Consider the following 71482-nt stretch of genomic DNA (forward strand, 5'->3'; position numbering starts at 1 on the left):
AAATAAATAAAACTTATGAATGAAATAGAAGTTATAAAAATACTCATATCTCAAATAAAAAAAATACAAAAATAAAAAGTTTGCAATAGCGCCGGTAGCGCCGGAGACGGTGATGGCGGTGACGACGGCGGTGGCGGAGACGATGGACAGTGATGGTGGTGGTGGTGGTATGTGGTGGTGGCGGCGGTTGTCAAGTGTTGTTATCTAGAGCAATAAGGTGAAAGATGAATGAAATGGAAAAAAGAAAAAGAATGGAGCGAGATGAAATGAATTTGATGAAATAAGATTCCTTATATAATCATTGATTCTATTCCATTGACTAACTAAACACCCCTTATTTCATTACCTCACAATAACTCATTCCATTCTCCATGTTATTCTCGCCTACCAAACATTATCAATAATGATTGAGTAAATTAAAGATCAACTCACTATATATAGGTGAACATATCACTTGTTGGATAAGATCACTATCGTGAAAGCGTCATGTTTTTATCTTTATGCTCAGAAGTGGCCAACTTTCGATTTTGTTGGTGTTTACTTTTTATATATAAAGAGTTGATGAAAATTAATATTGAAATATTATAAATAATATTATCAGAAAGTGTGATGTCTCATTCCTCGATTATAGACAAAAACGTATAATATAAGAAAAAAACGAAAAAACACAAGTCCATCACTAGTGTGCCTCGCTATTTAATTGATAATTTCAACTTTTAATTTTCCTTATGACATCTTTAAATCGATAATTTTATAACACATTCGCAATAATTTAATTATTCAGCCTTTTTATTTTTTGGATATTAGATTTTAATAATCCAAACTTTATGTGGTTTAAAACTTACTATCATCAATTTATATGAGAGATATGATGGATGACCTTAGTTTGTCAGGGTTCGATGCCTGATCTCACCCGGTTTTACCGACCCCTAGTTGTCGTGCCGTTTGGCGGGTGTGGAGGTCGGGCTTTATCCGGGGAATCCCTCAATGGGTGGACCGCTAGGAGCTTCGTCCGTCCAGACTCGTGGCCTGATCGGGCTACCTTTAGCCAATGGGGGTCGCGTACGGAGTACCCGACGTTACTTAGTTGGTCGTTCCAAAAAAAATCCAAACTTTAGCCTATTGGCTAACATTAATTATTTAAGAAATTCCACAGGTTAGTCCCAATTTTTACCCTATTAATTTCCACTTAGTTTTTTTACTAACATAGACTAACCTGGTTAGTTTTGAGACAAAATATGCCATTTTCGTAAGTTAAGGGACAAATGAAAAAGGTTATTAAACTTAAAAACCCATCTTCTTACCCTTTTTGTTCTCCTCACCACCACCGTTGTCTCCCCACCCTATCACCACCTAGGGCCGTCTCCGAGGATTTATATGCCTCCACCGAGCCGAAATAATAAGACCCATAGACTCTAACGAGTAATGAAATATTATAAGCAAAAAAAAAATTTAGGCCTTATGTAAATGATTTTGTTGTTTGGTTTAAACAATTAAATTTTTAAATGAGCTTACTTGGTTATGATTTAGGTTGTGTATAAAACCTTGTGTATAAAAATAAATTTAAAAATGAACTTTGTGTATAAATATAAACTTAAAAATGTATACTAGAACTTCAAATCTTTGGATTGGAAGTCATATCCCCTTTACCTCTAAACCAACCTAATTATTATATAACTTGAGTAAAACATTAAATATACATATTTGTTTTCATAAAATAAATATATAAACAAATTTGTGCCACCGAAAATTAAGTGCCCGGCCGGTCGCCCACACCGCCCTATGCCCGAGCCGCTCCTGTCACCACCACTGATGCCTCCCCACCCTACCTCCACAACACCACCGTGATTAAACTTAAAAAACCTATCCCCACACATTTCTTCCTACACCACCACTAAAAGAAAACTCAAAGCATTGCTTTCATTTTAATTCATTCTCTATAGCCACTAGTCTTTCTATACTCAATTGACTCAGTTCTACAATGCCGGAAACTGACCAATCGACAATTGCGAGATAGCAAATTGATGGCCGAAACTTCTTTCAAGGATAATATTTTCATTTACTTGACTTTCGAATTAGGGTTTTGGATTTTTGGGATTTTTGCGTTTGACGGTGGTGGTGGTGGTGGTGGTGGAGATGTGGCTAATTGTTTTCATCTTTTGTTTGCGTTCGATAGGTGGCGATGAGGGATGCAGTCTTGCCGGAGAAGAATGGATTCAGCGGTGTGGGGGTAGGTTGTTGGAGAAAAAAAGAAATTTGGTTTATGATAAAAAAAAATCTTTGTTTTCCTCCTTTAACTTGGAGAAATGACATAGTTTGCTCCATTACTAATAGGGTTAGTCTTTGTTAAAAAAAAACTCGATGAAAGTCAATAGATTGAAAGTTAGGATTAACCTAATTAATTTTTTAGTTAGAATTAACGTTGAACAATAACCTAAAATTTAAATTACTAAAATCCGATATTCATAATTTTTTTTAATCAAGAATAAACACAACAAGAAATTGGGCCTAGCCAGAACCACCAAAGTACAAACACACCAACTCACCAACTACCAAGTACCAACAAACAATTCAAACCACATGATTATGTATTTTATTTTTCACTTAAGAATCTTATCAAACAATCCATTGCATTTAGAGCAAGTTTTTCATACTTATATGAGTGAGCTTTTGATATTGTACGGAGATGTTGTGAATTAATGAAAGAGAAAATATTAATATTCATTAGTAAATTTGATAAATTACTTTCTACGCTCTTTAACTTTTTAATATTATTTAAAAGTGGTTTTGAGTGTATAAAAGAGAAAATCTCATAAATGTATAAGAAAGTATTATTATATTAATAGAAAATTATTGTATGCGTCCCTGTGATTTCAGGGCGGAGACATAATGAGTCCATGAAAAAATTCTTAAACTTGTTGAGTCCCTGTGGTTACAGAATTAACAATTTGATTTCCTTCCGTTAACTGATAATGTGGAATTACTAGTTTACACTTTTTAACGATCCGAATGAGTTTTTATGGTTAAGTGATTTCTTAGTTTTAGTCTCTCTTTAAAAATTCCTTTCAAATTAAATAATAAACCACCAAACTATAACCAATCAAGCCATAATCAACCAACCAAACCATAATCAGTCAAGAATAAATGAGCCGAACTTTTTTTAACAAAAAAAAAGAACCGAACTTTTTTTAACAAAAATAAACGAACCGAATTAATTTTCTTTACAAAAATAAACGAACCAAACATTTTTTAACAAAAAATATGAACCGAATTAGTTTTATTAACAAAAATAAACGAACCAAACTACCTTTTAAACAAAATTAAATGAACCGAACTACTTTTTTACTAAACCAATCGAATGTAACTACTTCTAAAATAAGTAATTGAATTGAACTCCATCTTAGTGCTAGCTACGACGACATTTATTAAAAATAAGTTTATTAGCTTATTTTTGTTTTAAAAAAAGTTTGGATAATTTATTTTTTGTTAAAAAAAAATAGTTCGATTCATTTTTTTTGTTAAAAATAAGTTTGGTTCGTTTATTTAAAAAAAATAGTTCGATACGTTTGATTTTGTAAAAGCAAATTGCTCAGTTTGTTTAGTTTAGAAAAATAAGTATTTCGTTTTGTTTATTTGTATTAAAAAAAGGTATTTCGGTATCTTATTTTTGTTAAACAGTAGTTCGGTTAGTTTATTTTTGTTTAAAAAGTTATTCGATTTGTTTATTTTTGTTAAAAAATAAGTTTGATTTGTTTTTTACTTTTTGTTAAATGTAGTTGGATTCGTTTATTTTGATTAAACGAAAGGAACTAAATTGATTGTTAAAAAAAGTGGTTCGGTTCGTTTAGTTTATTAAAAAAAAGTAGTTCAATTAATTTGTTTTTGTTAAACGAAAGGAACTAAACTGCTTGTTAAAAAAAGTGGTTCGGTTCATTTAGTTTATTAAAATAAGTAGTTCAATTCATTTATTTTTGTTAAAGGGATATTGGTTTTTTATGTTCACAACTTTATTTCGTTGGTTAATACCACTCCCAACTTTCAATTTGTTACCCACCACTCCCAACTTTCATCACATTTGTTTTTGTCACTCCCTCACTAACTGAAGACTAATGATGTTAGTTTTTTTTGCTGATGTGTCGTTTTTCATTGACGTGGCACGCCTGTGTGGCAGGTTTTAAAAAACTTGTGGGGCCCATCCACAATCTCATCTTCCTTCTTCACACATAACCCATCAACCATCTCTACCGCTATCACCATACAATAACCATCTACCTACCTACAACTAATCGATTTCAAATCAAATAATTATAACATAAAGTGGAGTTCTCACTTGAAGTTGAATTAGTTCTTCAAATTCCAGCACCCATCACCATTAACATCAAACCTCCTATCATTATCATAAAGCCGTTCATGGTGGCCGATCCGTCGTTGATTTCACGGAATACATCACGAACGCCCCTCTAAATTCCTTCGTCATCTTCTCAAAATACCCAACCCCAACACTCCATCTTCATCTGCATCCGATGCCCTTAAACAACCATCTCTCCTAATGAAACCTGTCACCAACCACCGCCACCATTTTCTCCGATTAAGAGTTTCAAGAAGCAGAAACAATTGGAAATCGTTATAGCTTAGGGTGTCATAAATTGATGATGATTGTTATATGGTGAATAAGAATGAGAGGATTTATTGCTTGATTTGGGGTATTTGTGATGGGATTTAAGAGATTGTGTAATTTAGGGTTTACACCACAAATGTTGCTCAACTGATGTTTGATTAGGATAAAATTATAACCCTGCTAAAATAAGTAATTTCCAAGTAAGCATGTCATGTCAATTAAAAAAAGCCACGTCAGCATCATCACTAATGTCGTTAGTCTTCAGTTAGTGAGGGAGTGACAAAAACAAATATGATGAAAGTTCGGAGTGGTGAGTAACAAATCGAAAGTTGAGAGTAATATTAACCAACGAGTGAAAGTTGGGAGTATTAAAAACCAATATCCCTTTGTTAAAAGATAAGTTTGGTTTGTTTATTTTTGTTAAAAAAATTAGTTCGGTTCATTTATTTTTTGTTAGAAAGGTAATTTGATTCGTTTATTTTTGTTAAAAAATAAGTTTGGTTCGTTTATTTTTGTTAAAAAAGTAGTTTAATTCGCTTATTTTTGTTGAACGAAATGAACTACTTGTTAAAAATAGTGATTCGGTCAGAGTTTAGTTTAATAAAAAAACAGTTTGGTCTGTTTATATTTGTTAAAAAAGTAGTTCGGTTCGTTTATTTTTGTTAAAAAAATTAGTCTAGTTCATTTATTCTTGTTAAAGGTGAAGGTGACTCAAGGTGACCAATTATGAAAAGTTCATAGACTCAGAGTGACAATGTATATATATAGAAGTTAAATGACGAATATACCCCTGAAGCTAACATTGTTAATTAACGGTAGGGACTCAAATGGTTCATTTTTAAAACCACGGGTACTCAACCAGTTCAAAAAAAATTTCAGGGACTTATTTGCCTCCAGCCTAAAACCATAGGGACACAAACAGTAATTTTTTCTTACATTAATAATATTGACAATGGTATTTTTATTAAAAACTTATAGCTATTCTGTTTAGTATGACAAACTTGATAGAATTCAACTCAGAAATTTAAAAAGAGTATGTTGAGAAAAAAAATGCAAATGCCATTTAAATAAATCACATCCAATTCATATAAAAAAAATTCAACCAAATAAATTAGAACCCACCCCTCTACTGGCTACTAACTACCAGTCTACCACAACCAATATTGATGTATCCAGTATCCACTAGCCATCACCTTAAATTCTTTACGTGCCGTCTGTAATCAGATTTTCTTAAAATTAAAATATATATAGTAACTAAAATCTGTTCCGTGCGCATCAGCTATTTATGTAAGGATCTTATCAAATTAGATTTTTTGAACCGCAAAAATAACTTACATTGTTTGAACAGCAAAAATAAAATAACTCTTTGATGAAAACTCAACCACAAAAGAAAGCGTCTATGATTTTAGTAAAAAAATTTATCATTTAGTGTATAGAGTATCATTTGATGTTGCCACAATTGATATTTGATGTTGAAATGACAATATATTTACGTATCATTTTGTGTGGCGCCCTTGCATGATCTTACGTGGCAATGGGATGGCGCGCCACACACCAACCACAACACATGGTCTAAGTGTTTATTAGGCTTTCATAATTATGGTATTATAGATGATTCTCGTTTCAAATACGTCGGTATGATTATAAATATAGTAGGTCTGACCAATTTATGTTGAGACAAAATCCCAAACTTTAACATCCGTTCACCTTTTCGTTTTAAAACTTTAACCGAGGGGTTAACTCTAGCGTCGTGTTCCCGAGTCCTTTTCTAGGGAAAGAAGGGGAAGGCAAAAACAGGAAACTTGAAAGCATTTATGTTTTCGAGTTTTTCAAGGGAAGGAAGTTAAAAAAACAAAATAGAAAGGAAAACTAACTTTCTCTTCTAACTTTCTTTTTAAAATGGACGAATTTAAAGAGAAACTAATCTTCTTAACTTCAAAATTCTTCAATATCTTTTCAAATTCTCCAAACTCTGTAACACAAAGTTAAATTATATTGTTCATTTTTCCTCGGTTCGTTTTTTCTTACCTCTCTTCTTTTCTTTAGTCTATTAAACTCCGAACAACGTGTAGTCAAGTTGAGGCACGGGCAATGCAATCATCAATGAATCGCTTTTCAGACTACAACTTACATTTTGTAGTATATAGATGTTCAACCTACAAATTTCAGTAAGAGTTTATCTGCGCAACTATTCATCGGGTTCCATCGGAAATTTATTGGGATTTAAGATAATCAGATTTGTCTAGCTGTCTCGTTAAAAATTCAACTCATTCACATTACCCATGGCTTATTCCTTGTTCGTAGTTTGTACTTTGTTCATTAAGAACATGTTTACCTAATCAATGAGTTGCTTTATTTTTACATATATGTTTGTGCATTATCTAATTGATTATATTGTTATCTTTTACTAGCATTTTACTAAGTTAAAAGGAATATCGTTCATAAACTAATAATCATACTATAAAAAGGCCTTGGTAGGCATAATCCAATGAAATTGGAATCTGAATTCCATTTATTAATGTGCTTGGTTAACATTATTTGTTGGAATAGAATCCCAATTTCATACTTTGTTCGGCTAAAAAATGAACTGGAATTAGTTCCCTCATGTAAATGAATTTATCAATTCTATTAAAATGCGAAGAAAATGGAATACAATTCACCATCACCGCTACTAACGGCCCTGTATCCTTTAAAATCAAATGACGAACCTCAACTTCTAATCCAATTCCTTCGTATTCTAATTCCTTTGACAAATTTCAACTCCTTCAAAAAAATTACACGAACCAAACACTTAACCACATGTCCTTGATACTGTACTAAACAGGTTCAACTTCTAAAAGCTAAATCCTATTCCTAACCACCGGTTAGGTTTGGTCATACCAGAAATAATAAAGAGTTTGAAGGCACAGTAACGCATTTTCTGCAACACAAATTGATGTATGTTTCTTTCCCGATATAAAGGGGTTATTGTGTTGTAAACTCTGTGCTTGTCTAACAAATAAGTTGCGGCTAAAGTGGGAGTCGTTCAGGCTCAGGTGGGTTCATAGACATGATGCATAACGAGTGTGGAAGAAAGAAATATACAGCTAAAAACAAAATGACTCCAAGATCAGCTTCTTCGCCAACAGCTGGTCTTGGAGGATCCACTAAATATATCTGGCTTGCGCACCACATACAGTACATGCTAGCAATCGTTATCAGAAGCTTAACAGAGTTACCTGATTGTTTTCTGATATTTCTTTCGCCCTTCATCCTGCAATTCATCATTTCATCAACAAAAGTAAAGAAAACCGAAACATAACGATGCCATAAACAACACAAGACGAAGTAAAACCCTAATCGCACCTGTTAATGCGAATGAAACCAATGATCAAACAGCCACATAAGAATCCAACTACAACAACAGCGTCTGGATTCACCGGAGCATGGCCTTTCCACCAACCGGTACCCAGTATCCAAGTGTACACGGTTGAGTGCCCGTTTTCCTGCATTATTATCGATATTAACTATTAAGCATGTTCATTGTGTTAAACTTTCTGTTATTGTTAGTTATCTCCTAACTGCTACAGTTAAGTAGTTAGACGTAGGGGTGTGCAAGAAACCAAAAAAACCAATCCGAAACCGAAAAATCCAAACCGAAACAAAAACCGACGGTTTGGTTTTATGTTTTCGTAAAAACAGAACTAACGGTTTGGTTTTGGTTTTGCATGTAATAAAAACCGAAAAAACCGAACCGAACCGAACTCCTAAAATTTTGTTTTTTTAATATTAAATAATTTATAAGATTTAATAAATACGTAACTCAAATATTTTTGGTAAAATGTACAATATTCTATCATTTTACAATAAACAAAATTATTTATACCTAAATTCATTATTTTTTGCCAACTTTATTTTCGGCCTAAACTTTTCAAGATCAAATGTCAAAAACCGAAACCGAACCGTAACCAAAACGAAAACCGGAAAACCGAAAACAAAAAATCCGAAACCGAACGGTTTCAAATACTACATAAACCGAAGTTTTGGTTTTCGGTTCGGTTTTAACCAAAAACCGCACCACGCACACCCCTAGTTAGACGTCTTATACTAACCTTTACATATACGAACTAGTATCGCAACTTTCGATCATAATAATACAGTAATCTCTCTCTAAAAGCATACACTAATCGATGAACTATAACGCCAATTATTGCTACAAATGAATGAAACAATACCTCAAAGAGATGATCTAGGAAGAAATGCGATAACGAACCGGCTGACACGAGCAACAAGCATTGCTTCACAGTAAGTGGAACCTGAACCGAAAACAGTTAAAACACTATAAGCACATGCTAATAATTAGGGCATCGATTGAACATTAACCACAAAATCACTCAAAATGCCAAATCATCAATCCATAAATCAATAATTACAACAAATTGTTAACCACTAACCCCTGTGACGGAGTCCAGCAAGCCGTTGGAGATGAATAATCGAGAAACACGAGAGTAGAGTAAACACCGAGGATGAAAATGTAAAGGAACGGATCGTGAATGAACTCCTCGACGGATGAGCCGAAGCCGAGAGTGACCGAAGAAGGCGTTGAGAGCGTAGATGAGGCAGTGGTGAACCTGGCGTTAGAGATGCTCATCAGAGCTTCTCCGGTTCCTAGAGCGTACATCATGTGTGGACCTGGTCCTGGCATTTCGCCGGAGTTAATTCAAATCAGCGGTAAAGGCGGAGGAATAGATTTGGATTGCCGGAATATTCTGGTGAGTCACACTTTTCGTCTGCTGTAAGTTTCAGATTACACACCTGAATATATATATATATAGGTTGTTTCAGAAAAGCAATGAAAAGGGAAAACTATTGATAGTTTAAAAAGCTCATAGACTTAGAGGTGCACAAAAAACCCGAACCTGAAATGAAAACCCGGAACCAGTTTTTGTAATACCCGAACCCGTACCCGACCCTACCCGTATGGTACGGATAGGGTATGCATTTCGGTACTAAAATCCGAACCCGAACCAGACCCGATTTGTACCCGGTAATACCTGAAAACCCGAACCCGTTCCATTCCCGGAACAAGGTATTTCCAAAACCCAAAACCGGGTATTTCAAATACCCGTGTATACCCGAAAAATACCCGAAAAATACCTCTAAAAAGTGCAACCTTTTAAAAAAAATCCAATATATACCAGAAAAATACCCAGAAAAAAGCCCGAAAAACCCCACAAATAGGGTTTTTCAATACCCAAAAATAGGGTATTCAAATACCCGGTTCTATACCCGACCCAAACCCGATGCATAGGGTATATTTTTTAGAGGCAATACCCGGACCCGAACCCGACCCGGTTTTCACCGATACCCGATTTTTCAATACCCGGTTATACCCAAACCTGGTTCTATACCCGAACCCGGGTATTTCAAAAACCCGATTTGTGCACCTCTACATAGACTTGTTTAAAAAATGCACTCGAAATCTTTTCGTTTGCAAACAAGCTGAGCCTGAACCAAAGTAAGTATACTTGTTTGTCTGTTCGTTTAATTAAGTATATTATATAAACTATATAGTCCAAATTTTAATATATAAGCTATAAATTATGTAGTTTATAACTTCCGCAAAAGGATACAGATTTTAAAACTAAACAAGTTGGCTCAACAAATCACGAGCAATCCCAACTTCTCAAGTGTTTAATGAGTAGAGCTTGAGCTCAACATTTTAGTCCATTAAAATAAACGAGCTGATGAAGCCGACTTACTTAACTTTGAATTGAGAGCCTAACCTAGCAAGCTCGACTCAACTTGCTTACGGCCCTAATTTCATTCAAGTTTCTTTTAAAGATGCTTGAATTGAAGTTCATTTTTTCTCTTTATAACCATACTGAAACTGGCCACCTTAGCGGTATATTGGCCGTTCTTGTTTACCAGTCGCCTTAACAGTCTATTGGGCACGTTATAAAAAAAAGAATAAAGATACAAAACACGCACGTACAATAAACATATCATACATTGCGATCTTTGAAAATGATCTTAAGAAGTTAAAAGAGTCAACCAAATCCAATGGCAACACATGATGGATCCCTTGATGCACATCACCACCATTATTCTCAAACAAACTTCAACTAACATTACAAATCAACACAATTCACCTTTCCTCTCTTCACTCCAGCATCTTCCGGCTGTTAATCGACTTAATATCCAACAAAATATGCCCTACAATCCACGGAAACCCTAAGCATTTAACATTCCCCTTACAGTAATCCGCATGGTAAGTCACATGATACCATGCAGCTGCCAACTTATGTCGGTCTTTCGCCTCACAACCACCCTCAAACCACCCCTTTGCATCCCGTTGCAAACACTTGATGGCCACCAGTATCCTATCTTTCGTTTCACCATACCTCCTGTTATCCCGCTGCAAGTAAGACGACTTATTCCTTATATTTCCCGTAAGAATCTCATCCTCGGTTTCCGCTTCATAATAAGTCATCAAGCTAGTCAGAGCATCTAAGTACATTTCTTTATGTGTCAATGCAGTATCGATAAAGTCAATAAACCCGCTGACCACGAGATCTGGATCAAAAGAATCTTGAATAGCTTCAGTTGTATAAGCCGATGCTGCATTATCTATTAGCTCGGATTCTTTGGTGGCTCGGTAAAGCTTTCCGAGTGGTCCTTGTGAGATGTACATGGGTCGGTCCCACCTAGCCATGAAGTCCGGGTATTCCCGTGGTCTTAAAGACCGTGGCATTTCAGCGGGAGCCCCAGTTTTCGCAAAATCAACAGCCATAGAGTGAAGTGTAGCCAATTGAAGACATTTTGGGCTCAATGCTTTCTCGGGTTCACGGTCCGCATGGACCAAGTGTGCGTTTGAGATGCCACCAAGTGTATCGCTTGTCATGTAATCCACAAAAAACTTCCCGATTTCCTGTAATCAGATTTGTGTTTTGAGTTTAGTTTTTGTACAATTAATATTGGTTTTTGGAAATGTTAATTTGGCATACCTCTAATGTAACGTCGTGGTCTGTTAGACGTGGTCTTCGACCCGTGTAGTCCATCGGGTCCACCGTTCGAGGTGGGATTAGAGATTCATCCCAGCTAACGAAATACAGATCACCATCAAGATCACCACCGGAACATTCATTTGGATGAGGCCTGTAAAATGCAAATGTCAAATATTAATTTTATTATATAGTCGGGAATCTAGCGATTTAGATTATAATTTATTTCAAATGGGTCAAAGGGTAAAACTTTAAAAGACTTGGAAACGAGTCAAATTGTTAAAATTCATAAAACTAGCCGAATGAAAACGGGTCAAATAGGCAAAACTAGAAGAACTAACCAGCGTGGAATCAGGTCAAATTAGTAAAATACATATAACTAGCTAAATAGAATCGACTCAAAATGGTAAAATTCATAAAACTAGCTAAAATAGAAGTGGGCCAAATTAGTAAAAATCATAAAACTAGCTGAATGAAAACGGGTCGGTCAAATTTAGCTATATAGAAATGAGTAAAAATTGGTAAAATTGATAAAACTAGCAAAATGGAAACAGGTCAAATTGATAAACTTCAATAAATGAAAGAGGGTCAAATCGAAAAATTTCATAAAACTAACAAAAAACGAAAATGGGTCAAAGTGAAAACTTTAAAAAAATAGCAAAATGGAAGCAGGTCAAGCAGATTGAAAGTTACTCAGAAGTGCATCCAACATGCATAAGACCTCATAAACTGTATTACTTAAAAAGATCAAATATTTATTGTAAACCACTCAGAAAATATAGCATTGTAATCATATTTAAAAACATTTTGAAAAAAGAATTAAATTTTGACCCGGACCCGCTCATTTTGCCACATCCACCTCTAGATACAATCATACAAAATTATGATACAAAAAGCAATATTACCGTTCTCCTTTTTGAGGAAACACGATGCAGTCTTTATAATCTTTCTCATCTAATGCAATCTCATAAACAGCATCAAGAACCCTAACATCACCTGGGTGAAGACAAGGATTTCTTGTAACGACAACCTTCCCCATCACAACCGAAGTCATCTCATCCATCGTTTTAAAATACTTGTGTTCCCGACTTTTAAGTTCCGTTTTAGTCAACGTGATCCTAACATAAACTTGACCATACTCCAAAACCCCGGATTCATCCAAACACCCAACAAGAATCCGACCCTTCGGTACAAAAACCCGACATCTAGTCCTCAAATCAACAAGCAAATTATCATGGTGTGACAAAAGCATCATTGAGAGGTATGGTTCACGATTTGGTTTGTACCCTTGAAGCAACATCTTTACAAGAATGTCTTTTACATCATAAGACCCCAAACCATCCAAAACCATTAACGCATCCTCACTGCTATACAACATTGCGTTTATAACCCGAAGTTGTGCATCTTGTAAAGCTAAAAAAGCGTCATCTTTAACGCCTAAAGTTGACAAAAGAGTAACAATTTCACGGTTGAAGTAACATGATTGTGATTCACTATGTTTTGTGACATTTAGCATCCGGTTTTTGGATTCAAATTTGAGCATGCTTTTTCGTAAAGATAATTTCTTGAACGAATTTCGGTCAACCGCAATAACGCCTTTATAACCACCATATCGGATTTGAAAAGCCGAAGGGATGTGTTTCAAACCGTATTTTGAAGCAACTTCTTTAGCAAAAGAAAGTGAGATTTTCCCAATCCCGTCTGAAAAACAATAGTCAACGCCATCGGTTTTGACTTCAATATCGGGAATAATCTCGACATGATGAGGTGGCACTTCAATGGTTTGTTTTGAAGTGCTAAACAACTGGCCCATTCTCGCAGCACACTTTGATATGTTTCGAATACTAGTAAAACACCCCATCCATTTTCTTATATCATCAGCTGTCACGTGGTTGTTAGAAGCAAACATCCAGACGGAGTTTGACCGGAGTTGACTTGCAGAAAATGCTAAAAATTCAAACTTTTTTGATCCTATACAAATCCCGTTTCTCATAATATCAAGTGCTCGATCATACACTTTGGTTTTAATAGGCTTTGAAAAGATTCCTTGTTGAAGGCTTACTGAAATAACATTCGGTTGAAGCTTGCCCCAATCTTCATCAACAAACGTTAGCCTTAAAAAATCCGAAGAATATTCAGAATAATGCTTAACGATGTAATTTGACGCCTCGAGTTCTGGACCAAGACAGTAAATCTTCGTAGGGGTGATATAGACTCTATGAATGCTCATAATCTTGTTTTGACCTGTTGATTTGCTAGACGACGAAACCTTGAGTGTTTGACTCAAGGTGTTGAGTTTATCTTCAATATACGAGATGGGGTCGTAACAAGTAGTATGTGTTTTATGCATTTTTTTTAACACTGTCATTACAGAATCTTGATCTTGATTGATTATAAAATCAATTAGCTCACTATTAACCGAAGCAAGACTTAGCTTTTGAGTTTGAACTAATGAGTTGAGCTGAAATAGGATTTCGTACGATAAGCTTGACTCTGGTTGACTATTTACAAGTGGAACTATATCAGCAGATGAATGAAACTCTTTCCCTTCTTCTACAGTCAGCATGATTAGATCTTTAATATAAAAAGGTAAACTTGTAAAACTTTCCAGAGCCGAATGTGGTTCTTCAAATTCCAAACATAATGTGCATGATTGACCAATGGATTTCTTGCTGGAGAAATCAGTGGTCCGAACCCATGTGAACTCAAAGTTTTCCTTGCAGACATGATAGCGGTCAGAGCTGAACCGAGGTGAGACTTTGGGTCCTGACAGTCTTTGGTATAGCTTTGGTGCATGCTTGAGCTATAAAAAGTGAACATAAAGCTTCAATCAATGAATTTGTAAATGTGACATATAATTCTAGGGGTGTCCAAAATACCCGAACCCGATTAACCCGACCCGAATAATCAAATTCGGGTCGGGTTAAATCGGGCCAAAAAGTATTAATCGGGTTATTCGGGTCAACCCGAATAACCCGAATTGTTAATAGGTTCGGGTTTCGGGTTCATTTTTGGAAAAAAGTCGGGTTAAAGGTTAACCCGAATAACCCGATTAGTGGTTATACTTAACTTTAAATACAATAATTAAAATGTGAAATAAGCACCATAGAGGCAATAACGTTGTGTTCATGAACCGTTCGGCGGAAAGTTCATTTATGTTGTTTTCATTTAATTAAACGAACGAACATGAACACATATTTCACTCGTTCATCTATGTTTGTGAATGTTTGTTTATGATCGTTCATTTAAGTTTGTTTGCGTTCGTTCATGTTCGTTTACATATTAATAGAAAATTATTAAATATTATTTGCATTTAGTAATTATATCACCCTGATATGTTTTATATTTGTTTGTTTGTGTTTCTTTAAATGCGTTCATTTATGTTTGTTAATGTATGTTTGTGTTGTTAATGTATGTGCATATATGTTCCTTCATGTTCGTTTATCTTTGTTAAATTATGTTCATTTATGTTCATGAATTCTTCGTTTAGATTTTAAATGAACGATCATGAACACAAATATTTGTTCGATTAAGTGTTCGTTTTCGTTAAAAGTTAAATGAAAGAATACAGACATGCCTTTGTTCATGTTTGTTCAGTTCTTTTACAGGTTTATATGTGAAATTATAAGATAATTACTTGTAAAAGAAATTGAAAATTAAGTGGAATGAGAAATTTTGCAACCTACAAGTGACAAACACATAAAACAACTTAAAATTATAAAGTAACATGGTCAACCCGATTAACCCGACAAACCTGACCCGACAAACCCGAAACCCGAACCTTAATAGGGTCGGGTTGCGGGTTATATTTTTTTAAGGAAAACCCGACTAACCCGACCCCATTAACCCGAAACCCGATCGGGTTGACCCGATTAACACCCCTATATAATTCTACAAGTTGTAATATACGGTTCAAAATTTCAAAACAAAATATAAACTGTGTGCATGAAACTGAAATAGCCAACCCATAACCAATATAACCCAACCCAGTCAAAACGCGAGTTTGGTTTTAGGTTTTTGCAAAAACCGAATTTCCGATTCAGTTTCAGTTTTGCATGTACCAAAAACTGAACCTAATTTCATAAACCGGGCTAGACATGCGAACCCCGTGAAAACCGAAAAAGTTAACTCTTGTTATAATTAATTAATCATTAATTAAAAGATATTGATCCTAAGCTTCAGGCCCAAAATTCATTATTTCGAGCCATTCTTTTTCGGCCCAGACAACAAAACCGAAATCGAACGGAACCAATGTGAAGACTGAAAACCAAAAGTTTTTCAAAAGCCCAAAAAAACCGAATTTTCAGTCTTTGGTTGGGTTTTGAGCACAAAACTGACCCATGCACACCTCTAGTTAGAGCTCATAGTCATTTATCATTGGATTAAATAAACCACAGATAGATAAATTTACATTTCTCTCTTTAATTACACAGCTTATATACTTCTCCAAATCCAACTGTATTAACCCAAATAAAAAAAAAACTGAACCAATTTAAAGAGAATATGAAAGACCAAGCTGCAATTCTGAAAAAAAAAAAGTGTCAACTTCAAAAGTTAAAAAAACATAATAATAAACTATTAATTATCAAGAAGCAATAAAAATACAAGCTTTATCAAACCAAACAGTCCAAAGATCAAATAACTTTATTCAATTAATGTTTACAGCATTCTTTATAACTTTAAAAAGTCAAAATCAGTTACTTGGGTAATCACTTGATTAAAGCCACAGATAGATAACTAATAACTTTACATTTTTCTCTTTAATCACAACTTCTCAAAAATTAAAATCCAATTATTTACCCTAAATGATCTAAAAACAACCAATTAAAAGAGAATACAAAATATCAAGCAACAATTCTGAAAAAAATAAACTATTAACAATCAAGAAGCAATAAAAATGCAAACTTTATCAAACCAAACAAGACAAAGATCAAACACACACCTTTAAAACAACTGCATTAGGTTCTTGAGTACCAACACAGCAAGGAACAGTCTCCAAAACATCACTAAACTGCAACTCCAACCTATAAACCTCTCCCAAATGCATCACCCAAAACTCAAACCCCTTTCTTTCAGGCAAAACCCAGGCTTTAACATCCTCCCAAGCCTCCAAAACCGCCATACGATCTCGTTTAACCAGCAACCCGGTTCTCAGAAACCCGCGTTCGACCCGGTTGTGGGGGTTAACGGGTCGGACGATGACGTCATCGAGGGAGTGAGTGAGAGTGAGGTTGAAGCCCTTGAAGCAGAGGCTGGAGGATTGGGATAAGTTGATGGCTTTGGATTTGGAAACTAGGGTTTCGAATTGGACGCGGCCGAAGCCTCGGGACTTCCAGTTTTTGTGGTCGGAGGAGATTTCGCAGGCGAAGATGGTGGATTTGCCGGTGTGGGATTCGAGGAAGTCCAGGAGGTCTTTGGCGGTGGCTGATCGGGGAATGTTGGTGATTCGCACGGTGGCCGTGGCGGTCTCGTCTACCGCCATTGGTGGTGGTTGATGATCGGAAGTGGAAGTGGAAGTGGAAGTGGGTGGTTTTAGTTTAGAGGGTTTGGGGTGGAAATAAGAGAGAATATATGGAGAACGGGAATATAAAGCTATATTGGGATATTTTTGTCGACATATATGATTCTCAATAATTAAAAACTGAATCTCGCGGTTTAAAGCTCGTGCTCTCGTTTGATAAGATTTCAAAAAAGTTAACTAAAACAACTTGATTTGAAATGATTTGAGCAAAGCTGAGTTAATTTTGTAACCGAGTCGAAATTAACCCAATCTCGGCTTGGGTCGTGGCTCGGCTAGTTGGCTAGATCTTAGGCCCGTTTAACTTCAAGATTGAGATCGAGCCTAGCCGAGTTGTCTCGTTTGATTTCAAGCTTGAGCTCAAACCCACCCTGGCTGGACTTTGGCTCAAGTCTGTGAACAACTATATAATAAAACGTAGCATGCAGATAAAAAAATATTCTTTGTAGAGATAGAGAAATAATTCCTCTAGGCGTCGCTAGGCAGTTGTGTAACCTAAGCACAACGTCTCGTACAACCTTAAAATACCCATTAAACAAATTGCCACTATAATGGCGACCCACATCATCGTTTTGATTTATTGTGATTGGCCCATCTAAATATAATCTATGGTTGAAAAATAATAATATTTTGAACTTTTGGTTAATTAATCTTTCCATAACACTTGCCTTTTAGCTTGGTTAGTTAATGTCGCTCGTCTACATGACAATGACGTGTGACAATAGTTTTTTTTAACTAACCTTTATCCACAATCCATTCATGCACTTATTCTTCAATACAAACAAAAAACCGGCGAAGGGTATGAAGTCGTATAAAGTATAACAATAACATCAATCTTGATTATCCATTTTAAGAAAAGCATACTACACATTATTATAATTTTAGCTTTAAAATTATAGATCAAGAAAAACCAATAAGAACCATTCATTTTTTATTTTACCAACGAACAATAAATTAAGCCCGGTTACCGCCCAATTGCAAAGGATGATCTTATTCGTCTGCAATCACAAACAACGCTAGGTAGCCCAAGCCCATCATTTTCTGTTTCATGGAAAACCCGTCGCTTGAAGACCTATTATGGTAAAACCCAGTTGAAATCAAATTCAAACTTAAGATCTTGTGGCCGAACCGGCCCAAATCTAATGAGAACCATTCATGCATTTATTTTTCAACATAAACCAAAAAACCAATGAGCCTTTGTTGCAAATAAAGGTATGAAATCATATATATTAACATCAATCTTGATTATTCATTCAGACAGATTTTTATAACTTTATATTTAATATCATGGATCAGAAGAAACCATGGATCTTTCATGTTCTTCCTTCAAATAAACTACCATTGCAGCCACTTGATCCATTCCAGGTCTCATATCAGGTGAATCATTTATGCACTTCAAAGCTATCTTCAACAAGCCCACCATCCTTTCTTCACTAGCACCTTCAACCACCAAAGCCTTATCAAACAACTCACCGGTCCATTCTTCCTTGACCACCGAGTTAACCCACTTAGCTAGATCAAGCCCGTTGCTCTGAACCCGCTTCCCTGTCAGCAACTCCAGTAGAACCACACCGAATGCATACACATCAACATTAAATGCATTGCTATTTTCTGAACCATTGTCTACCACCATTAAACCATATTCACTTATGCTAGAACCCATGTCCTTTGTAAGCAAAATGTTTGATGATTTTAAGTTCCCATGAGCTATCTGGTCATCTTTGAGCGCGGTGTGCATGAACGCTAGCGCTTCGGCTGTGTTACATGCAATGTTTAGTCTGCTTCCCCAGTCGAAAATTTGTCCACTATGTGATCCTGCAAATTATTACAAGGCTATGAGTTATTGATAATAAGTATAAATGGCAGAATGGGTAGGTTAGATAATGGATCAAAACGGGTAAACCATTTTAAAGAATAGGCCGAACCGAACAAATTCACAAAATAGACATGATTTTTTAAATTTGGCAATGAACCATAACTTGACACGTGTTTTGGCGCAACATATTTCAATCTAGACTTTATGCTTTTGGAGCAACATATTCATACTGCCCATGGGAGTCGGGTCGGGCCAGTGTGGCATTGTAATGGCCCGGCCCGACCCAACCCGCTTGTCTAGCAAACTCCTTAAACATTTTTAGTTATAGCTCATTTGGACTCGATTACATCATTGTGTGACCAAACTTACCATGGAGAAGCTTAAACAGACTACCATTCGGTTGAAACTCATAAACGAGTAGCTTTTCTCGTTTAGAACAATAATATGCAACTACTGGCAACACTTTAGGGTGTTTCACTTGATCAATTCTTTGCATTCTTTTCTCAAATTCATCTTTTGAAATCTCCCAATCTTTAAACCTTTTAACAACAAGCGGAACACCACCGTCCGGAAGAACTTTATAAAGACTTCCATGTTTCCCCTTTTCAATCAACTCGGCTGGAGCTCTAAGCAAATCTTCAAATTTCAGCCCGTTAGCCACTTCCACCTGGCTCGAAAGAACAACGAGTGAACCCGAAACCGCACCGTTTTCAGCCGAAGTTATTGAGAATTCCGACCTGCTTTGACCGGTCTTTGACTCGCTTGAAACACCACTATCTTTAATGCTTTAACACCTTCTTTCACTGAACCAATCTTGGTATCTTCAAGATTCCACCTTCTTTTGAGAATCAAAACACCAATCAAAACAAGAATGATCAAACCAAGAATTGCCAAACCCGAATAAACAAAAAGATCATGCAAGTCTTTCTTTTTATTTTTTTTAGTACACGCATTTGGCCACTCTTTCCCACATAACCGAGGGTTACCCGCGAAGCTTTTAGCGCCAAAACGACCGGTGTCATCAGGTATTTGACCGGTCAAATCATTATTCGAGACATCTAAATACTCAAGTTGGTGATAATTGAAGTTTGGTAGCGGCCCAGTAAGCCGATTGTTCTGAGCCAAAAAGGTTTTCAGGCCCGTGTTTCTTGACATATCTGGAATCTCACCACTGAGCTCGTTGTCGGATATATCAATCCTAACCAAATCAGTCAAACTGGTCAACGAACCCGGAAGGTCGCCTGCAAAGTGGTTCCCGTTTAAATACAAAAGCCTGAGTTTTTTGCAGTTTGATATTTCTTGTGGTAAGCTTCCTTTAAGATTATTGTATTTGAGGCTAAGTAAAAGAAGATTTGTTTCTTTGCAAACGGATTCAAAATCAACGGTTCCTGATAAACCGATCTGCTGGAGAAGAATGTGCTTCACAGTTTGGTTGTTGGTGTCACACTTCACCCCGTACCAGTGATCCGTGCATGGGTCTGATGAAGGGTTCCATCCCCAGTTTGGTTTGTTTTGCATGGTTCCGGGCCCGAGTTTATCCATGAATTTAACCAATGCTTCCACTACATCGGGTGTTTCTGTCTTTCCGAATGGAAAAAGAAGAATAAAAACAAAAGAAACCGCAAGAACAGATTGAATATTCGACATTTCTAAGAAAGAAACCATAAATTTGAACACAGTTTATGCAAGGAATGTCATTTTGTTTGTTTTGATGATGTTATATACATAAAAGTGTTTTAACTTTAAAATACATAGAAAGTACAATATATGTCTGCCGGCTGAAATTGGTGAATACTAAATGGTTAGTATTGTTGCCTTGTTATGCTACATTGTTGAGCTTCATGATGTAGTTTTTGTAAGTATCTATAAATACCTGCGATAATATAGAGGATTGTTTTAACCTTGCTCTAACGTTCCTTTTGGAACAAATTTTGTCACATGATAGGTTTTTTAACCGTACCTTATAATACTCTTTTTTTTTAAACTCCAATTAGCAAGCTCCATTCATCGTAGCCAAGTTGTTCAAACCGAATTGAGCTGAAACTGGGTCGGGTTTGAAACCAGCCCATCAGGCCCGAACCAGTTTCTTTTTGCATGTCTATTCTGAAATCTGAACTAACTGAATATTTAATGTTGTTATCTTTGTTTATAAATGAGTGGTTTATAAACAAAGCAGGGACAGGTTGGTAAAACCCAGACGGTGGTAAAACCAAAGCAGGTGGTAAGTGCACGCGAATTGTCAGTTTTGGTTACGTGAGTTATGATATCGAAACTGAAACAAAAAATAAAACAAAACAGTATAAAAATTGAGGTTGACCAATGAGGTGACGTCGGTCAGTAAAACTCGGGCATTGATAAAACTCGAGTGTTGTCGATCCCGAGTGTTGAGGTGATGAGTCTACACAAATTTGGTCGGTCCCCGTCACGTTCGTTATGGTGCCGAAACTAAAACAAAAACAAAAATTGGCGTTCTTTTTCATTACGGTACCGAAACTAAAACAAAAAACGGTGATTCTACGCAAATTCGGTTGGTTCTACTTACCATCCGGCCCATACCAAAGTTAATTTGATAAACAATTCTCACGTTTACATAAACATATGTATAAATAAACATAAGTGATACACTTAGGAACCAAAATCATAAGTAACACACTTGAGAAAAAATAACCAACTTTTTGTTCCATTAGAGATTTGATCTTTAGTTCCAATCTTGAAGAAACATTTACCACAATCAACACAACCATCCAACCAACACCAACATCCATGTTTAAAAACAAAACTGTTATTACATATATAAAAACAAAAATAACACACTTTATGAGTTTGTGGCACCAAACTTCTAATTTATACTAACTAGGTAATAAACCGCCGCGTTGCGGCGATGCAAGACACGTGCTCGGTTGGTATTAGTTAGATTCGTTGCGGTGACAAATCTAAAAGGATAAGTAAACGGCTAAAATAAAATTGACAATCGAATAGACTTGTGATAAAAACATGTTTAAAAAGATGTGTAGTCGGTTGGAAAAACTCGCATGCTATGGAATAGAGTTGTGATAAAAAAACATGCCTAAAACAATGTGTAGTCGGTTGGTAATACACACAAAATGTGACCGTTAGTTGTGAATTCGATCAATATTAATATGACACTGGAACTAAACAAAAAAAATCTAAATTCGTCAACACTAAAATACAACTAACATATTAAAAAAATTAACATATGTATTTTTTGGCTGAAAAAAACATACTTTACAAAATTAAAACAATTAAAAAAAAAGTAAAATATATTCTAAAAGCAATATTGCAGCACACTAAAGTAGCCTAAAATAAAAAATGGGAGAGGTTCGAACATGGACAGAGCAACGGTTCATATTTCAATGAATGCTAGCTTAACCACCACACCACCAAATGATAATTGGTATTGTTTCCTAAATAATGACTAAAATAGTTGTACTAGAAATTGAATCTTTTATGTGGCACCGACATGTTGATTTTAATCTATATATATATAATTAGATAATGTTAATAATTTTAAGCTTAAGTGACCAAAATGCAACAACTATATATCTTAGTTTACTATTTAATGATTTCCATTTTTCATTTTGACTTAAATTAAACATTTAATAAACTTGGTTATTATTTATGATTTTTTTTCTTCTATATTATCTCTCGCTTGGTAGCGAATCTAGATGAAAATTTTATTGGCAATCCCAAAATAAAATTTTGCATATCAAGAAAATGTTATGTTCTATGAAAATAATAGATCTTAAGTTTTCGGGTATAAAAATATTACGACACAAAAAATTACACAGCGTCAAGAAAGATGAGTGATATCCCGATTCCTGGGCACCCCCTAGCACCCATTTAGATCCGCAAATGCTCTCACTTCGAGTTAAATTAACAAAATAATAATTAAACAATAACAATTGCAATTTATATACGTTTTCTAAGATCACTTAATTTGAAGCTTCTCATTTGAAAATTTTATTTGATAAATACCAAACATTTATAAAACAAAATAATATAGTACGTACTCATGTGAATTTGGTATAGTGTTTTGTTGACATGCTTTCATAGTGAAGATGTAGGTTTGATTTTTACTTGGGTCATTTTCATGGACATGGATGAAGTGACGAATCAGAGCTTTAATTATGAGTTCGAACCCGACAAGGTGCGATGGTTTATGGATTCTATACGGTTCCCACGCATGAGGATGGGTATAATCTCACGACGGTCGAGAAGTCGACCTTATATATAACCCCGAATTGAATGAGTTTACACGTGAGATTTTATGCGTTAAAAAAATATAAAAGAGTATGAAAGTTTCAATTGACAGCAGAATATATTATAGTTTTAGTAATATAAAATTGTTTTGAATGGAGTAATATCCAAATACAAATACTATTCACATGTGTACACAGGACAGTGTTTAGCGTCAGCAGTTCCAGCATTTGTCCTAATCATCACCATTCCAACACGCGTACGTGCAAACCGACTACCCAAACCCAAACACACACTTCTACTACTGTGTGCTTCTTTCATCAAAATCAAAACACATTAACTCATTCTCATTCTCAACACACTCGTATATATGCTTCTCATTATCTACTAAAACATTTAGGATATATCCACATACAAAATATATTATATATGGCCGGAGTTAATGGTGGCGGTGGTGGTGACGTGGTGAAAGTTGTTCAACGGGTAGTGTTGGCCCCACACCCAGCAAGAGATCAGCTTCAAAATGTTTCCTACTGCATTACTAGTCCTCCCCCATGGCGTAGGTTTTTTATTTTATTTTAATATCATAGTAATATGATATTAAAATAATATCATATTTTACTAATCTCGTGAAAATAACGTTAAAAGTGACGGTTAATCAGGCATCATGTAGTGGCGTTGATAGCCGAAAGACAAGGGTACATGCACCGATCAGCCGGTGTCCCGATGATTGAGTGCTATGTGCCTTATGTCCAAGGCTTGATGCAAAACTACTATCGAGCCGTGATTCTCACCGGAAGCAGCCTCTCTATCCTTGTGGGTAGAGGTAAGGCTGTCTACATCTTACCCTCCTCAGACCCTACTATAGCTTTGCTATTGGTGGGATATACTGAGTACGATGATGATGATGATGATTTAATATCATAGTAATAAAAAATATATGGTTTTAATTTTTAAATATTTTTGATGATCGAAGAGCATTGCCCCCAAATTTGTTGTCAGAAACACCATAAATAATTGCCGAATCTAGGTCGTCAAACATTAGTTATGTGCTAAATATTGGAATTAGATGTAAAAAAGGATGGTTTGTCTGTTTATAATTACATAGGTTTGTACTTTTTTGTATTGTAGTGTTAATACTTAATATGTTTGTAGAACTTGTTAGGGATTTTTAATTTTTATTGAAAGCTTGATTCTAATTATATGGCAAATTAAGTTGGCAGACTAGCCTGTGCTGGATTATTTATTATTGGAATAAAATCTTGACACAGTTTTTTTTATGTAATTTTAGAAGACTAAGAATTTAATAGTCCTAAAAAAAGATTTAATCTTTAAGTACAATGACTTTGTGGTTTATGTTTTATATGCTAAACTCTAAGCAAGTGAATCAAGAGCACGATGATTTTATCAACACACGATCGCTTCTTTGTTTATTATGAAGAAACAAAAAAGACACAAAATAAACCTTAACTTTAAGGGTTTATGTAATACCCAGCTACCTATTCCTATACAAACTCGAACTAGGTATTTATTTAATAAACTTAATTATCTAAACACTAACAAGATAATTATAAACGAACTTAACCTCTAAGTAATTAAAATTAAACCTTGGACTTAATTAATCTCCTCCAACCACCCCTATAGAGATTACCGTACAAACCATTTGAGTCATTCAAGTTGGTATTGTATCATTTTTAACATTATAGTTAACTGCTTCTGTTGATATTGGTTTTTTTTAATGCTGTTCTAACTTTTGCATATTTCGCTGCAGATGAGGCTATACTGCTTGGTTTTCAACATTATATAGTAATGCTTGGGACCATTGTTATTATTTCAACAGCTCTTTTTCCTCAAATGGGAGGTGGCAATGTACGATCGACTTCAACTCCAAATATATATGTGGTTCACTTAACTGTTTTGTTTGTTGTTTTGGACAATTAACATGTATTTTATATCACTCCGTATGCTTATCTTGTTATAAATATCTAACTGGAACAATGATTGTTATTTCTGTAGAGAGAGAAGGCTGATGTGATTCGAACTATGCTTTTTGTTGCTGGATTGAACACATTGCTGCAAACTTTGTTTGGGACTAGGTTGCCTGCTGTCATTGGAAGTTCATATACTTATGTTCCAGTTGCCATCTCAATTATTCTATCCGGGAGGTGGAACGATCCCAATCCTATAGAGGTTCACGAACCATATTCTTTTGAATCTTTTTCTTGGACTAATAAGTATTCATAATCAAACACTTACACTTTAATCTTGTGCTCAGAGGTTTAAGAAGACAATGCGTGCGATCCAGGGTGCTTTGATTATTGCTTCAACTATTCAGATCATTCTCGGGTTCAGCGGTCTTTGGCGTAACGCTGCAAGGTTAACTTTAAATTAAACAAATTTTTATGACTGCCATCAAACTATGGGTGTTAATTGTGACGGTTTGGCGGGTAGAATTGTTTAAAATCATGCAACCCAAACACGACCTGTTTAACACATTTATCTAAACGTATCAAACGGATTGACGTGTGGTAATCAAGTTGTAAATGTGTTAATTGGGTTGGTGGGTTGTAATTAATAGGTTAAATGTGTTAGCAGGTCGACTTATTTATGTAGGCATGTTGGAGGGTTGACCTATTTAAGTAGACAAGCTGGTGGGTCCACCTGTTTGAACAAATGGCTTGAACAAGTCAACCTGAACACAACCATTTTTTAAACTGGTCAACTGAAACACGACCCATTTAATTAAACAGGTCAACCAAAAACATGACCTGTTTAATTCAGCGTGTCAACCCAAACCCCGCCCGTTTATTAAACGGGTTATGACAACCTCAAACCTAATTATTTTCTTGTTGAACTCGTTTATGTTGGGATTTGAAACCCCTGATATCACAATATTACGTTGTTGTTTTTGTTAATAGGATGTTGAGTCCACTTTCGGCTGTTCCTCTGGTTGCTCTTGCGGGTTTCGGGCTGTATGAATTCGGGTTCCCTGGGGTGAGTACAGATCTTCATAACATAAAAGAATTGAATTTTATAATTTGAATGTGAGTTTTCTTTTGTATTTTTAGGTTGCCAGATGTGTTGAAATCGGGTTACCTCAACTCATTATTCTAGTAATTCTATCTCAGGTAATATTTCTGAAAATAGAAACATATTTGGTATGCTAACCATTCTTCAACGGTTCAGTTTCCTAAACTGTTAAGTGCAGTACGTATCCAACATGATGCATGCCGGAAGAAATATATTCGAGCGGTTTTCAGTTTTGATCTCCATTGCAATCGTATGGATTTATGCTCACATACTTACCGTTAGTGGGGTCTACAATCACACCCGTTTGGCGACACAAATAAGTTGTCGTACGGATCGCACTGGACTAATTCATGCTGCTCCATGGTTAGAAGACAATCTCTCTTTCATAACATGTTAATAATCTTTAAAATCCCAATAATGACCAAAAAGTTGGCTGGTCAACGGTCAACCCTGCCCAATATATGGCTAATCGGGTCTTTTCATTTTCAGGATAAGAGTTCCGTATCCTTTTCAATGGGGTGCACCCTCTTTCCATGCCGGTGAAGCTTTTGCCATGATGATGGCTGCTTTTGTTGCTCTTGTAGAGGTTTGTTTTATGTTCTATGTTTACAAACATATCTGTTAAATGTATATACTGTGTATTCGTATGTATTATTGGTTTATAGCCCATGAGCTTGATATAGGCTTTCAACTTTACAATATCAAATTCATGTTTTCCACTAATTTGGTTGAAGTCACTAATATAGTTAAGGATGCAGTTTATTTAAGTTCTTTAAGATTGTTAACTATCAACTTTCATATAATGTTCTAAGACATGCGATTTAGACAGCACATAATACTCTTTCTGTGAAGGTAGTACACTAGACTTTTATTTGACTTTTCAAACGTCTTTTGCATAACGGTATAATCAGTCCACTGGCGGTTTCATTGCGGTTGCAAGGTATGCGAGTGCAACTCACGTGCCGCCATCTATTCTAAGCCGCGGTGTAGGTTGGCAGGTAATAATCAATTTTTTTTATCTGTTAAGAATATTTAATATAATATTTGTTAACAAAAAAAATGTCGATAATAAATTCTGAGATTCATTACACCAAAAAGTCAAAATTGTGTATTTGACTCCTTATTTTTTATGTTTGTCTCTGTAGGGGATTGGCATATTGTTGTCTGGTTTGTTTGGATCTGTAAGTGGATCATCGGTATCAATGTGAGTCAAAATACAACAACTTATATACTTCCAATCAATTATCTAAACGGGTATTTGACTAGAAGACGTTTTTCACCATTTTGCAGTGAGAATGCTGGTCTTTTGGCTTTGACCCGTATTGGCAGTCGAAGAGTTGTGCAGATTTCAGCTGGTTTTATGATCTTCTTTTCAATTCTCGGCAAGTCTTTTTAATAAAACCAAATAAATCTTTGCAACGGATTTAAGTTGTTGCCGTGACACTTTTCAATAAAATTGCTAATAAATATATTACACGATCATGCAGGTAAGTTTGGAGCAGTTTCTGCTTCAATACCAGCACCCATAATCGCTGCACTATATTGCCTTTTCTTTGCATATGTCGGTAAGTTGACGTAAATTTCCTAATCCGCCCTCTTTTTCATCACTTTGTTTGGTAAACATCGAGGGTAATCCCGTCATGTTATAGGTGGGGTGGGCCTTAGCTTTCTTCAATTCTGCAATCTCAACACCTTCAGAACAAAGTTCATCCTCGGGTTTTCGGTCTTCTTGGGCTTGTCAGTGCCTCAATACTTCAACGAGTATGAAGCTATCAACGGTTATGGCCCGGTTCACACTTCTTCAAGATGGGTATGAATACAATAATAGTACACACTTTTAGTTGTATTGATAATTTTTTGAAGGTATGATATTGGTTTGACTTTTGAGGTCAAACAGACTCATAATAATATACAATGCAAATAAATTCTATGTAACTTTGATGAAAACTGGATAATCAAAATTAGACTTCATTAAACCACCGCACATGGGTTAATGTCAGATTATCAAATTTGTAACCATATGTATACAAATTTTGAGCTAGAATATTCATAGGTTTGACCTCGGAAGTCAAACGATGCCTTTATTTTAGTTTCTATAACTAAGAATGTAGCATTTGTTTTTACCTTAAAATCATGACAACTTTTTATGCTATTTTATAGTTCAACAGCATGGTCAACGTGCCTTTCTCATCAGAAGCGTTTGTAGCCGCAATGGTTGCGTATTTTCTAGATAATACGCTTCATTATAAAGACGGTTCGGTCAGGAGAGACAGAGGCAAACATTGGTGGGACAGCTTCCGTTCTTTCAAGACGGATTCCAGAAGTGAAGAGTTCTACTCTTTACCCTACAATCTCAACAGATACTTCCCATCTGTATGATATAGTGTTTTGTCACATATGATGTATGCAATTGTAATCATGTTATAGAGGTTTGGTCAGTCTTGCTTAAATGATATGTTTGTATTTTACATTTAGTTTTTATGGTCATGTGTAAGTTTTAACTTTTGGAGCAAAAATATTGTATATGATCGTATGTTTGTTAACTATAAGTCTTTGTGGTCATTTTGCTAGATTTAACTTACTATCGTTTACTTTATTCATGTGACCATGTGTGACAAATTGTTTGATGGAATTCGTTAAAGTCAGGGTAGGCTCAATTAGAGGTGTACAAAACCCTTTTTTTTTCAAACTGAACCAGTTTGGGTTTTGCATGTTCAAAACCGGCTTGACTCAAACTGGTTCGGTTTAGAAACCGGTTTAGGCATAGAACTAGTCAAACTGATCTGGTCCAGTTTGGTTCGGTTTTAAACCAGTTTACGACAAAAAGAACCGGTTTGATTGTGAAATACCAAACGGCTATTCGAATCGAGGTGAGGTTTGGTTTGGGAACCGGTTTGGCAGAAGCTGATTATAGAAACAAACCCAAACCGGTCCGGTTTGGTTTCCGGTTAACCGGTTCCGAACCATTTCTTTTAAGGCCTCTAGGATTAATGGGTTTCGCAATCATTGGATTTACATAGAATTTTATTCTTGTTGGGCTTTTATTCAATTTCGCAATCTTGTTGGGCTTTTACATTTTTTGAAATTTGTGCAATTTATAGCGTTTAAGTTAAAACGTTCAAAAAAAAGCCAAAACGCCCGGGGAGGGGGGGGGTGCCCCCGGCGTTATACCCCATAACGTTCGGCACAACGTGCCACTACGGACGGTCTTATAGTGATTACTAAAGTTTTCATGAGTTATACTAGTGGAAATTGTAAATGATGTTTAATGCTTTTCTCCAATAAAGTGTGTGAAGTTGATATTGTGTAATTGGATTGGTGACGCAAATATGAACAATTGTTACATTTGTGCATCAAATACGAGTTACTTAATGCTTTTTTAACACTTGAAATTCTATAAATCGAGTAGTGGGAAAATTCATAGATTCGTTGCTGCTTACTTACGTACACGAATGTGCTTGTCTAAAATCTAGTCCATATATAATTTAGACCTATAGGCAGGGCCGTCTTTGAGGCATGGCAGGGTAGTCGACGGCCACAGGCCCGACACCTCGCTAAGCCCAAATTTAAAAAAAAAAATTATATGTATTCTTATAAAAAACATGTGTATAATCAATGTTTCAACACAATACATAACCACTAGCTTGGTCTAATGGTAAGGGGGTATGACATCTAACCAAAGGGTTGTGGATTCTAGTCTTATTTGAGACAATTTTAAGCTTATTTTTATACAAAAGTTTTTTATACAACTTAAATCATAATCAAATAAACTCATTTATAATTAAATTGTTTAAACCCAACAAAATGTTTCTTTTACTTAAGTCCAAAAAAAAAGTTCGTCTTTGGCCCAAAATTTTTTTCGTCTTTTCGGAGCCAGCCCTGCCTATAGGGTAGTGTTGGTCGTACCGGTTATCCATGCACCGTAGTAGCACAAAACGCGTCGGTGTATCATTTGAAACGGAACTCATTGCAAAAGCCAAAAACCAGTTGGGCAATAGTTGCACCAATGAATTAAGATGTGTTGAGAAAGAGTTTGCCTCAAATGAAGCATGAAGAGGCGAGTGTTCGAGATAAGCATGTTAGTAATGCACTCAATGAGTCTAGAAAGTAACAAATCTAGCATTATTTTACTAGGTTCAAGTGGAAAAATGGAGCTGGGAATTTGAATCTTTTGACGATTAACATAAGCCGTTAGGCGTGTCATTAAAATATTAAATTAATAATTGCCTTATTTCATGATTAAGTATGTATAGAAACAAGATTTATTATAGTTTAATATTGCTTCCCTGATATATGTTCTTTCTAGGGGCATGGTTTATAAATATTTTTTTCTTTATAAATTTAAACAGATTTTTTTTAATAGGAGATTAATATCAAGCCAATTTGATTGACTAGAAAATGCATATGATTAAATCGAACACCTGGTGACCTTTTAACAAGCGAGAAAAAAACAAAAAGACTATGAAATCATAACCTTACATTTGTGAGAGAAGACACCATACCACTAGACCAATAGATTATGGAGTCAGTTATAAACTATTTAAGAGTGAAGAGAATATATATATTATATTTTCCTATTTAGTATATAGATTATATAAGCATCACCCACATTATAAAAAATATTATATGGCCTCATATAGTTTTATGAGTACTCTATTTGTAGCTTTCTTGATGAACTTTAAAAGTCAACAGGTAGTCAAGGCAATGGCATCATTCCTTTCATAACAACCTTATATGCATAGGCGGAAAGTTGACCCACTAATCTCTAGTGTTTTGTAGATAGGCCATTATAACAAAATAGACCCATTAAAACAACATTCTATTTTCTAAAAAATGAAATATTTTCAGTTTCTTAGAGCATCAACAACGCTCTTGTTAACAAACAAGATCATCTACCCGACTTTTGCCCCATGGAACGAGACGACTATCTCTTCTCCTCAGATCGTGGTCTCTTTCTCTCTCTCTCCCCCTCTCTTAGAAAGACGATCTTTCTTATTCAAGGACCTTGAGATCTCTCACCTTATCATGTATACAACTTATCCTTCCTCTCTCTTCCACGTCTACCGGCGACTCCATAAACCAATGATTGCAAATGGTATTAGAGGTTATACTCTCTTTATGATCAACTCATCATTGATTTTTTGTATCAACATTGTAGTTTTCAACTCATTTTCATTTGTATCTAGAGTCTTTACTTTTTGGTGATAAATTCTTCGCTAGACGAGTTATGATTTTTGTGTCTGTCGTTACAACCACCATAGCATCCAATATATAACCTTGATATGGTAACATTGGTGTCACATGATTAGTCCAACAAAAATGGACAGACATTGTAAGGGTTGTTGTGCTATGATGTTTATCATGCCGCTTTGTTGATAACCCTAGCCACATGCAAGGGCGATCAGTCTACAAAGGCAACATTGGTATCCCATAGCAGTAGTTAAAAAATATACGTTATATAGTATCCCATATTCATTTTTTATGTATTATATAGTAACAATTAGTTATTTTTATGTGTTGTATACGATTCTCATACTCGAGTGACTCTTAACTCACCTCAGATATATATTTCCTGGCACGTAATGCTAGTAAAAAAAAAGATGGTCACATCACACATGAACTCCTAAAGAATAAAAAAAATTATAAACAAGGGGAAAAAAAGACACATGTGGCATTTGGCCACTTTGCTCACAAAAATAATTAACGATTTGAAATATGGAGTAATGGGAGGCACTAATTAACACAAGCACATGGAGGGCACTGAAATACGTAGTAGCTCAAAGCCCCTGAAAAGATATATACATGAAATTAAGCCATTGACATTCTTTTTTTCTGGTTATGGTCCGCCACAAAGGAGCACATGGTGATAACTATGGAATGTTTGGTGGGTATTTGTCTACTTATGATACATACTACTTAAAACAAAATATAAAATACAAAACTACAAATCCTTTATGTTTGGAACATTGTTTGAATAGTCTCCACTCTTTGTTAGCCGGGTTCGAAGAAGTGAGGAAAAGGGGACGTGGCAGGTTTTCACAATAAAAAAAATATTAGGTGGTTGATTATCACATCTTATTTTATGCATCAGATTGAATCTAATTAGTTAGTGTGAGAGCATGTGGTATGCAGACCCTCGTAAACATTATCCTTAGATCTATCGTGTTACTAATTCACCCATCTTCAAAATATCTCATTTTCGCTATAATCTAGCTTGTTCTTTCTTGTCTCACAAGCGTCATTTCATGCTCACATCATAACTTTTATACATGATTAAATTATTATTTATTATTATAAGTATAAGTATTTAGTTTTTAATATTGTACAATTATATTCTATAATTAAACTTAATAACGCTTAAATTATCATATAACTAAATAAGAAGCGTAAAAAAGTAAATTAAATATTAGATAAACCAACCGTATGTTGCAAGCGAAGGAGTGAAAGCTACTCGACTGTAATGTAAGGAGAAGACCTACAAGGAGTTGCAGTTGCTTTGTAAGCAATACTTGATTGTATGGCGCATGCATCTTTGGATAATCAAAAAAATATAGTTTTTTTAGTTTTGTTAATAAGTTATCCAAATGCATTTATAAAAGTTTAATAAGTTGATATATTTATAACATGTATAAATTTCTAAACTATATTAGTAAAAGCTTTGACTCAATGAGATTTTTTAAAGAAAATATAATGCATAAATTCAAAAACTAAAAGGGGATTTATAAATTTATGTGGAGTCACTGTTACGTTTATAGATTTAAAATTTCAAGGATGTCATCGAGTTGCTTTTAAAGTCAATGATATCTGTGTGTATGGTTGTAAAAGCTGCTAGGCAATGTCAAATTGATTGAACGAGGAATTGTAAGTATCCGGTCTAGTTGGTGAGCACTCAGAATTACTCGTCGAGCACTCGGCTTAGGCAAGGAGTACTTGGCGATTACTCGTTGAGTACTCGATCATTTAGACCGATTTTTACAATATTGGTTGTATCATAGACGGTATTAATCAGTTTGTTGAGGATTTCATAGTTTGTTTATGTCAATCATTTCAATAATATAAGGTATCTTTATATGGGGTAATGGAATAAACGTTGCAATAAAAGGATCATTATCATTCTACTATTTGTAACCTCATTAGAGACGGTGAGTCCCCGGGATGTCGCGAGTTACACCTTAGACGAATCCCACATCCTGGATTGGATGGTGGGGCAAACCTCATCGAGGACGATGAGTCCCTAAGAGAGGGGGTGGTGATTTGAGCGATACATAAATTTAAGAGAATATTAACATGGATCAATTGTACACGCTAGGCAAATCTCATATCGGCCGTGAACATGAGAGATCCTTGGTTTGTAAGTAATGACCCCACCTCTTGAATCATCAACGTGTTTTGAGCTTAGTTGCTTGTGGATCACATGAAAACTCCACAGTTAAGTGCGCTTAGGTGGAAGTAGTTGAAAACTCCACAGTTAAGCGCGCTTAGGTGGAAGTAGTACTAGGATAGGTGACCACCTGAGAAGTCTCTACCGGGGCAACCAAACACAAATCCGTGAGTACCTGGATGGGCCTTCCATCGGGGGCCAAGCAGACAATACTAGTGATACGAGAGGCGGAATGTTACACAGTGACAGAGACAAAGTATTTTAAACCCCTAAATGTCTTAGGTTCTAATCGTAGAAAATAGAATTAATTTGACTTTAAAAAAATTCTATTATTTGGTTTGGTTAACCGGTCATTACTTTTGTGCTATTTAGCATGCATGAAAAAGTGAAGAATAATATATAAAATGATAAAATTACCCATGCCTCAAATAAAGAAAAAGTTACTAAAAATAAGAAAAAATGCTCATGGTGGTGGCACTGACAGAGGTTGTGGTGGCCAGGTGGTGGTGGTGGTGTGATGATGACGATGATGACAGTGGTAGTGGCAGCTTCGATCGTGGAGGTGACATTGGTGACGACGATAGTGGCGAGGTGGTGGTGTTGTGAAAAAGGGAATGCAATGAAAAAGAAAGGTGAGTGCAGATAAATGGTATTGATGGTAATTTCATTCTTCGGGTGATAGAAATTTCTTTTGTAATTAGTAATTCTATTCCATTATCCAACCAAACACTCTCTATTTTCATTCCCTCACAAAGTCACAATTATTCATTTCATTTCACCTGCCATTTTGGCATACCAAAAATTACCTTACCTTAGTCATTTATAACATTTCTAACTCATTTAGTTTAAAATTTAGCAAAACTATCTAAAAACACTTCTCCATCTCTAAGCGTTCACAGTAGAATCTCTATCTCTAAAATTTGGAGTTTTTATTTTATCTTGCAACTCCATTAGAATCTTTATCTTGATATACACAAATTAGACTATCCTCTACGGTGAAGGGCAATGATGCCCTTTCACATTGCCACGTCAGCGCCACGTAAGCACCGGGGAGCATCGATGCCCTTCCTATAATGCCCCGCTATGGTTTAATTCCCCTTAAACCCCCTATATATGCATATGTACTAGACGGGTGCCCGCACGATGCAGCGGGGAATACAGACATTGGTAATTACATTATATATTTATGGGTGTTCGTCGTTTCGTTTGTAACTGTGAAACCATTTATTGGTATATGTAGATTCATAGTTCTTATTTTAAACTTATTTTAATATCGAAGTACAAACGAAACGGAACCTAACCATTGTTAATGGATTTTGTTGGGTAATTTTCAACGGTTTAGTTTCAGATTTGGCGACCAAAAGCCGTTAATAATGGTTTGGCTCATGGTTTAATATAAGACCATTAAAACCGGACGACAAACGGCTATATGTAAAAAAAAATTAAACTGAAAAGAAACTATGACAATATCATACTCAAATTAAAGAGAATTAAATGCTCGTTTTATGGTGTAATTTTTAAAAAATAATATTAACATATGAAAAAGTAACCGTTTAAAAATCTTTGGGGTATTTGGGTTAAAAATGAAATTATAAAGAATAAATAGTTAAAAGATAAAGGACCAAAGTTATTAACTATTTCTTAAATTTGCAAAATATGATTAAAGTTAAAGGAGCATTTTTGTAACTATTTTGGAGAATAATCAAACACACGTGAGATTTAAGGTTTTAATGACCATTTTGTCCTCATTTTATGTTGTACCATGTGCTTGAATGTTTATAAATCCCTTAAAAAACCACCGTCTTAATTTGCCCATCTTTCCCTCATTATATATAGTATAGATGTATATGTGTGTGAGAGATGGAGAGAGAGAGAGGGCCCACAACCCTCCATCACCGCGCCTGGCGTTCTGACGACCTTTCATCAAGGGCGCCTCTTGATGGTGTTCCGCAGGCCGCCCTCCATCTCGCCATAGAGAATCGTCTTAGTGGTTCTGAAACACCGGTTCAATTTCGGTGGTTCCAACTTCCGAGCCGTTTCTTGCTCACCCGACCCGTAACTTCATATTACATAACATAAATACTAAAAGTCACTAGCTAATTTATTGAAACAGGTATATGTGTGCCATTCATTAATCATTTTACTATCTTTCATCATGCTACCTAACATCACCGTCATAAGTCTTGAATATCTAATTAAAAAAATCATGGTTATGTAATACAAACAAAAACCGAATATCAACTGATCAACACCCGTATATATCATCCTTTCTTCTTGTCTTGTGTTGTGCGTATTTGGAGTTTTCACTTTCCAATATATTCCTTCACAAAAAGCGCAAAGCGAAAAGACGAATCAAATCAAGTAGAAAGAATCATATGATTGATAAGTTGGTAAGGAACAGCAGTGGAATTATGCATACAAAAGTGTCTACCACATCACATGACAATATTAACAACTTATTTTCCTCTTTAACGTTTATCTAACCAAATTCATGCATAAACCCTATATATAGAATTTTAATGCCTCACATACTTTACATATTAGTAAAAGATTTAACCAAATTCTTACCAACAATATGAATATTATTTACTTATCGGTGTGCGACATGAACAAGAAACTAAAATGTTAGATACGTTCTAGGAAACACTTAATATTTAGATATGTAATAATTGTTGTCTGTGAAAGAAACTATCAGTTTTTCTTTTTAAATAATACTGGTCCTAGACGTGAGATAGATTGGTGAATTTGTTAATTTGGTGTATATAACTAAGTGGTTGCTAGTTACTTGCCAGTCTTCCTTTTGAATAGAGATTTCGTTGTTCAAAATTTTATTTTTTTTATATACAAGCAGAACTGTTAACGGTTTGGAGAAGTGTCTATTATATTTAACAGACATTTATTGTAATTAATACGAGTATAAAGTATCGTCATCTTTTATAGACCCTAGCAAGATGAAGGAATATATGATATTGTTTTGACTAATGAGTTTTTAGTCAAGTGGTATCCATGTATGTAACTTGATGCTTCTATCCACAAAGTTGAAGTTTCAAGTCCCATGAACAATTAATGATAGTGGTGTAGATTTACAAGTAAGATTAGGTTGTGTTAGTTGTAATAAATATATGATATTCTTATGGTTAAAAAGTTACCATTTTGACACTAAATTAAGATGGATTAAAGAAAACTAAATCACAAGAAAGAATAAAATGGTGGGTGGCCACCATGGAATGTCGTTCGTCTGGTTAGAGGACATAAATGACCAAACCAGTCTTTTCTTGGATCCTTTATGTTTTTCCTCCCAACAATTTTATTAGTGCTATCAAATCAATTTTGTTTTGTTTCAAGATACGATACATGAATTTTAAACAACTTAAATATACAAATCGTTGGATGTTTAATAACATACTAAATCAATAAGTGTGGTAGAAAGTGGGTTCAAATCCTTGCAAATGTAAGGTTTAATGACTTTAAGGTGGACAAATTCTCATATAAAAAAAACAACATATTATAAACGTAGGTTTTTGGCCTCCATGCCAACACCTTGTAAATTGGCATAACAGCCTACACTTCGTAAGAAAACATCATTTTAGATTTTGGGCACTTAACAGCATTGTCTAATTTCAATAGCCACGTAGTCGCACCTTTTAAATTTGACAATAGTATAGTATAAAATGTGTAACACCACAATTATCTTGCACGATGTGTCACACATTTAAAACAATGTCATTCTCTAATAAATATATATATCAATCTTATATTTATTTTGAACATATAGTAAAATGCTTGATTTTCTAGTGTTGTATAGAAAATAGTGAATAATACAAAATTTAAAGCTTCTTGTCACCGTTGAATCAAGTTGCCATCGAAGATTAGTATCCTCTAAACTTAGTGACCAATTTTCACTCACCATCATTTTCCATACAACTTTTTACCAATCATGCCAATCCCTGCTTGGAATGTTGCCCCTTAGACTCTATAAGGGTGGCACCCCTTTAGAACCTTAGATGTTCTCATGTTCCTTAGTATCCGAAACTATAATAATGTTGAATGAGCATGTAATCCGCACTTCCTAATTCACATCTAGTGTTTATTTGATTTCTTCTTTGGTGTTTGAAAAATCTATTCACACTAAAATGACATTGTTGAGACTAAAATCGTCAACAAATGGTGTGTTGTTTTTTGGTGAATGGTAGATTTGTGTTGCTGGAAACATATCAACATCCTTTAACGTGCGTGCATAATAACCTTTGTGCGTACTGTCAACCTTGGTGAGCAAGATATATGAGATGGGGTTAACCTCATATAGGTGGGAAGCCTCACATGCAATTAGGGTGGTGATTTCCAACATGACACGAAAATAATTAGGCTTTGGGTTATTATATACTTATATATATCATGTTTAATAAATGGATCATGTCCGCTTAACCAATTAGTCTGTTTAACTAAATAGGCTATCTCGCCAACCTGTTTAATTAAATAGGCCGACCCACTAATCGGTTTAATCAACTATTTACAACCTATCAAGCCGATTATCACAATTACAACTTGATACTAGAAAAAGTGTAGAGGGATAAATTGCATAACATTAATTTTTAACTTTGATGCATTTTTCGAATTCATATGAAAAACGATTGTGTCAGATCTTTGTTGTTATGTTTTGGTGAGTAAGAAGCAACAAGCAGACCAAAAGCATGAAATCCTCACCATCACACCATCCACTTTTGTTTTATCAAGGACACACCTTTCAATCATTATTGGTTTCGTGTTACGAAATCATTGTATTTTTTTTAAAAAGGAATAAAGGTTTAAGTTTTAGATTTTTTAGATTTAATAAGAAAATAAAAGTATTGTTAAGTATTGAGTGGAGACTGGAGAGTGACACCAAAAATACCAAGGGTGGAAGAATATTCTTTTATTATGCATGGCGTGCTCCAACCAGACAAGCAACCTCTTCAATGCCTGTTTTGTTTAAATGGGGAAAATCCGTTACATTTCACTTTACAACTTATTATAATAAAGTATTTATTAAATCCAAAATATATAAGGTTTTATAAATATTAAATATTGTAAAGTTTCCTTCTAAATCACATTGTTTAATTGTTAATTGGAAACTGTTTTTTTTATTTTGAAATCCAAATATCCAACACATCTAATACAAAAGATGTACTAATAAATTTTATATTCTTTTATATATTTTTCAATAATAATGAAAAAAATAGAATTATCACAAGATTTATTCGGTTATTCAATTAATAATGTTTTTATAGCTGGATCAATTATTAAATAGTTTTTATCATTGATGTACTTGTGATCAGGTGGGTTTTAGAATACAAAAAAAACGGTAAAATACTACCGATATATTTGCGTATGTAGTGTAACGTGTGAGAAGTTGTATTTTTTTAATAATGATAACTGAAAGAAAATTGGTAACGTATGCGTGAATTGTGGATTTAACGTATGAGATGATGCAGTTTCTTAATAAACTGAAAATGATATTTGATTATTAATATTATTATTGTTTAAAGGATCTTTGACTTAACGGTATTAGAGTCGGTTCAAAGGGTTTGAATTTAAGTCTTGTGGTCCATGGTTTTCATTAATAAAGGGTGCAATTAAGGAGTATAATAAAGTGTATTTAAGTTGCGTTAAATAAAACTAGTATTAGTATTATGACCTTAAATTTAAACATCACAACAAGTGCAGCACTTCTTTGTAGATCATTTATTTGATCATTAAAAGTATTGCCAACTGCTCGATTTGTTTGAACTAAAATCTTTATATTTTAATAAAAGATTTTTATATTATCATTCTTTTTCTAATTTTTTTGAACTAAATTACATTAAAGCCATCTTCAGCAGTGCTCAAACCTTGATCTCAAGGGAAACAACACCATAATAACACCTAACTCCAATAGCTTTGATGAAATTTCATACTAATATTTGAAAGAAAAAAAATGAATATTATTGCAAAATGAAAGATTAGATGAAATTTCAGTTGCTAGAATATTGTTAAAAAAATTATTAAACAGCGCCCGTCTACCTAGGCTTCCCATCCGAGGGCACCCAAAGTACTCCAAATCCGCCCTTTGAACACGTAGACCATCTCATCTCAAAGGTTGTCCAACGACAAGCCACTGCCATTGGAATTGCTCCAATAAACGAATTTTGGTGGGAAGACTTCATTAATCAGTATACAGTTAACAAATTGAAGTTACCCAACGTTTTTTTTTCTCACTTCAAAATCAGTCAACTTTCATTAGGTGTTGCTAGTAGCTTTTTATAAATTTTATAAAACTAAGTGAGACAAATAAAACATATATGAATCTATATTTACTAATAAGAGGCCATTTTATTTTACTAATTATAGATGGTGATAAAAAAAATAAAAGTTACTAAACAATAGCCAATTTTCATAATTGTTAAAAACTTAAGTTTAATTTGAAAAGAAAAAATGTAAATCCCAACAATAGTCACATTTGTGTTTATCATAGGGATGAGCAAATGGTGCCGGTACTAAATTTTTTCAAAAGTCAGAATCAGGATTTTTTATAAATGGTATCGGTATTTATTGAATACTTGCCACCAGTATCAGTATTGTATCGGTACAGAATTAGGCATTTTTGATACCGATGTCAGTACCATGTTTTTGAAAAAAACCAGAATCGGGATTAACCTGTACCGAGCTCATCCATATTTTATCAGCTTCAATTAATTTCAATTTTTTTTAGCATTTGTAAAGAATTATATAGGATTGTAACGTTACCACTAATTTAATAATATCTCTAAAACATTTATTTCAACACACATTATTATTTTGTAATACGTTACGAATTATCATGTTTTTATATATAATAAAAACAAAACATAATAATAATATCGGGTATACAAGGATGGGCGGTGAGTTTCGTGTATATATATATCCTAGTGTGGTGTAACATCCCTTCAATTCCTTCACCCACATAATAATATCATATCCATCATCTTTTCCGATCACCGGACATGGGCAACTGCCAAGCCGTCGATAACGCAAGTCTCATCTTACAAACACAAAATGGTAGAGCTGAAAGGTTCTATGCACCCATCTCCGCCGCAGAGGTCATGAAGCATCACCCTGGTCATTACGTGGCATTACTCCTTGCCACCACCTTCTACCCTTCACCTCCAGCTTCCTCATCCTCCGGTGGTGGTGGTCACCACCAACAACCACCACCCAATAATAATAATAATAATAATAGTCCTACAAATACCAATCAAAACTTTCGTGTTACTCGTATCAAGCTTCTTCGGCCCACTGATAATCTTGTTCTTGGTCATGCTTATAGACTCATCACCACCCAAGGTGTGTTTTATTAATTTTATTTCTTCTTCTTTTTTTTTATATATTTTTATTATTGTGTTAATTACATAACTTTTTTTAAATTGATAACTTGACACGTTTTTAATCATGCTTCTAAATCTAAACATTTAAAAAAAATTGGTTTGGCAAGAATCCTGCGGTTTCAAACACGAACAGTAGGATATAAACCAGTCAAACTTTGACTTTCTTCAAATCAATTCCAGCCTGACCTGATTTTGACTTTTGTTGACCCGGAAAACCGGTTTGGGAAAAAAGAATTGGTTTGGGAGGAATATCACTATGTTCACACCTCTTAGGCTATACATAATGGGGAGATAATTAGTGGTGGTTTTTTGGGCGATTTTCGGCGCCAACACCGCCTTCCCGCGATTTTTGGCCAATAAGTGGTGGGGGGCGACATACCTTTGTCGTTGGTGTATATTTGAAAATAATAATTAAAAATTAAAAAGGGACGACAAAGGGCTTGAAAATCATTACACTCCTAAAATAAAAATCGTTCATCTGCTGACGTGACGTCACGTGCCAAAATTCCCCTTATATTATAGCCCCCGCTACACATAGTCTTATGCCACTCGCTAGGTTATAAGTCCTTTGATAATTAAATAAGTAATAATTTATATATTTTTGTTTGCAGAGGTGATGAAAGGATTAAATGGGAAGAAGAACAAGAAATTGAATAATTACAAGAATTTTCAGCTACTGGAAAAGAATGAAACAAATTCAAACTATGAAACAGCGGCTACAAAATCTAATCAATTGGGGAAATCTCACCATCAGGTTTGAAATGTTTTCAGTTATCTAATTGTTATTTCGTTTATTAATTCTTGCAAAACATCTTACATAAATATTGTTTATATGGTATATGCAGATGAGGAAAGCAGATAAAAATAATAATCAGGTGATGGTGGTTCAAGTGAAGTCTAGACCCTCCAAAAGCAAACCAAGAGGATGGCATCCATCGTTAAACAGTATCTCAGAGGCAACAAGCTAGCTAGTTTAGTTGTGTGCATATTAAAGTTTTCTTGATAGATTTAATTTTTTGGAAGATGGAGATTGCATTTTGGGAGCTTGATGAATGATGCAAATTCTTCAAAAGAAAAAAAAATGAATTTGCTTTTCATATTCAATAAAAATCTTGTTTTGTGCATAATTTCTCTATTTCAACATTGAACGGTCCGACCAGTAAATCAGTAAAACGGTCCATCCATGTTTATTTTGTCTTAAAGAGAGTGACTATATGCAATCAACTCCTAATTCCCACCTTTGTAATTATTACTTATTGTTTTGTTATGCCAATAATGTTATGGTAAAGCCTGTTCATACTTTTCAGTTCATTTTTGTGATGAAGAAAGGAAAAGAAAACATTAATGCTAAAAGTTTAGTTATATTTATAAATGAGAAATCAAGAAAAAACCCATGGAATCCTAAGAAATATTAGCAATAGCTAATAGCTTTTAATAGTTGGTGTATAAGTATAATATTAATAATCTTTTTAAGAAGAATAGTTCTCCTTTGCATAAAGCATGCATCCCCTCACTCGTTTTATCTTGTTTCTTCTTTTCATCATGTGTATAGTGTGGATCTTTGCATATGCATGTCTGTGAGGAAAACAAATTTTATATATTGTTATTATAGACATTCATTTTGAAACATTATATGGTATTTAATAAAAAAAATATAAACAATGTCAAATAATGTCACACAACAATGACTACAATAATAGTGTTAATGATAAAAAAAATAAAAATAAAAAACTAAACTATAATAACAACAAAGTTAAAGGACGTTAAACGATTAGGAAAGAGTTTAAGCATATAAAAGGGAAAATTATATATCTATGATAATATTGGTTTATTGAAACTTAATAAATATTAAAGTTTCTTTTTTTCCTTCCTTTATTTTTTTAAAAAATTGAACATAAAGTTTTGTCTTTTAGTAAGCAACAATTTTTTTTATTATTTAAATTAGTATATTTTTATTCCATATAAATTGACCACAAATTTGTGCACTTCGAAATTTAGCCACAGAATTTTATTTTTTAAAATTCAAATACGTACACATGTATTATTATTTTCTTTTTGATATTCTTAGTATAAGTTTGGCGATGAAGCTAATCGATACTGGTATTTGCTTTATTTCGATCGATGTTTAACATGTGTCGGTATTATTTTGGGCATATCACAACTTTATTCATATCATAACTTTGTGTCGGTAAATAGGCAAACGACTTTCTCTCTTCCACTCTCTCACGATACTGGCCGCGTGTATGAACAAAATAGTGGGTGAGGGTATGCATTCTTCTAAAAATTTTAATTCTCGATTAAAACTATAATAGGGATTACTTATAAAATACTCCGTAGTAACTAAGTTTTAAAATTGTTTCATATTTATTTCATTCCATCTCACTCTTCACAACCAAATTTCAAATTTCACCACATCACAATACATGTTTTTAAATATAAAACGTGAAACCTTTACCATCTACATGTTCTCTCTTTAGGATGAGCGTAATGGGGCTTGGTTGAGCCCCAAGTGATCCAAGCAAAATCTGACACGTAGGCGATGACATGGCCATGGATCAAGGTTCTCAATCAAGCCCCAGAGGGTGTAGTGGTCCAGGTGATCAGGGGCTTGATCTAGTTTTTTATTTATTTAATTATTTAAAATAATACATTAAAAAGCTTTTGAACAATGGGGCTCGGGGGCGATTTTGATCTCTCAAAAAGTTTACCGTCGTTTGAACCGTTTGACAAATGAGTTCGTCTTCTTCGGTAGAATAGGAAGACAAATACGATGACGACGACGCCATTTATAAATATATATATATATATATATATATATATATATATATATATATATATATATATATGACTGGCCAACGGTAAGGTTGACCAGTCAACGAGACTCCAACGGCTATATTCCCCCGCGGTCACACCCACGCCGGACGTCTGCGCCCCTGACCACTAAATGGGTGTAGTGGTGTTTGCGAGCCACATCACCGGCCACCTGGACCACACCCCATCCTTCGCGAGCCACTACCCATAGTCTTATAGGTGTTGATACATGTTTATCAAACAGATGCTTATTTTATAGAATAGGAAGCGCGTGAGTATTGATGACGAAGTCGAGACAGTTATGACACTCCAACGTTGAATCATAAATATTCTTTCTTTCAGCTCATGGTCCCACAAATACTTTCCCTTTTTTAGCATTGCTAGATTTTGTTGTATATTAATATTTGGCACACATAATCGTGTTAAGCAATTCACAAGAGGGTTGGTCACTTGGTCTAGCAGTTAAAAAAAGTTGATCCATACGAAATTATATAAAACTCTGGTGTAAAAAAGGTAACTCGTTTATAATATATATATGTTCACCTTCTGTAAAATTATAATAGGCAGGTTTAAGTTTGTTTAAATTATACGGCATGCCAACTTAAAAACAAATGTTTTTTTTTTGTGTTTTTCCAACGACTTATTTCAAAGTGAACATAGTTTGACGGAATTCTCTAGACCGAACTTTTTAAAATAGTTTACTTGGACTCGAACCAAATTTGAGGTTCGATTAGGTATAACAATAAATAAATATATTTTTTTTAGAGTTGTTATTTTTCGTAAAAAGTAAATGTAGCGGCTTTCTAATAATAAAGTAAAGTGGTATTGAAAAAATGAAATAACTTTTTTTTATTAGATGCAAAACAACATAGGGACAGGGGCTTTGGGGAGAATGTAATCAAGTGGTGTTGTCTTTATGGAGAAGATAATAATGAAAATTGTGCTACACCAATAGCATGCTCCTAGGCATGTTCTATGGTCCACTAAAAGAAATTAATAACAAAGATAAGCCTTATGAGAGTTGCTATTAAAATAATTAAACTCAGATAATCATATTTGTAATGAAAATGTGGTATCTTTGATGGTACTTGATGTTTTTTCTTTTATGGAAAATTATAGTGACTACATAATTAGTTCTTAGGTTATTCAGTGTTTTGTCCTAAATAAACGATTTAGTAGTATTAGTTTATTGTAACTCTAACCAAATAGTTCAAAATTAACTATATGACTCCTAAATAGCTAAGTACTAGTTGTCAATTTCATTGTAGCCGAGTAACAAAAATAACTTTTAAGCAACTTATTAGCGTTTAGACATCACCTCTTGTGGTTAACTTCTCAACCAATGGATGAAACTCGTCATTTACACAAAACTCTTGAGCTTCATTCACCTCAATCCAACTACACCACTTTTTCTAGTCTTGATGCTTTCTTTTCGCGGGATATCACTATTCTTACGTCAACTAGCCATCTACGTTCGATAGTAGCACTTCACTTCAACATAATTGATTGCAATACCCATCCTCGATGTATGCGATAATCTTATATGACTTATACGCTACACCCTCCATATAACTACATTGACTTGTAAGATAGCCACCATGGCATTGACCCTAATATTTGATAGTTGAAGTTTTGAGTGCAAACAGGAAAACAGCCTCATTAGACTGAAAAAGACGATGTGATCCTTTAGCACAAGGCATTAATACGCCTACCATGATAAAGGAATCCTGAAATAATAACCCAATATACCATGCTGCGTATGGGCATAATTTGACAAATTTCATCGGCTCTTTTGACATTACACATTGCTTGTCATTTGAAATGTATACAAGACATTGCAATCGACTAGATCGCTCAAACAAAAATAAACCAATCAGTTCAGCCAGCTTCAAATGTAACAACCAGATTCAATATTCAGGATTTAAAACTGAAGTTAATGGCTCGACCAATAGTTTAAAACTTGAAACCGGTTGCTTAACTTTTCTACTTGTTTGTTTTCTCAATACTGATAAACCATCGTTACAATTTCAAAATTAAATAAAAACTATCTGAAAATATCAGTTTAAGCCTTTCAAAACCGACCCATTTGTGCCCTTTTACTCTTACATATTTAGGATATCAGTTATACTCATAAACCACCTTTATCATCTAAAAATTAACACTAACCATTTAAAAAAAGATTGAAACCGTGGAAACCAAACTTTGATTTGACATTTTCCAAAACCGCAGTTTGTGATTCGAACCAATCTTTTTTTAAAAAAAACTGACAAAAGCAGACTATGAACACTCCCATCTGACATGTCATATACAAAAACTTCTTTCAGGCATTTAATCAAAAGACCAAGTAAGCATAGATGTGCTCATGTGCACGACATGATCAGAAAGTGATTGTGCAACTGGCAGGGACAAGCAAAATATCATGTTCTAAGGCACTCAATCGGTGAATTTGGGAGTTCGGTTTGCAGTAGTCGAATTCCGTACACCCACATTTTGAAACTAGTATTCTTTAAATAAGGCAAGGCTGGCAAGCAACAAGCACAATCTTACAGTAATCATCTCAAACCATTCATTTTACGCCATAAAATGGAACTTATTTTTCTTGAAAAAAAGTCTAAAACACTTGCTAATGATAAATTACTGACTGCATAAAGGGAAAAATAATTACCATCAACCACTTATGAGGCTTCTACTCTGATTTGAGAGCTTTACGAGCTTCTTCTCGGGTGACAGCCCTTACATAGATTTCATAACAACATCCTGTAACAAAACAAGTGCAATATCAGAAGCAGGCACGACAAATTAGAACAAAAATGAGCTATTTAACCAAAATTCTGATCTAATAATTGATAAGTTATGTTGGAACCTAAGTAAGTAGAACCCAATATAATTGACCAAAAATGGGGGTAAGGGACAATCATAGAGATTTCATATTAACAAATTTACTCTGGAACTTCATATTTTGTGGAACTTACTCCAAACCAATTAAAGTTTGTCATCATTTCACAAAGACTATTAGGTCGTGTTCGTTTCACGGAATTGAATGGAATTGGACGGAATGAGATTTTAAATCCCAAGGATTCCTTTGTTCGTTTCACTATTGACTGGGACTGGAATGGAAAGAGAATCCTCTCAAATCCCAAATTCATAGGATTTTGAAATCCCACCAATTTCGAAAGGAATGTTACAAATTCTCCTGGAATGTTTTAAAACCCTAATGTAGCCCTCTCTTTACATAGCCTCCACCGCCGTCGACTCTACCGGCGTCCTCTGCCGCCGTGCTCCACCACCATGCTCAGCCGCCGTGCTCCACCACCGTTCTTACTAACAACCGTCGCTGTCCATCCTCCAACTGCACTTCTCGCCGATGGCGTTTTCGCTTCAGAGCATCAGGTCTCTGCCATACGGCACCAAAATCGCCACCGTTGACTCAGATACGGTCCTCACCATCACCGTCCGATTAGAATAGAGATGATACTGTAATAATTAATAATATTATTTTAATAAAGAAGCTATTAATCGTTGCTTCAGGTACGTTCCTATCAGATCTCAATATATATTTTATAATCATTTTTGTATAATAATAATACTTAATATATATTTGTTTATTATTATTTTGTTAAAAAATGTATTTGTTCTTGATTATTTATATTAATTTTATTTTTTAATTATTTTTAGAGTTTTTATATTATATATATATATGTTTATTGTTATTTTATTTTTTATATATTTTTATGTTTTTTATTATTTATTTATTTTTTGATTTTTATATATCTTTTCGATTTTTTAATCAATTTTCTGATTGTTATTTTATTTTTATTGTTTTAGACTTTTTTAAATTATTACTTTTTTGTTATTTTATTATTTATATGTTAGTAGATTGAAGAGAGATGAAAAGAATAGAGATGATTCCAATTCCAACACATATTAACCAACCAAACGCATGATAGGGATTTCAAACATTCCATTCTATTCCATTCCAATTCCAATTCCAATTCAAATTCCAATTCCTTTAAAAAAACTCCGTGAAACGAACGCGCCCTAAAGTACTATTGTGAACACGAGTAAATGAGTAATTCATAATAACAATTCTGCTCATAGTCAACGCAACTGACATGAAGCTTTCACTTTTACAAGAAATATTAGTCACTCAAAAATCAACATCGTTAGAAACTAAAAGCTTGAATATGACCTGCCAAAACTTGTATAATTGTATAAACCATAAAGGTGGCAAAATGAGCAGGTCAAATGGGTCAAAACAAGTAATTATAGATACAGATTGAGTATGATTAACATACCAGCTACAACAGCTATAGTGAGATAATCTCCAATTCTTCTGATGCTTGCGGCACCTTTCCTGTACGATTTGAACCGCTCTAGTGCTGGATCCTTAGCCAAAAGCTGCAGGGTAACGGGGTTTTCTTTTTCTATGAGATAATAATCCAATAAAAAGTAAATAGGGCCAGATCTTCAGTAAATTGAACTACATTATAAAGAGTCTGAAAGACTCTGAATTTGGCATTTGCAGGCCAATCGGTATGTGTTTCAACCACATGAACTAACAATAATAGTTTCAGTTAAAAACTTGATTATTGCATAGCGATAACAATCTGTTACTGTAATAGAATACTAAAAAACATTATGCGGGAAAGAAAAAAACATTCATTAAAATATAAAAAGTACAAGATTATATCAACAGTGGATTCTTTTTTGGATAGGCAGAATGTAAGTCATGGAACAAATTCCAAAAGTAACAAGAGTAGTGTGTGTGTGTGCAAATAACAAAATGAGCAAATTTATATACATCGGTTAAAGGCACAAAAAAACTATACAACTAGTTAGTGACAACAAGTATTACTTGGTAACTAATTGGGGTCATTCTCCCATTCTTCCAAAAAGATATGAGAAAATAGAAGTTAATATGAAGAATATAACACAAAGTTAATGCCATCTTTGTGTAAAACACCAGTAAACCACCAAATACACACAACCAACCTTGTTAAAAAAAACCTTGAAAATCACCAATATTGATGATAAACACATGTTGTGGAAAAACAACTTAAATTTGAATAAAGAAAAGCTGGTCCAAAAGAACTGACAACAATTACAAGTCCTTATACTCATAGTTGCTAATATGGATTCTAAAATAATCAGACGACAAAGATAATTGTTTATATATATATGGACTTGTGATGCTGCTCACAACATGCAGCTTGTCATGAGATAAGGCACATGAAATGCCAAATTTGATTATAACTGCAGCCGTGAATATTTGTAGAAGCCATACGATTAAACTGGTTTGCAGAATGCTTAGGATTTGGAGTCCTTGAAGGATTTAGTCTTTGAATCATGTCATGCGTTTGGTTAGCAGAAAATGGAATGAAACTAACTTGCTTCCTATATTCTGTTTCATTTGTAAAGCTGTCAAAAGATTGGCATAATTTCCCTTCGTTGGTTCTTTTACAGTTGTGAAATTATTTAAAGTATAGTTATTAAAAACGCATCGCCCAGGCGCCTAGGCGATATTTTAGGGCGAGGCGCAGTAATTGCGCTTTGTTGACTTAAGTCGAAATTATAGGAGAAAAATAGGCAAGTGTATCTTTTTCTGATTTTTTTTATTTACTATGATTTTATTTGATTAATTCCTTGTAAAACTTACCAAAAATTCATAATATTAACATAATTAACTCTTAATCTCTCTCCTTAATCTGTCTCTTATCACATAGCAAGAATTACAGAGGTTAGCAATACACACACACACACACATATATATAGGTATATTAATTTTTGTTTTCGATTATCAGGTTTGTAATATTCTGTTTTGTTAATTTAGTCCACTGATTTAATGTTTTTTTTTGTTTTTTTAACTGACGAACAGCACAACCGTTTTTATATTTATTAATTTATTAATTTTTTTTGCTTTTGAGCATGAACAATTTGGTTATTTTGGATTTTCATATGATTTTAGAAACTATGGTTGAGGATTATGCTAGGTTTTTGAATAAAGTGTTGTTTGCCATTACAAATTTTCTTTGTGAATTTTTTTTATTTTAGTGCGCTTTTTTTCTCCCAGGCCCACGCTTTTTTGCGCCTAGCGCCCGAGGGAGGCCTGTTCGCCTTAAGTGCGCCTATCGCATTTAATAACTATGATTTAAACTACCCTCTTATTAAAACTCTTGTTCATAATTTTTTTAGAACTAAATACAATTTTCATAACCCCAAATTTCCTAGTACAAAAAACCTCATCTCGGGCTTTTACTATTGTAACAAACATTTCCTACCAATAAAATTTGGGACTAATTATAAATTTTAGTAGCAGTAATGGTGTGTTTTATGCAAGCTAGAATGCTGCTCAAGCAACATAGATTACACAAAACAAGTATCTTTACCCCCAACAAAAGTCAATAATCAGTTTCAAATTCAACTGATAGAAACCCGTGTGACAACAGCAAAAGTCAAAGTAAGATATATGGGTTCTGGTCTATGTCATAATAATTAAACAAATTTTCACCTTGTTCTCTGACTCTCTCTGAAAATTCTTCTACTATATAACACCGGTTACAAAACTTTGAATATAAAAGGGCAATTCTACATCTATATTCCAACTTCTTAGACATAACTTATATTTACAGACAAAACAATAGATCCAAAGAAACTGAAAGAAAAATCCATTTCATTTCCTGCCAACCAAATGCACGAAAGGGTTTTTCACAAATTTCAAATCCTTCAAAAACATTTGAAAACACACACACACACACCCTTTAAGAAAATGCATTTAGTTATAAATCCCACAACCAAACACCCCTTAGATTTGAAACATGAGGCACACCTTGTACCTTTAACTACCTCTTTGAAAACAATTTAGAAATGAAGTAAACTGGACCCTAATAACAATCTCAAAAAATAAAAATATCCAAAGATTATTATAAACAAAAAAATAGCTAAACCCTAGTGGTCTTATTATGAACAACATAAAACCTGGTACACATTAGCCACTTTTCAGAATGTAATGAGAGATATGTTAGTATAACCAGGTGTCACATGTATGAAATTGTGAAGAAATGTTGGTTATATGAAGGCGCAAGCCAGTGTAACATATTATCCCCGAAATATGTATAACAAGCCTAACCTATATGGTTAATCAATCCTAACAAAAAAATTAGGTCTTTCAAGCAAAATGAGAAAATATGAACTAAATTAGGGCTTCTTATGTAACAGGTCATAAAATTAAAAATCGGATAAAAAAGATATTATATTAAATTAGATATAAATCCGATTATTTATTTAGCATGAATCTCTAGGAATCGACTAATCGATAGAAATGAACATCAGATGGAATCAAATAATCACTTACAGCTTTCTCTCGAGCACCAGGTTCTACATGAAGTTGACGTCTGGATTGAAACTCCGTCGCCTAAATCAAAATAAAATGTTGAATTGAGAAACAAACAAATCGAACAAACTAAGAGACTCATAAGCAGGATCAAGGCTGTAAATACGTATATAGATGAATTGATTGATACCTGTAGATGATGAGCACGAAGGCTAGAGAAGGTGTTACTTTTGAACAAGGAAGCCATTGCTGGTAGCTGAGGTCAAGGGTAGGGAAAGTGGTGAAGACGAGATTGATTGATCCGACGCTGTATCTTGCTTGCTTGTTAGTATACAATGTTTCGGTATTAGTCCCTCTATTTTTTCTTACCTTCTCTTTGGATTATTAAGGACGTCCTTTTTAACCTGAACTGAATCGACCTAATAAACTATAAAACCCGATTAACTAGTGTTTAACCCAAACCCGACAAGCTATAAAACCCGATTAACTAGTGTTTTGTTTTATTAAAGTTAAATGATTAACAGCATTTTAAGTTTTTAATTCTTTTTCTCTAAAATACTATAATTAGTGTTGATACTTAATAGTATGACAAGTTAATAACAGAGGCACTGTAGTAGATTATAACCAGTTTTATTTCTTTAATCTCATATGTAGACCAAATTAAATAAAGCCAAATCAACCCATCAAATTGAAGCTTGTTTTAGCACTTTACTGATCATAAAAGCCCACCAAATTACATACATTTTCCCTCCTGTCGTATATAACTTTTGTCACATAAGTTTTAAGCATTTATCTTTTTTCCCGTAACATTATTTCAAATTTTGTTTTATTATATATGTCATAAAAGTTCCACATATATACTTTTTATCTTCTCAACTTTAGTTTCATATATGTACTTTTTGACCATCAACTTTAGTAATAACACTTTTTTTTTTCAACTTATGTATTTCTCATTTGGCCTTTCAACTCTGGTGACAGAACATTTTGTCACAAAACTTCTTCCATAACAACTTAAAACGATATTCACTAATTTCCATCACAACATACACGATATTTTAACAAACAATAATTTAACCTGTTTTGAGTATTTGTTTTTATGGGGAAGTTAACGTGCAATGAAATTAACGTGTTAATTGTGAGAATCAAGTAAGTAATTGCATATACAAGTAGAGTGATTATGAATATCCGATCCAAACCCTCGTTTTTATTAAATAGTATATAGAAACTATAGTCACTAATGTTGAGGTATGCTCTTATTATTTTGTCACTATGCTATCATGTGTTTTTCTGTTGTTTTCTTTGCTGCAACATGTTTCTTTCAAAAATTTGCATTTTGAGCTTTTGATTTCTCATGCAGGCGTTCCGGAAGTTATACGAGGCGGTTGGTATGGGATTGATATATGCAATTACAAAATACGAGCCTGTAAGTAGTCTCATTTTGCATGTTTATTGTGTGCCAAGTGTTGATCAGAGGTGACAAATTTTGGTTGAGGATCGGGTCAGAACCGGTAATTTTGGTACTGGAAAACTTTTTGTCCAAAAATTTGATTGTTTTGCGATTTTCGAACAATTATTGTTTCAATTATGATTACAAAGTTGTATTATTTCAGTGTACTAAAAAGTTAGATCAAAATGAGGTTTTATGCACTAAAATACAGTTTTGGCGACTTTGGATCTTTTTGATATGTTCCCTTTTCAGCTAATTTTTTACTTTACCCGGTTGACCCGTTGAAGATAACACGTGGCCTAAATTGGCCGATTTATAAATCATAATACTTTGCTGAACCTGAAACATGTTATTGACAGGTTGCGACGATAGCAGATGCTGTTTATGGTGTATGGGCTAAATACCGTCTCCAAGTCACAGGTTTGTTGACTTGAGCAATATGCATGTCGTTTTTATCTTTCTACACATTGGTAACACTGATTAACATTATTCTTTTAGGTCGACCACCTTTAGAAGTAGTTTTGGAAGCTAGAAAGAAAAAGGCATGCTAATTCATTATGTGTGCTTAATTTATCGAGTTGTAATTATAAAATGCCAATACTTATTTACTAAACTGGTTCTTCAAAATGACAGGATGAAATATGCAATGACAGCAAGAGTTGTAGGATGTAATATTTAGATCTCTTCCTTCATATGGCCAGTATTAATGTTTCATGTCAATAAGTTAGATGTTGTACACACACAATCACTTTTTTCATGTATACACAAAAAACAGTTATGTACTTATGGATTAATTTCAAATATACAATTCAAGATCTAGGAATCTGAAAAACCATATTTACAAAGGTAAGAGCATCAAGAACACAAACAACATAAATATTCATGCCCGGAAAAAAAGGAAGAAAATTTCTTCTTGTGATGGTACAACAGGCAGGAATAAATATAAAGGTATGTGAATTGTGTAATTACATGGTGTATTAACATTTAACAACATCTCTGCTTTTTAAGGGGCTGAATCCCTTGTGAAAGACCGATCCTTTCTCTCACAGAGTTCTGCCTTAGCAATTTGGACACTCTTGTCCATCTTTCCCGTGCAATATTACATAAAGAAACCATTGCTGGACTGAGTTGGCACTCACTGGGACTCTCACTTAAGATGCCACTAATTTCATTTAGAAAGGATTCGAACTGCAAACTTTCCATTATTGGACCATTGCTGTCAAATATAGTATCAAGGCCGGACTCAACAGCCTGAGATGAGGTGCCTGACTCTGCAGCAGCCCCAAAATTGGCTGAATGAAATGAAGCATGTTCCTGATACCAATTTGTGGAAGGAATCATCTCATTATCATCAAGTACCTTTTCCTTCCCCCGTTCTGTTTGAGTGGTTACAAATAGTTTGTCGTTTGAGTTATTCAAACTGTGTGAAGCTTTAGTGACTTGTAAATAAGGTCTTGGTGGTCCATCTGTTATCCTGACAGGTGGCAACGAGGTGCTTGATTGAAGATATACTTCAAGAGCAGCCTCGTGGTCAAAAGGGCGGAGTAAATCAAAGTGTTCAGATGCAAACTTCGCTAAATCTTGAGCTTCAACCTGTTAATAGCATCAATTAGCCTAAAAGAAAGTTTTTTATGTGTATGTATTTTGGGACAGAAATAGGCAGACTCACCTTTTGCTGTGCAGTTAGCTGATTAACTGCTATATACAGACGGGGCTCTACTATTAACGCCTTTAGTTGCAGTTTGACATCAAGAACCACACCAGTCTTTAATTTGTTTCCGGGATCCAGGTACAAAAACATTCCATTTGATGCATGAGCATTATTTACCATTTCTTCCCAAGACTTAGAAGCAGCTTTTAGCTTCAGAATCTGCAAATGTCACAAAGAAGATGCATTATGATCAGTTTAAAGTGAGAAACTAATAAAACACAGGCAAAAGTGACTACATCTTCAAGCCGTTTCAGATCCGTGTACAGTAGTTCCAACAAATCTTTCACAGTGTACACTTGTTCTTTTTTCAGGCGCCTATGGCGAACACCATTATAGCTGATCTGCTGTAAATGACACACCCTATCTGACAAGGCCGGGCACGCATGTTTTTCATGATCTGCACAGTAATAAAAACAATAGGTCAATGACTAAGAAAAAAAAGTCAAAACGTTTGCGTGTATATCATATAATTTTAGAATACTTGCAGGTACTACGGTAATCCTTCATAACAAATGTTTCTGTCAATGCTATTTCCACTGGATTCATCAAATTAGCATCCGCAACTACAGCCGCCAATCTGTACAACCCATTTCTGGTATGTTCCGAGTTATGAGTAAACCAAAACTTATTAACAAAACCGACGCCTTCTTTTAGCTGCAAACGAGTATCTCCTTGAAGGATCCGTTTCCGTTTGTCTGCACTTACAATCTTTTCTTGGAACTCTGCATAGGTCCAACTACCACCATCATTATGATCATCATCATTACCATCACCATCCACATCATCACCGACTCGAAAACCCAGTATTTCCAGTTTTACAGCAGATTCGGCCTCGGTAGTCACTATCTGATCAGTAAGAGCATCAACCAAGGCTACTTCAATGGGTTTCTCGCTATCTGCTAAAAGAGGCTGTCCGGTGTAGACCGGCAGTTTAATCTTGTTTTTGAACTGTAGCTTGAACTTTTTCAAAACTGAAGTACTGGCCCTGTTAAGACGATGGATGGGTAAGCTACAAGATAATACTCGATTAAAAATGGTGGTTTATTTGGATAATCGGTTTAATTTACCCATTCATGCTGATCAAAGCCTCCCGTTTCGCCAATTCATGTTTCACCTGCAGAAAACTTAGCAGTCAGATATGATAATGACTTAAAATATAGACAAATGAGATGAACATGAGCTTACAAGTTGACAAACCAAAGGGCGAAAAATAGGTACAAAAATAGGCACCATTAATCGGCGTAATGTTCGGATTAACATCAGGTCCCCTGGCCCCCTAGAAATCAATCATAATGAACAGATACCCATCTGAAAACCTTGTAATGAATTCATCAAATAAACTACTAGGAAGAAAGTCTAATACTAACTCAATACACTCTGTTACCTTGTTAGTGTTGTGTCTGGTTGTGACCAGCAGTCCCCTTCTTCTTGTGGATTTAACGCCATTTAACGAATGGTGAGAGGTTTAGCTGTAGAGATAGAGAGTTGAGAGAGAAAGAAAGAAAGAAAGAAAGAAAGAAGGTCGTTATTGGTAGGTGGATGGATGATCTGATGTTCTATATATAATATAACCTATGACCTACCCACCCCCAATGTACCCCCCCCCCCCCCCTCAATGCGGGTGACAGTCGTAGAATATTTGTCAGAAAGTCAAGACTTTTTTTTTTTTTCCAAAGTAACTGTAGTTTGTAAGAGTAATGGGTTTTAGACGAGTAACTATTTTATAGTGTTCTCTTTTTATAGTGTCAGCTTAAAATGAAGACATCCATCTAAGAGAAAGTAAGGGATTGAACTCCTATTTTAAACTTAAGATAGAATGAAAAAGATTTGAAATGTTATAGAGGTGTAACTTGAAAATGAATGAATATTAGATAGAGGGACTGAACTTCATATTTTTACTTTTTAGCAATTCACGGGTGTGGTTAGAGATGGGCAACTAAAGCGGTTCCTGGAACCGGACCCGAACCGGTTCCTACCCGATTTTTGTAGGAACCGGACCCTATCTGATTCAACCCGATGATCCGTGACCGGTTCTTGCATTTCTGAGTGTGGGTGGGTAGGAACCGGAACCGGTTCTGGAACCGAACCATCCGGAACCGGTTCGTAACCGGTTCTTGCCCTTGGATCGAATATAGCCGTTGGAAATCGTTTTTTTTTGGCCGTTTTTTGACCGTTGGGGTCAAAAATAGCCGTTTTTTTGGCTCCCCCAAGCACCCCACTACTAGTATAAATAGGTATTTGGTGTCATGGGTTCATCACAACACTCAAAACGCAAACCCGAACGCAAAAAAATACAAAAAAACGCTATTACAACGTTTTGAGTTCTCTAATCTCTTGTTTTCTCTTCTTCTATATTCATATTTGTTGTTATGGCTACCTCACAATCATCGGTTGGTCAAGGTTACAACGCCGAACCAAGTTTCGTTCGTATTGTACCTCATAATCGTAATCAAGAGATTTGGTGCAATTGGGATTTGGTTGAATTGAGTGACCATTCATTCAAGGCTCGGTTCAAGTTTTGTGGGATTTATTTAAACCCACTTTCGAATTCAAATTTGAAGAAACACGTCGAAAAACCGTATTGCAAGGCGTTGAAAAAGAACGTTGATTCGCAACAAACGCAAATGGATAGTGAAGGCGGAATATTTACATACCAAATTGATCGAGTTCAAGATCGTATGGCGAAGTTTGTGATTCAAGAAGCTTTGCCGTTTAGCCACTTCGACAACCATCGCTTAACCGCCATGATTCGAGATACGCTTCAACCACAATACACTCACGTAAGTCGTCATACTCTTAAACGTTATTGTTTAAAATTGTGGAAGAAGGCCAAAGAGGTACTAATTGCATATTTTGAAAATATAAATACGGGAATAAACTTAACTAGTGATGTTTGGTCGGCTCCACATGGTCTACCCGAATCTTATCTTAGTATCACCGCTCATTGGGTAGACCCGTCATCGTGGGAAATGATGAAACGCACCATTGCTTTCGAACTCTTTGAGTATCCACATACGGGAGATAATTTGTTTGAAATTTTAGATTATGTTATAAAAACTTATAAACCAGAAAATAAAATATTTTCAATGGCATTTGATAACGCGTCGAATAATACATCGGCGGTTGATAAATTAAAATTAAAATATACGCCGATTTGCAATGGTGTATTTTTTCACTCAAGGTGTGTTGCACTTATCATTAATTTAATCGTGCAAGACGGACTTGCTTCGGATGAGGTTACATCGGTTATAAACGATTTTAGACTAATGATACATGAAGTTTTTAAGAAAAGTAAAAAAAGACAAATGGAATATAGAAAATTTTGTAAAGATACGGGAAGAAAAGCTTTGGGAGCTAATTGGGATGTACCTCATCGATGGAATTCCACTTGCATAATGTTTCAAAGTGCTTTGAAACAAAGAGAAACTTTACAAATGTTTCATTCTAGTCTTGCCGAGAATGATTTGGCAATCCCCTTTTCAAATGAGAAATGGGAAATTATCAATGACTTATCGACTTTTCTTGAAGTTTTTAAAACATCAACTACGAAACTATTGGGAACGTATTATCCGACAAGTCCCTTGGTTCTTTCGGAGTTATTTTTAATCGTTAACAATCTTAAAGAATTTGAAAATAAAAGTCCAATGTTTTCAAACATCATATTACCAATGAAGTTTAAATTAAAAAAATACTTTCTTGAATTGCCACCGGTTTTTACTTGCGCCGCCGCTTTAAACCCAATGTTAAATGTTACGGGGGTTGAATGTGTGATAGACGAAATTTTTTCAGCCTTAGATATGCATGAAGTTGACCCAAACTTTTCAACAGAGGCAAAAAATGATTTTAACTTGAATTTTAAATTTATGTATGACTTTTATTTAAATAAATATGGGTCAAACATACACATGCCTATGCCGGGGGGGTCTTCATCAAGTTCAAGTGCTACTAGAGTACGAGATCCCATGATTAGCATTATGAACACCGTTCGCAACGTAACGGCTAAAAAACAAAGGGGTAACACCCCTTCAAGCGAACTAGGAAGGTATAGTGCAAATGATTACTCTACCGGTTTATCCGAAGAGGAATATGGCACTTTTGATGTTTTGGCTTGGTGGAAGGCAAAGGAAACCGATGCCACCATGGCCCGTGATTTACTAACCGTCCAAGCTTCTACGGTAGCTTCGGAATCCGCTTTTTCTCTTAGTGACAGGGTAATATCGGTGAGAAGAACAAGACTAAATTCGGAGTCGGTGGAGATGTGCATTTGCTTAAAGGATCACTTGGACTCAATTGATCGTATTCAACACGTAACCACTCTCGAAGATGAAACACCACTTGATGTTCGAGTGCACGACGAACAAGAAGGCATTTTTACAAGTAATTCCGAGGAAGAAGTCGCCGCTCAATAATTACGACGAACAAGAAGGCTTTTCTAGAAATAATATGTCACAACTTTATATTTATAAGTTTAATGTTTTGTTAGTTTGTTTTTGAAGATTTTAAAACATGTCACAACTTTATATTTATTTTTATGTTAATTGTTTTTTTTTTATTTTTCATGTTATACAAATACGAATCGTAGTTTAGAATCCAAATCGCAAACGAAAAACGAAAAAAAAAAAATTTTTTTACACTGTAACCGGTTGGAACCGGTTACGGTACAGGAACCGGTTTAGGAACCGGTAAGAACCGGTTAGATAGGTTAGGGGTCCGAGGGTGGGAGAACCGGTTCGGTTCCCTAATCGGTTCGAGCCTGGAACCGGTTTAATTGAGGGTTTTGAATTTAGGAACCGGTTAGGAACCGGTTCCGGTTCCTAGTCCCAAACCGTTTTGAACATGTCTAGGTGTGGTTACGTGGTGTACTATTTTAAATAATGTAAACCAACAATGTAAAATTAGAAAAATATGATTTGATCATGTATGCGTAGGGTGTAAATCGACGGAGTACATATCTTTTAAACGTTATTTTCATTCATTCATTGTGAGGCACGAGTTATAACAATTTTAAAGTATGCGTACTTATAACACTATCTTACTATTCTTTATTCTCATATAATAATCCAATTCCTTTCTCAACTTACTACCATTGTTGCTAGCATTCTTCATTCTCATTTCACTTTTTAATAACCTACTTAAAAATGTATCACTTAAATAATTCTCCACGACTCCACATATTAACGATCTTTATGTTTATACCAATCACATCGGGCGAATATGTTGTTTCAAAATGTTGAATGTCATGGTGACGAGCTTGATATTAAAAGGGGTGATCAAATTTTTTTGGTCATGTTTAAATAAGCATGGCATTGATGAGCAAGGTCTATCCCTTGCACGGTTGTCCGGTTTTGGTGGAATAATAGATTGTAATTACCGCCTTCTTGATCATTGGTAAATCACAACCATGGTGGAAAGATGGCGTTATGAAACCCACACGTTTCACCTTCCATTTGGTGAAGCGACTGTGATGTTACAAGAGTACACCACGTGACCACATCCGCGAGTTTGCCAAAAGTGAAAATATATAGTTTAATCCTTCCATCTCATATGAAGGGTTTCATTCATTTTCAAGTTATACCCCTATAACATTTCAAATATTTTCGTTCTGCTATAAGTTTGTTATAAATAAAAATATGAAGTTCAATCCATCCATATGAAGGAACACCTAAAACTCATAATTACTACTCTCCGACACCTAGAAACCCTTTTTTTTACAAAGCCTAATACTTTGAAAAAGGAATCCATGACATTAGCCTGATCTCGTATCCATTTAAAATATAAATTTAGGAGCATGTATGTCAAGATATATTTGGTATATAAAAAAATCATCATCCATATTCACTTTTTATTACCCTTTACCGAATCCAAAACCTCAAGACGATTTTTGACTTTTAATCGAGGTAGAGACCACAAGATGATGTCATATGGCTACTTTTTTTTAACAATTATATATTTCTATTTCTAACTCATTGGTTTATATATCTTCTATCTATCCCTATTCTAGGAGGTTTCTTAAGCTATTAAAAGCGCAAGTAGTGGTCATATAAGCTATCGCCCCGCGTGGCGGGAGGGGGGGGGGGGGCTCAAGTTAACCTTATCGGAGATATCACACATGTCTTGTGTTTACAGGGACAACCGGTAACTGGCAGGGCCATGGGCAGTTTGGTTTCAGGGGTGGTTTGGACTAATTTTAAACGGGTCACATCGGATTCACAGTAAAACCAGTATTTTGAAAATAATTTATTAATTTTCTAGAAAAATATAAGTGTACTACCTCATGATAATTGAAATAAATAGACTTACTACTCATTTACTTTAAAACTAAATGTATTTTTTTCAATTTAACGCATAAAAGTCATTTTTATGTGTAACCTCCAAGATAATAACTACACCGTTTTATCAAAGATTATTTATATAGTAACATAATAAATATATAATAATAGCATGAGCGGTTATTTGTCGTCAAGATTTCGAGGAAGCTTCCTTGCTTTGACAAAAGAAAAGGTTCGTAATTCAAAGGGCTATTACGAAATATCAAAAGTTCGTCATAAACTGGCCCCAAACATACGGAATCTAATAAATAAGTGTCACACACAATAGGTTATAAATATATCATTCCATTAAAAAATGATTTATATTCACTCTTTCCTACCAACCCTTTGTTTATTAGTTTAATAAATAAATAAAAATCTATTCTATTTTCTAATAGTTAAATTCCGAACAAACTTCATTATTAATAAAGAAATCTAGATACTTTCTTAAACGATTGAAGGGTCACTGGTAAGTAAATAAATAATCTCATTAGTTAGACAACTTTATATTTTAAATAATGCAATCCAATGTGTTTCTTGCAATCCGTATACTAATTATTTGTACTTTTTAGAAAGGTATGTTAATGTTTGGTTTATTATAGGAAATTATTATGATTATTGGTTTATTTATACAGAGAACTGCAAATCGAGAAATCAAAAAACATAAACACACTTTATAATTGTATGTTTGGTGAAAATAGGAAGTGTTAAGTTAAATGTATCATCCGCACTTGGTACCAATTAGCATTGCTCATTTTACTAAAGGGCTTAAGGATTTGTTTTTAGCCGTACAATAGAGATTTTTTCTACGAGTTCATAAATATGAGATTGCCTCCATCAAAAAACCCTTAACTTTAGAGCTCAAAACATGTTAATGACGTTAGATACTATCATACTATATTTCTTACGAACCCAATATTTATTGTTGATATGAATTTTCCTAGGGTGTCACATATACGCATAACTGCTAATGGTATAAAACCTTTTGATGTAACTATACATGAAAAGTTGTAAAATAACATAAACACAAATATAATTATTATCGACATGATTACTACAAAAATGACTGATTTTTCTTCGAAAAGGGCAATTTACACTCGGATGCTCCTTTGAGTAGATTAGTATGTTTTCTGTTTGTTTTGTTTTTATTAGGATGTTACCGAATTGGTTCAGGAGTTAAGATGCTATATAAAATACATAAATATTATCATGTACAGTGACTAAAGTGACGTTAGAATCGAATACAAACAACTTTTAATATAAGAATTGTAAGAAGCATTAGACTAAAGTAATTATGTAGCACTAGAGTAATTATTACAGTACAGTTTTGAACTAGTTTATTTTTTGTAGCATAATAATTTTACTCGTGTTAGCATGTTTAATATACTGGTTCTTACAATTCTCATCTTAGAACTTATTTGTACCAGATCCAAACTCGTGATGCGAACCTTATATAGTAAGAATATTCTTATGTTGGTCCTTGGATATATTTGGCCGAATCATTAGTGGAAATGCTAGACGAACTCAATGTACCTTTTACGCGTTAGAACTTGAGATGACTTTTATGTGAGTTGATAAGAGTGTTCAAAATAAATCTTTTAAACCTTGAGCAAGGTCAAAGGAAGGTTCGTAGAAACTACATAAAGCCATAAAGTGAACTTCTACTTCCATTCAAGGTTTCACCGACTCGACAATATTATAGTCAGTCCAAATGCAATACCTAACTCTTCTATTTTATAATTTTGTCATTTAATCCATTAAAATAAATTATAAGACTAGTTAGTGAAAATACCATCCGATGTAACATCTTATATTTATAGAGATATATATTGTAACACACTCTTTTATTTAATTATTAATATACTACTTGGTTATTTAAGTTATAGCATGTAATACTTAATGTAAAATATATATATATATATATCTAAGTTTTATATTTTGTTAGGTTGATCTACATGGTTGATGTCCGATGACTCGATGAGCAGTCCACTGCAGCCTGCATGTTGTGTTTAAAATTACAAAACTTACACGGCTAGTAAGCGAACACTCCGCTTGTTAGTATAGCAATTTAGGAAACCACAACTATGTAAACGAGTTAGGACGATCGTAAGCTACTCGAGATTGGCACGTTTTGAATCAAGTGGCTTAAACTAGTTTGAGTCAAGGTCGAGTCTATATTAAAGCTTATTTAATAAACTAGCTCTTGCCCAAAGTTCACATATCAATCTTAACTAGACTCATTGGCCTCTATTCTCTGGAGTTTCTAGTTTCTAGAATTCAATCGGCGACGCCTCATATATTTATTATTTATTATTTAATTTTAAATCTAGTTTGTTAAATGGATTATGGATAAAAAAGGTATTGGACCTAATATATAATAAGAATATTAAGATCCATATCTATTTTATATAAAACACACACACACATATATATATAAATTTATAAATTTGTGTCTTCGAAAATTAAGTGCCACGACCGGTTGCCTTGGTTGGCCCATGCACAAGCCGGCCCTGTCGGGGGTCTTATCTTGCTAAACCGGTTCTTAGTTGATATACTATATTTTTGCTATTTAAAAAAAATCCATGGACCATTGTGACACATTAGAATACATGAGATATGAGATATTCAACGTGAAATGGTCCCACACGCTGATGGCATAAACGGCAACGCATCCGACTCAATTTTGGTTTCTAAACACTATAATTTGTTTAGGATTGACTTTTGAGTCTGTTATGAATAAATAACTCATTATTTATGTTCCGTGTTTGATGTCAGTTTAGGGAAATATATATATATATATATATATATATATATATATATATATATATACTTTTAAAAGAAAAATTTTAGTTTTGTCTTTACTCATGATTCATACTTTTATGAGTTCATCTTCTAAGTCTGGCAACCTCGGCAAACCAGGTTCAGGTGTGGTCGTGTGGATGAAAACAAGTTCGGGTCAAATATCACCTTTAAAAAGAAAAAGAATATGGTTGGAATCAATCGTTTTCGAAAAAATAGAATCAAAAATAGGATTACCCGTTGTATTTTTATGGGAGCCAGTAGCGATCGATGTTGGAGACTTGGAGTAGCTACAAAGGTGGCGTTGATGGTGACAACGACTGCGAGGTGGTGTAAAGGTGGCCGTGTTGGTGTTGACGGTGGTGGGATGTGATGTGACACCGATAGAGGCAATTGTGGTGGTGCAAATGGCAACGGATAGTAGTGCAAATAAACAATGGTCATAAGCGGTGTGAACCTATTTTGACCTTTTTTAAGTTAACAAGTTTTATAATAATTATCATTATGATCCCTTGTCAAGTGTGAGTAAACCAAATTAACCTATTGTTAAATTTGAGGTGATTTATATAAACCCATACACATTTAATTATCCTTGAATAAACTTAATCCTTAAAAAAACGAACAATCTAGTCACTTAGCCGCATACAAAATTCATATAAGATATTGTCACAACCAAATATGTAATTAAGCAACAAATGACAGTACACGCAAGATATTGTTGAACCCGGGGCCCGCCGACAATCATTTCTCGACATGATTAAAAGTTTGCACAACTTATATGAGATATGATAACTTATTTAATTTCTAACATTCTTGCCAATACATTATCCTCATCGAATTCTGATCGCTTTTTCACAAGAAAGAGGTCTTTCAGTTTAATTAATATTCCAATCACCGGTTCTATCTCTCGGACTACCTTGAGACTCAATAATGACTAATTTCGGATTTGGTATATAAAATAAAAAAGCACATGTTTTTGTAATAAATTTTATGACAACTTGTAGCCAACGACCCTACCCATGACAAGCCAAAACGGATGTGGATATGTCTCAAGATGCATTTATCACATTTGGCATGAGTAGTTGCATATTATGACTTATATTTGTCAATTTTTTGATTTATTTTTTTCAAATTGACAGCTAATTTGGGACTCGTGATATGTCACACGTTTGCTCTAGGACTTATGGCATGTATTGTAGGAAAATTGTCATTCATTCAACCCCATAGCTTTAGCTTCTAACTTATAAAGGTGAAGTGACTTTAATGGCGTTGACACATATGTCAACTTGTTTGTCTAGAGACTTAAAACAATTCGATTTGTCCACCTTTGAAGGGTGGTTGAGCTATGTTTGATACAATTTCAAAAACCAAAAAGAGAATATATGAAATTAATTGGTTGAATGGACATGTTTCTGTGAGCTCCAATGCATGAAACCAAATCGAATGATATATGAGTTAAGGTTAGTGGGCTGAACTATTGAACGCGAATATTATTTGGACCTTTTGGTGGGCTTTGAATTAAAATGATAAAAGGAAAAAAAAGGTTGACGTAAAAAAGATAAGAGGCATTTAGCAGAAGTAGAGTACTAGAGGTGTAAAAAAAAGAGGTTTCGAAACCGGTTTGTAACCCGGATCGGTTGAAAATCGGAATCGAACCAATCCTTTTCCATGGAAACCGGGGGTTTGGAGCCGGAACTATTTTGGACATAGACGGTATAACTTTTGTTGACCAGAACTGCAAGCGTTTGAGGAAAAATGATCTTGTACACCTCTAGTTTCAGGAGATCTCACTTCGTAAGGGTGGGAAAAAATGATTTAACAGATAACCTAACATGTAATCATCTCGTGTTTTTGTGTTGGTTTGTGTGTTAAATGTTAATTGTTTGTTAATTTGTATAGCATGTTAGTTTAGCTTTTGATTTATTAAAATAATCAACTCTTTGGATCCTTATTTACAAAATCAAACAAACCTGTAATAGCAACCACATGTTTCTCGTGGATACCATACCGGCATACCCTACATATCCTAGCTATATAGGTTATGTGGGTTTTTATAAGACTTGAACGATCATCATTAACTTATCCTGTGTCGACGTACCCATAAAATAAAGTGTACACACTCATGACCACCTAATATCTTTTCACAAAGTGAGTCAAGCTTTGTATCCAAGTCCATGCTGGGGAAAAATTCTAGTAATCATACTAAATTCTAACATAAGTACATAACTAAACAGAATTCAAACTACCTATCACTTGGCTCAGCAGGGCCGTCCCCGAGAGTCCTCTAAAAGTCGAGGGCTCGGGGCAAATGAAAAGATGGGCCTAAAAAATTTAAAAAATCAATAACTTGTATATAAATATTTAATATTACAATGATAATTATAATAACAATTAACAAAGTTATTGTAAGAATTGTCAAATTTGAATATTTAAACAATTCGCGAGTCTCTTTTAACATTTTTTATTTTAAATAAAAAGTTATTTTGGTCTTTAAATATAAAAAATAAAGAAACATAAGACAAATGAGCATAACAAATAAAATAAAATAAAGCTTACGACAAGAATCAAACACATGACCACCTGTTTGAAGGAAAGGGGCCTTACCAGTTACACCAATCTATATCTTTTAGCATAGATTAGTTTATTTATATATTATATAATAAATGATTAAAAATAGTTATGGGCCCTAAAATATGGTGGGCCTTGGGCCGTTGCCCTCTTTGCCCACCCTATGGGCCGGGCCTGTGGCTCAGTTAGACTCGTTTAACACGTATAACACCCTTATAATACGTACAGCTTATATATTCCTCCAAATAGTAGTTCTACAGAATCATTATAACATCACGAGAAATTTCTAATATATATAGCGTTCTTAAAATTTATACACCGGCCCATAAAGGGAAAAGACTTTAGTGATCACACTTCCATAAAAGTTTTTAATAAGTGCCATTTTTCCCGATCCTGAAAGTAGGACCGTCTTGGTGTAACCTGGAGCAAGAATTAAGGCAAGGCGAGTTGGTGATACGGGTATTACTAAAGTTCATATTTTGATAGTCTTGTGAGTAGTAGTAGAAGCTAAAATAGGATGAAAAACTCTTGAAAGATGAAGTAGGATCATGTGTTTGATCCAATATAGACCCCAAATAAACATTAAATTTAGCCTTTTTAGCTTGAAGCTCCATCTTTTTCTTCTTCAATCTCTCTTTTTTATGAGCGTTTTGGTGACCTCCCAGAGCCTGTGAATTCACAAACTTTTTGCAACAAAACGGGCATTTGTGTTTCTTGATATGTGTAGGGGTAAAAACAGTTTTTTATCGACAGATTGACCATCTTTCGAGCCCTTTGCACAAGGGTCGATCAGAAAACCAAAAAGTTTTAGCTTTTTATCACTCACAATTTCAAGTGAGTCTAAGTTGGAAGTAATTGCTACCATTGTTTGAGATAGAGAAGAACGAAGATAGTACACTTCCTATATATTTAGGATAACCTATTTATAGAAAGTGTGTTGCAGGCACATAGGCTTCAGGTAATGGCAAGAGTATATGCTATGCACCATTAACCACTATTAAATTCAACAAGTTGCATTAATATAAGATTAAAATATCATAAAGTTGTGAACTTTTCCCCACTTTTATACCAAGAGGTCCAAGATTGATCAACTTTTTAGGCAGGATCCAAGCCTATAAATTTCAAGAAAAACACTCCCAATATGCAACAAGGAGATTAATAATGGTTAAAATGCCACCAATCATGATGGCACTCAGAATTTAAATATATCCTAACAAGGGAATCAAGTGTTTCACTTTTTTATTGACAGTGGGAACGTATTACCAGAAACTCACGGTATCCAGTAACCAACGGGATCAACTAAAACGCTTCGATAAGCAGGCGGCCTTTAGGGGGGGGGGGGGGTAAAGGCGGAAGGGTTTCATTTTAACTTTGAAAACATATGACAAACCTTATATATATTTAATATTATCATATACGCAAAGACGCCACCACTTGTCAATGGGATCAGCCAGTGGCGAAGTATAGTGAGGGCCCGGGTGGGGTTGGGGGGAGGGGGGGGGCTGTTTTGTTGCACAGTATTGTAAATCTACCCGTTTTTCACCATAAACTTGTTATACAAAGTGTAAATTTAGCCGTTTTCGACCAAAAATTTGAGCCCGACACTCCTCGTTTATGAGTTTTTAAAATACATTATGAGTTCGGCTCCCCCGGTCTCAGTCCAAGCTTCGCCACTGAGGTAAGCTAAAATGCTTGCGCTAGGTTGGTGGCCTTGAAGGGGGGTATAAAGGCAAAAGTGATTTCATATCAACTTTGAAAACATATGACAAACCTGATATATTTTATAATATTCTACATGCAATGACACTACTGTCAACTTGACAATTTTGGAAATAAAAATTGTAATAAATCTTTCCAGGCATACAAAATTAGAAGTGGAAGATGATGTTTGTAGATCAACTAACAAAGTTTCTTACACAGGCCACTAAAAGATTTTCCTTAATGTTTAAAACAATATGTTTAAAGCTAAAGGTGATCACAACATTTATGTTTGGACCATCTTTCCAACTGGATTAATGCCAAACTTGAACCTTTTGCAAAATGCTGGTAAACTATTGGGCATTATTTGCTAATGATCAAGATTTCCCAAATTTGATACCGCATACTTTAATCAATCCCATTTGTTGGTCTTATCCGCAAGTACACACAACACAAACACACACACACATTGTAATATGCATCATCATACTTAAATACAACAAACTTACGTGATATAATCCCAATCATAACAAAGTTATTGGTAGGGTCTGAAAAGAGTCTGATTGAGACAAGCCTTACCTCTATCCCAGAGGATAGAAAGACTACTCCTACTTAGATACCCCAACCACAAAGACCTTTTATGTGCGTGCGTGTGTGTGTACAACATAGAATATATATGTATTCCAGATAACATAAAATGCAGCTAAGAAAATCATAGCAAACAGTCATACGAAATAAACTAATCATGAGAGTCGTAAACTACTGCTAACATACATGGATTAGTAAACTAGAGTAGCTACAGATAACAAAGCAAAGGGATGGGGTAAAAGGACTGACCCCTGTGCAAGTAGCCAAGTACCGATACACTCACCTAAAAAGTCTATACATCATATGATATGTATACTACATATCAGAGTCGGACAATAGCAAGCAAAAAAATCAACTAACGAAACGCCATGCCTATCCAAATACCTCTACTTCAGTCTTCACTCTTCAGAAAGATTAAATTTTTTTATGTTTTCTTCAAGTAGTTGAGTAAAGGGCATGAACCAGTTTCCTTCTTTTGATGGTTATCTTCTTTCTTTATGCATGCTCTGCAGGCTTTACCATGGGTGAACAAGAGACAATTTAGATCAAACTTGAGTTCATTTGGTATTCTCCTGTTGAGATGAAGATATGTCCTTTTAGTGTCTGCCTCTATGGGCACCCAGCCGATAGCCTTTGCAATCTGAAAAATCTGTACAAATCTCTCAAGATTAAACTAAAACCATGACAAGTAGCATGTCTTTATAACGTAAAGAGTGTCAGCTTACGTGTGTATCTACAGGGAAATCGTCTTGCTGAAGATTAAACATCAGTACGCAAGCCACCTGCCATTCATTACAATCATAAATTTTCCTGGCCCATTGGAAATTAAGATCTAGTTAAATGATGACAAAATTTCTCATCCACTTCAATTTGAGGCTGCTGCTATACGAACACCAAAGATATACTATCCAGCTATCACTAACGTGTTATAAGGGTTGTATGGTAGCGCGAAAACGGTCATATGGGCCGTATGAGCGCCAAATCATATGACCTGTATGATTTTTTTGACTGACAAAGAAATGACTAATGTAATCACTGTCAAAGCTATACAGACCATATGACCCTTTCTCACTATCATACAGCCCATATGACATCATACGACATTACGACCCGTCTGATATGGCAAAAAAGGTCATGCTAGTCGTATGAAAGCCAACTCACACAGCCAGTACAATTTTTGTTACTGACAAAAAAACGACTGATATGAGTTATGACGAGTGAAAAAACCATATGGTCTCTATGATAATGCAAAAAGAGTCGCCTATATAATGCGATGGCCTGACAGGCAAGCAGGAGTACATGTTTTGGAGATGGTCTACTGATGATAGTTCTAAGTGATAACAACTTAACAGAAAAAACTGCTATGCACCTACCAGAACATGAATATCATTAATTCATTATCATGGACTTAATTGCTTTTCTAATATTCACTCATCTAATACTTAATATAAGTAACAGTCTAACATGCAGAAAAAATGATTTTAGCATCAGGATTAGACGATACCGTTTTCGGCCCGATCCCCTTAAACTGCGAAAGCTCTGTCTTTATTTCATCAATGGACAGGTCCCTAAGGTATTCCAAGCATAACTTCCCTCTTTTCTCAAGCAGACAATTCAACATATTCTTTATACAAGAAGCTTTAGTTGGAGCTAATCCTCCACATCTGATTGCATTCTCAATGCTCTTTGAATCAGCAGCAAGAACCTAACGCATTTACACAATAACCCACATGACAAATAAATTATCACACTCATACAATATACGAGTTTGCACGAAACCAAAATAATTGCACCGTAACAGAAACAACCGACGGTCTTGTTTAAGGTTCTTTTTTTAACTGATTCTTCAATTTGGTAGTATAAACTGAAAATACCGATCTTAACCGAAAAAAAAATGATTTTATGCGAAACAAATAAATGTGTGATCCAAAAATTTTATGTTCCAAATGCATAATAAAACCGAAAAAACCAAAACCAAAACCAAAACTAAGGGGGTGTTTGGGAGCTTATTTAGGCTCCTTTTTAACTTATTAACTTTTAAAAAAAATGATAAGCTAATAAGGTGTTCAGTAAATCAGGATATTGTGGCTGATAAGTTAATAAGTCAGGATATTCTGACTTATTAACCTTTGACAAAAAGTTATAAGGCGGTAAAATAAGGAATCCCAAACACCCCATAAAACCAAATCACATTGTAAAAAATATAAACCGAATTTATGAAAGAAACTGAAACCGAACCGAACAGTTTTAAAAACCTAAAAAACAGAACTTTCTGTTTATCGTTTGGTTTGAGCCCAAAACCGACCCATTCAAACCGCTAACAATAGGGGTGCAAACGAGCTGAGCCGAGCCTGAGCTCGACTAGGCTCGAGCTCGGCCTGTTTAACTTACACAGAGCTCGAGCTCGGCTCGTTTCAAGCTCTATTTTCAAAGCTCGAGCTCGGCTCGTGAATGGATTTTGAAGCTCGAGCTCGGCTTCGTTTACTATTTATCAATTATTTTATATATTTATTTCTATTATTATTATTTGTATAAAATAATATAATTAGAAATATATATTTTAAAAAAGTTATATAAATGGCAAGCTCGTTTAGGCTCGCGAGGTGGCTCGAGCTCGATAAGTGAAGCTCGGGCTCAGGCTCGTTTATTAAACAAGCTTAATTTTATGCTTGAGCTCGGGCTCGGGCTCGATTCAGCTTGGCTCGATTCAGCTTGGCTCGATCGAGCTTTTTAACGAGCCGATCTCGAGTAGCTCGCGAGCAGCTCGACTCATTTGCACCCCTAGCTAACAAACATGATTGACTTAGGGTTATAATCAGAAACTAACATCCTCCCAATTAGGAAAGCCAGATTTAAGTAAAGCAAACGCCTTTTGCGAGTTAGCATCAGTCGTGTTTTGCGACAATATTGTGCTCACTAGCCCATCCAATACGCTTTCCTCATGACACGATGACGTCACGGATTCCTGTTTATTAATTTCATCTTCCGAGACAAGGTTTAATCTTTGTTGCCGGTATTTGGCGAATTGTTGAGGGAAACCGTGGAAGGCTAAAAGGTCGTCTCGTACGGCACGGCAGTCTTCAGCTGTGGGATTGTGGTGGTTCGGAAACGGGTCGTTGGTGGTGAGATTGATTACGGTGTCCTTTCGGGTTAGCTTCGCCGGTGAGCATTTGTGGTCCGCCGGCGCTGGTTTCCTCTTACGGCCTTCTTGTTTCCACATTGGGCTAAACGAGTGGTGAAGCCCTGAATGGGTTGTCAAGTTTTATGTTTGTGGACCTG

General features: G+C 34.7%; 7 protein-coding genes, 1 long non-coding RNA gene and 1 pseudogene across 10 annotated transcripts in view; 2 read left to right on the plus strand and 7 right to left on the minus strand.

The window, feature by feature from the left end:
- Window positions 1-7417: 7417 nt before the first annotated feature.
- LOC143570503 (uncharacterized) lies at window positions 7418-10610 on the minus strand. Its single transcript, XM_077056138.1, has 5 exons — window positions 10593-10610; window positions 9052-9228; window positions 8833-8913; window positions 7964-8103; window positions 7418-7871 (listed from the first exon to the last, which is right to left on the minus strand). The coding sequence occupies exons 1-5, from the start codon at window positions 10608-10610 to the stop codon at window positions 7628-7630; spliced, it is 660 nt and encodes a 219-aa protein (XP_076912253.1). The 3' UTR covers window positions 7418-7627.
- LOC143570496 (RNA-dependent RNA polymerase 2-like) lies at window positions 10560-17102 on the minus strand. Its single transcript, XM_077056136.1, has 4 exons — window positions 16544-17102; window positions 12507-14404; window positions 11605-11755; window positions 10560-11528 (listed from the first exon to the last, which is right to left on the minus strand). The coding sequence occupies exons 1-4, from the start codon at window positions 17081-17083 to the stop codon at window positions 10761-10763; spliced, it is 3357 nt and encodes a 1118-aa protein (XP_076912251.1). The 5' UTR covers window positions 17084-17102; the 3' UTR covers window positions 10560-10760.
- A 1035-nt stretch (window positions 17103-18137) lies between these two features.
- Window positions 18138-20608, minus strand: LOC143570497 (pollen receptor-like kinase 4; annotated as a pseudogene). Its single transcript, XR_013141939.1, has 2 exons — window positions 19305-20608; window positions 18138-18934 (listed from the first exon to the last, which is right to left on the minus strand). The product of XR_013141939.1 is annotated as a pollen receptor-like kinase 4 (transcript).
- Window positions 20609-23577: 2969 nt separating this feature from the next.
- Window positions 23578-28957, plus strand: LOC143570498 (nucleobase-ascorbate transporter 6-like). The gene is made up of 14 exons (XM_077056137.1): window positions 23578-23712; window positions 24925-25022; window positions 25170-25343; window positions 25429-25529; window positions 26072-26147; window positions 26222-26281; window positions 26362-26546; window positions 26673-26769; window positions 27095-27181; window positions 27329-27387; window positions 27474-27565; window positions 27671-27748; window positions 27833-27993; window positions 28344-28957. Exons 1-14 carry the CDS (start codon window positions 23583-23585, stop codon window positions 28560-28562), a joined length of 1617 nt encoding a protein of 538 aa, XP_076912252.1. The 5' UTR covers window positions 23578-23582; the 3' UTR covers window positions 28563-28957.
- An 11556-nt stretch (window positions 28958-40513) lies between these two features.
- LOC143570477 (uncharacterized) lies at window positions 40514-42079 on the plus strand. Its single transcript, XM_077056119.1, has 3 exons — window positions 40514-40902; window positions 41555-41697; window positions 41789-42079. The coding sequence occupies exons 1-3, from the start codon at window positions 40563-40565 to the stop codon at window positions 41909-41911; spliced, it is 606 nt and encodes a 201-aa protein (XP_076912234.1). The 5' UTR covers window positions 40514-40562; the 3' UTR covers window positions 41912-42079.
- Window positions 42080-46329: 4250 nt separating this feature from the next.
- LOC143570478 (succinate dehydrogenase subunit 7B, mitochondrial-like) lies at window positions 46330-51428 on the minus strand. Of its 2 annotated transcripts, none has more exons than XM_077056120.1 (4): window positions 51275-51428; window positions 51106-51165; window positions 48050-48152; window positions 46330-46511 (listed from the first exon to the last, which is right to left on the minus strand). In XM_077056120.1, the coding sequence occupies exons 1-4, from the start codon at window positions 51329-51331 to the stop codon at window positions 46441-46443; spliced, it is 291 nt and encodes a 96-aa protein (XP_076912235.1). In that variant the 5' UTR covers window positions 51332-51428; the 3' UTR covers window positions 46330-46440. The 2 variants fall into 2 exon arrangements, with proteins under 2 accessions (XP_076912235.1, XP_076912236.1); XM_077056121.1 differs by having other exon boundaries at window positions 51106-51156; window positions 51275-51360.
- A 1852-nt stretch (window positions 51429-53280) lies between these two features.
- On the minus strand, window positions 53281-55223 carry LOC143570504 (calmodulin-binding protein 60 B-like; the record flags this gene model as incomplete). Its single annotated transcript, XM_077056139.1, has 4 exons — window positions 53281-54124; window positions 54201-54401; window positions 54479-54639; window positions 54728-55223. Coding segments are annotated over 4 exons (1467 nt in total), but the record flags the coding sequence as incomplete, so codon positions are not given.
- Window positions 55224-55291: 68 nt separating this feature from the next.
- LOC143570499 (uncharacterized) lies at window positions 55292-55746 on the minus strand. The gene is made up of 3 exons (XR_013141940.1): window positions 55627-55746; window positions 55428-55518; window positions 55292-55356 (listed from the first exon to the last, which is right to left on the minus strand). It is a non-coding gene; the product is annotated as an uncharacterized LOC143570499 (long non-coding RNA).
- Window positions 55747-68358: 12612 nt separating this feature from the next.
- The window catches only part of LOC143570480 (putative DNA glycosylase At3g47830), a 3136-nt gene continuing 12 nt past the window's right edge, over window positions 68359-71482 (minus strand). Inside the window, exons 1-4 of the mRNA XM_077056122.1 lie at window positions 71031-71482; window positions 69708-69908; window positions 68929-68985; window positions 68359-68852 (exon numbers count right to left, since the gene is read on the minus strand). The exon at window positions 71031-71482 is cut by the window's right edge and continues 12 nt beyond it. Of these exons, the coding sequence (XP_076912237.1) occupies window positions 68628-68852; window positions 68929-68985; window positions 69708-69908; window positions 71031-71423 (876 nt within the window). The 5' untranslated portion in view covers window positions 71424-71482 and the 3' untranslated portion in view covers window positions 68359-68627. The remainder of the gene's footprint in view (window positions 68853-68928; window positions 68986-69707; window positions 69909-71030) is intronic.

The sequence above is a fragment of the Bidens hawaiensis genome, unplaced genomic scaffold (genome assembly GCF_021521415.1).
Source record: "Bidens hawaiensis isolate Kalapana, Puna unplaced genomic scaffold, B.hawaiensis_p1.1 tig00024994_1, whole genome shotgun sequence".
Classification (NCBI taxonomy): Eukaryota; Viridiplantae; Streptophyta; class Magnoliopsida; order Asterales; family Asteraceae; genus Bidens; species Bidens hawaiensis.

What these genes read in the sequence shown, in the direction of transcription:
- LOC143570503 (XM_077056138.1), bottom strand. An exon ending in TGCTGGACTCCGTCACAGGG is followed by an intron (nt 8,914 to 9,051) that starts GTTAGTGGTTAA and finishes TTTTCGGTTCAG; the next exon opens with GTTCCACTTACTGTGAAGCA. An exon ending in GGTTTCATTCGCATTAACAG is followed by an intron (nt 7,872 to 7,963) that starts GTGCGATTAGGG and finishes GATGAATTGCAG; the next exon opens with GATGAAGGGCGAAAGAAATA.
- LOC143570496 (XM_077056136.1), bottom strand. Translation starts at nt 17,083, where the DNA reads ATGGCGGTAGACGAGACCGCCACGGCCACCGTGCGAATCACCAACATT. An exon ending in CTAATGCAGTTGTTTTAAAG is followed by an intron (nt 14,405 to 16,543) that starts GTGTGTGTTTGA and finishes CACTTTTTATAG; the next exon opens with CTCAAGCATGCACCAAAGCT. An exon ending in TTTCCTCAAAAAGGAGAACG is followed by an intron (nt 11,756 to 12,506) that starts GTAATATTGCTT and finishes TGCATTTTACAG; the next exon opens with GCCTCATCCAAATGAATGTT.
- LOC143570498 (XM_077056137.1), top strand. Translation starts at nt 23,583, where the DNA reads ATGGCCGGAGTTAATGGTGGCGGTGGTGGTGACGTGGTGAAAGTTGTT. An exon ending in TACTAGTCCTCCCCCATGGC is followed by an intron (nt 23,713 to 24,924) that starts GTAGGTTTTTTA and finishes ATTTCGCTGCAG; the next exon opens with ATGAGGCTATACTGCTTGGT. An exon ending in TTCTAGTAATTCTATCTCAG is followed by an intron (nt 26,282 to 26,361) that starts GTAATATTTCTG and finishes TGTTAAGTGCAG; the next exon opens with TACGTATCCAACATGATGCA.
- LOC143570477 (XM_077056119.1), top strand. Translation starts at nt 40,563, where the DNA reads ATGGGCAACTGCCAAGCCGTCGATAACGCAAGTCTCATCTTACAAACA. An exon ending in TAGACTCATCACCACCCAAG is followed by an intron (nt 40,903 to 41,554) that starts GTGTGTTTTATT and finishes TTTTGTTTGCAG; the next exon opens with AGGTGATGAAAGGATTAAAT. An exon ending in TGGGGAAATCTCACCATCAG is followed by an intron (nt 41,698 to 41,788) that starts GTTTGAAATGTT and finishes TGGTATATGCAG; the next exon opens with ATGAGGAAAGCAGATAAAAA.
- LOC143570478 (XM_077056120.1), bottom strand. Translation starts at nt 51,331, where the DNA reads ATGGCTTCCTTGTTCAAAAGTAACACCTTCTCTAGCCTTCGTGCTCAT. An exon ending in TTCGTGCTCATCATCTACAG is followed by an intron (nt 51,166 to 51,274) that starts GTATCAATCAAT and finishes ATTTTGATTTAG; the next exon opens with GCGACGGAGTTTCAATCCAG. An exon ending in CTGGTGCTCGAGAGAAAGCT is followed by an intron (nt 48,153 to 51,105) that starts GTAAGTGATTAT and finishes GTTACCCTGCAG; the next exon opens with CTTTTGGCTAAGGATCCAGC.